Source organism: Pelodiscus sinensis, chromosome 1 (assembly GCF_049634645.1).
Source record: "Pelodiscus sinensis isolate JC-2024 chromosome 1, ASM4963464v1, whole genome shotgun sequence".
Taxonomy (NCBI): domain Eukaryota; kingdom Metazoa; phylum Chordata; order Testudines; family Trionychidae; genus Pelodiscus; species Pelodiscus sinensis.
This window is the reverse complement of record NC_134711.1, coordinates 328,488,760-328,560,315: the sequence shown is the minus strand read 5'-3', so window position 1 is coordinate 328,560,315 and position 71,556 is coordinate 328,488,760. Positions and strand designations below refer to the sequence as shown.

Below are 71,556 nucleotides of genomic sequence, written 5' to 3'. Positions count from 1 at the left end.
AATGATACATTGACTGACACAAAAAGGACACTTCGGCATTAGAAACATCCCCTACTGAATATGCATCAAACATAGAATCATCAGGGTCACACAGTATACAAGGGGGACCCCAGTATAGGGGCGAGAGGGAGAAGAAGATGTCGTTCTTGGAAGGGCCATAATGATGGCCCCTGATGATGATGGGGAAGATGAAGATAATGAAAAAGATGTTGGGCTATCACCTGAGATTGTTCTAGAAGGAATGATGCACGTATATGGTATGGAAATATGGATGGACATTCCTGATCTTATGAAATTGGGGTGTTTCTGACTGTGCTAATGGTATTGATAACCTATATTTGTAAATATACCAGAGTTTCTATAGTGTGAGTGTTGCAACTGTGCACATCAGTGTTCCCAATCATAGAATAATTGAATACTGGGCCTGATCCTGGGGCTAAGAACCTGCCAAACCTAAAGGTGGGTCATTAGAAATTTAAACATGATCTTAGATCAGGCAACAAAGTTCAAATTACCCCAGAGTATCTTGGCCCAGCCAGGTTTATTGTTAAGCAAAGTACAGTCATAGCTGTCAGTAGACTCTACTGAACCACTACGCATATGTACCCTGTAACAATGGAACGACTCAATCTGTGGTGGGGATCGCCCAACATTTCAGTGTCTGTAGTTCCAGCATCTGGCAGCTGTATGGATCTTGGCCCTCACCTGTCCTAGAGTTGCTCTCTCTTATTACATAAGGCGCAAACTGTGAGTTATTCATGCCATAGTAGTTCTTGGTGCACAATAGATTGCACGGGTGTCATGAACAGCAGCACAGAGACCTTCCTTCCCATTTGCCATTTGTGTGTGAGAGGCCTTGCTGGTGACGCACAGTCACTGCTCTCCCCTTCACCAAGGGAATAGGTGAGACAGGAGGAACCGTCCCCTACCCTGCAGAGGAAGAGCTGTGGGTGGTGTGTGGTAGGTTGGATGTGGTAGGATGACTAGGGAGCTTGGAGAGGAGAGTGGTGGATAGAGTGCCATAGGAGAGTGGCAGATAGAGTATGGATATAGGAATCAGGGCAGATTGGGATGGGGAAGGAAAATATGGACGGGGGTGCTAGAGTATGATGGAAGACTGGAGCAGCTGAGGAGAAAAGTGTGACACTTGGAAGTGGGCTTCCATTGAACTCTGTGACTCACCAGCCTGGACTCCCTCACTCCATGTGCTGGGGGGGGGGGGGGGGGGGGGGGACACAAGCACTCCTGAGACATTCCTGGTCCTACAACTCCACGAGCATTCACACAGGAAGTTACATTCAGATTCTTTCACCTTCCACGGCATGAATGAACTACAGAAAGTCTACAGGTAAAATAAGCAACATGACCAAAAAAGAACATCTTGCCCTTGTCTGAACTCCAACCAGAATGAATTTGCGACAAGGTTACCCTTTCCTCAGTGTGGAGAGGACAATGCACACTGCAGTTATTCAGGAGGGGTCAGGATTGACTGCTGAAGTGTCCTCACAGGTCTCGGGCTCCGTTGACGATGATAACCAGAAGGCTGCTTACGTGTGTGCTCAATGATGTGGGCCATGTCGACTTGTGCTCTTAGTTGCCACAGCAGACCCCAAGAGAGCCCCCGAAGACCACAAACCAGATCAGGATTAAAGGTGCCCAGCCAGGTTTATTATTAAGTGAAGTACAGTCATAGCTGTCAGTAGACTCTACTGAACCACTATGCATATGTACCCCATAACAGTGGAATGACCCAATCAATGGGAAATTTCTCCTGTCACCTATGTCATCCGAAGACTGTCCCCCCAAGACACTACTTATATACAGGTACAAACAACGTACACATCACTGTTGGCGTGTCAAGTTGCCACCCTCTGACATTGTCTGACGCTTCTTAGATACCACCCACCACCCTGTACCGATGCAAGGGCCATCTGAGCAGCCTAGGAGGCCGAGGTGACAACCGTACTGACCCTTGCCCCCTGTGTGGTGATCCTGTGCACTCCAGCCAGTAGGAATAGCTGTATAGGGTCACCTCCCATCATTTCCCAGAGTGATGAGTCTGATACCTGCCTGCAGTGGCTGTGACTGTGACTGTTACGTGTCACTGGGGCTGTCTCAAGCCTGGGCCATTCTCCCCACTGCTGAGCACCAGCATGCACACTGGAGATCCCCCCCAACATTATCAGGTTCCCAGAACCCTGCCCCCCATTCCAGAACAGCCCTATGCACAGAGAGCCTGCCAAAACACCATTAACCCCCAACCCTAACCCTTCATTTCCCATGATCAATCAAAATGCCTGCTAAATCTTACCCTTGCTTATACGCTGTCTAGAGCATTCTCAGGGAGCATCACCATGCGGGAGATAAGAACATAAGAATGGCCATGCTGGTTCAGACCAAAGGTCCATGTCCTGTCAGCCCAATGTCCTGTCTGCTGATAGTGGCCAATGCCAGGTGCCCCAGAGGGAGTGAATCAAATAGGTAATGATCAAACGATCTCTCTCCTGCCATCCATCTCCACCCTCTGACAAACAGAGGCTAGAGACACCATTCCTTACCCATCCTGGCTAATAGCCATTAATGGACTTAACCTCCATGAATGTATCTAGTTCTTTAGATAAGATTCTGCTAAGGCTGATAGTTTTTCCAAAGGCTTATTGCCCTGAGTAGACCCTTCCAAACCTACTATCTAGATGGAAGGACTCTTTCCTAGTGGATAACACCTCAGTGTAACAGCATTTGAAATATAGACACAACAATGTCTGTATTGCAGACCTACGAGTAAGAGAATCATATTCAGGAAATTAGAATTTCTTTATTGTTATCTTACATAACCCATTGTGCATGAAGTGTAGCATAATAATATCCCCGTCACAAAAGTGTGGGCAGTGTCACAGACTGACAAATGCCTGGAGTTACACAACATCAACAATGGTTGGCTTGAGACCTGAATAAAGGTTGTGATGTGCAGTCTGTAGTTCTGTGCCTTGCCATCCTGAAGAGACCCCCATCCCTCCTCCAAACACACTCCATGCCTAGAAAGGTCTCAGCATTGGCCTTGGATCAACCATCAGAAAGAAAAAATCCACATCATTTGAACAGCCAGATCCATCTGTGAAGATGCCTCTCTTCACCTCCCACCGATCCCAGTGTGGCTCACTAGTCCCCTCTACACACCCTGCCTTCCTTCACAATCCTCTACATTTACCACTTTTCTTTGTATGCTACTGCTAAGACCCACAACACCAAGCAATGTCTGCCTGTCCTTGGGCACTCCGATCCCACCCCCATAACACTCTGTGTTTCTCATGCCCAAGTACTGCTCACTCCCTGCCCCACATCCCCCAGGGCTGACTACTTATTTATATTCGTCTACCACCCCCACAACCTCCAGAATTTATAGAATACTAGAATTGGAAGGGACCTCAAGAGATCATCAAGTCCAGTCCCCTGAATTGTAAGTCAGTAAAAACCTTCACCCAGAGCAAACCCATTTAACAGACCTAACCGCAATACCTCACCAAAATATCCCCCCACACTGGGTTAAATTCAACACCTGCCTGCATTGAGGAGAAGGGGGAGATCAGCCTGAACAGTCTCTGGTTGTAGGGATCCCCAGAAGCAGGTCACCCCATGCAGGGAAGTTGGGGAGGGACAAGCCTGGCAGGAGGGAAAGAGGATTTGGAGTCTAAAAGGTGCCAGTCTGAGTACATCTTTAATAGAACGCAAGGCTTAAATGTATTGCAGCCTGTTAGAAACATGGACTGCCGAGGCTGCTTCTCCATGTCAGCAATTGCAGACATGGCCACCAGGCTGTAGCAGGGTTACTCTTGGGTGGAGGAATTGTCCACCTGAGGGATGGTGTCAGAGACAATCTGCAACATTCGATTACAGTCTGAGACACTCCCCTAAACTATAAGTCCTCATTGCACTTTCTTCAGTCTGTGCATGAGGCAGGCTGTCTATTCCCGATTTCACCCAGGTTCAGTACACCGTGCTACTGTGATCTAGATGCACATCCCACCGTCCTGCCTCCCAGCCCCGGCACAAACACTGTTCCTAGACCTTCCCTGGAAAAATTTCCAATACAAATTATTTACCTCTTAGCCAGAAACATGCCTCATTTTTAATGCCTTTGCTGCTTCGCATCCTCTCCAGAGCCAGAGACACCAGGGCTCAAAAAACACAGGCCCCGCCATGCCTTTAATTCATTTTTTCCCCTAATGGTTCTGAATGTTAAGCCTGTGAGTTTGGAACATCAGTAACTTTCTGGTCAGTTCCCCTCAGTGGAAGCCATTTCACCTATCCCTAAAGGTCAGTGGGGATCTCCAATAGAAGTCACTGGCGGATCGTAGCCAGTATAAATCAGGAAATATATGTAAGTCCCTGTGTGTGGATTCATGGTCTTTTGTGGTTGTTTCATGGTTGGGTGTTTTATTATTGATCTCAGTGGGACCGGACTCACAGTGAGGGTAAGTCTAGACTGCAGTTTTTCAAAGGAATGTGTCTGCTTTTCCAAAAAAAATCAGAAAAGCAGACGTGTTTTTTCGGCATCCCTGTAAACCTCATTGCACGTGGAAGAAGGGATGTTCCAAAAGAGGGTTTTTTTTTCCAACATTTGTCCCCATGTAGATGGGGCATATGTCGGAAAAGCCTCTCAGGAAGAAAAGTGGAAAGAAAAGTGGAAAAAGATACACTAATTGCGGTTTGCAATTTGCCTATCTTTTTTTCTGATAGAACTTTGCAGTGTAGACACAGCGGCTACGTCTACACTGGCCCCTTTTCCGTAAGGGGCATGTAAATTTCACCTATCGTCGTAGGGAAATCCGCGGGGGATTTAAATATCCCCCGCGGCATTTAAATAAAAATGGCCGCCGCTTTTTTCCGGCTTTTAAAAAAGCCGGAAAAGAGCGTCTAGACTGGCCCCGATCCTCCGGAAAAAGCGCCCTTTTCCGGAGGGTCTTATTCTTACTTCAAAGTAAGAATAAGACCCTCCGGAAAAGGGCGCTTTTTCCGGAGGATCGGGGCCAGTCTAGACGCTCTTTTCCGGCTTTTTTAAAAGCCGGAAAAAAGCGGCGGCCATTTTTATTTAAATGCCGCGGGGGATATTTAAATCCCCCGCGGATTTCCCTACGACGATAGGTGAAATTTACATGCCCCTTACGGAAAAGGGGCCAGTGTAGACGTAGCCAGCTAGAGTATTTAGCTTTCCACTCCAAAGCTGTGTCCAGACTCAAGGGTTTTTTTGAAAAAAGTAGCCTTTTTTCGAAAAAACTTCACTTGCATCTAGACTACAAAATTAAATCGAAAGAACGCGGCTTTTCTTTCGACGGCGGTAAACCTAATTTCACGAGGAAGAACGCCTTTTTTCGAAAGTGCTCTTTCGATAAAAGGCGTTCTTGAATGCAAACAGGACGTTTTCAAAAGAGAGCATCCAGACTGCCTGAGTGCTTCCTTTCGAAAAAGCGGCTTGCTTTTTCGAAAGTACTGGTTGCAGTCTAGACGCTCTTTTTTGAAAGAGGCTTGCAGTCTAGATGTAGTCCAAGCTATGATCTTCACAATGCTGACTCCTGCAACAGAGCATTATCCTGGTAAGGCATTGGGATATTCCAAAGGGAACACTCAGCTTATGTGGCGTTATGAGACTGGGTATGAAAGACAGGATTCGAAAAACACACGAGCCCTGATTTTGCTCTCAGAGAGAGACCAGTTCTCATGTATCAACTGCAGAAGCTTGAGCTTGTCTTCTGAACAGGGCAAAGAAGCTGTTGAATTTGAAAACTGGAGAGAACCAGATGAAAAGTCCCACCAGCCCCAAAAAACAAAACACTACTGGGACACAAAGAAGGACCCAGCAAGAGACAAGGTACTGATGTTAAAAAACTAATGTTTGTTTAAACTCTTTCCAGTACACCTCTAGTTCCAATTTCACCCTTGGTGTTTCAGATAATAGTAAACAGTTCAAGACTCTATCCTGGTAAATTCCTGCCCAAGTTCTTGGCTTAAGCCAAGACATTCCCTGAGACCTTAAGCACTAACTATAATGTAGAAAGAGGCACTCACCGAAATCCCATTCGGCGGGGAAAGGAAATCACTGGACTGTGAAAGGAAGACAAGAGCACTGAGAATCAGGGTAGGAATTTCACATGCATGATACACTGTGCTGGACAGCAACTTTTATATTTCCCCTGTACAGTCCCTGCACGCTCACACATTGGCAGGACTTCCTGAAAATTCCCTCGACTCCACGAGCATTGGGAACAGCAGAAAATAAACCCTGCTGAACAACAACCTGAGAAACTCTCTCTCCCCACCCCACCCCTCCCGGAATGAAGAAATGATTTACCAATACCAGCGGCTCTGATTGTCCAGGCAAGCTTAGATTTGCAAATTGCCCACCATATCAATTCAGGATGGTGTTTTTTCTGTCTCTAATATACTGCCATCTCCACTATGTTTGGGAGTAGCACCAGACGACACAGGATCACAACCCTAGAAACTGTATTTAATTTAGATCAATATTGCTGCATATCACCCGTGCAGTTGCAATATGTAGGCAATTAGCTTCCGAAAACTCTCTGCCACCCTACTGCATCCAAATAACGTGATCCTGAATTCATGGAAGATTTCGGGCATGGGGAATTCTTCCTCTCCCAACATTCTGACATCAAAGGTGTTTGCCGGTATGGGTACACAACAGCGTTATTTCAGAATAACGTCCATTATTTGGAAATAATTATGTGAGCATTTACACAGCTAGCACATTATTTTAACATACTTTCAAAATAACAGGCAGCTTATTTTGGCATTTGTAAACCTCATTCCATGAGGAATAATGCATCTTCCGAAATAGCTATTTCTGAATAGCAGTAGTGTGGACGCTCCACTGCTGCTATTTTGAAGTATCTCCTCCCCCTTTCAAAGTAATTACTCCCCAGTGCTTCCTGGGACTCTAAATCAAAATAGCATGTCTACATCTGGGGAGCCTACTTCGGACTAATTTCTAGGCTTCCCTGTAGTGTAGACGTGCTATTTTGAAATAAGCTATTTCAGAGTATTTCTTTGGGAATAGCCTATTCCGAAATAATCGTCCAGTCTAGATGCACCCTATCTGTTTGTGAAGTCAAAAGTGGGTATCTATCTGACGGCTCCCACCTGCTCTGAGTACATCTACTCAGTTCCTCAGAGCTGCTCTGGCCTGGCTCCCCATCAGCATGGCTGATCAGCTACCTCAGCACGGCTGCTCTACCTCTGGCCCAGCTCTGCCTTCTGGGCTGCCTCTTCGGCCTTTGCCTTTCTGGCTGCTAGTGCCCCGCCCCCAGCTCAGTTTGAAGCCATTGTTAAGGTTTGTCAGATTTCCCCTGCAGTAACAGCTCAACATCACCTATTCGGCCCGTAACAGACCAGGCCGGGCCTGGGCACCGCTGAGGGCATCACCTCAGGGCAAATTGCTCAAAACCAGGGATACTTACAGCCCTCGACTGCAGACCTTTCCCAAATAAAGCACCAAACCAGTCACCCTGAGCACTTCGGCTGCCAATCTGGCCAGCAGGAAGCCTCACAGGTACAACCCCTCCAGCACCCCAGCTCTCCCCATGCCTCAGTCAGCCCCAGACCTTACCCACAGGTGAGAGGATATAAAACCCAACCTCACCAACTCCGAACAGATCCTCCTGGTCCCAAAGAACCAGCCACAGTCCTAGGCCAATCGACGCTTTAGATCTTACCCACAAGAGCACGCTAGGCCAATCCTTTCGAATCTAAAATCTAAAGGTTTATTAATAAAAGAGAGAAAAGGTTGAGAGTAAGATTGTTAAAGAGATCATATTACATCCATCCATCCATCCCCAAGTGCTTCATGCAGGCTCTTAGCAGAGCTGTTACAAACTGCTAGCTCAAAAGTCTCTGGTGTGCATCCTGTATCAGGATGGGTCAGCAAATCCTTCATGGCTCTTTGTCCCTAGCAAAGGGGCATCTGGATGCCTTGGGCATCAGGAATCTGGAACAAGATTGAAGACAAGATGGAGATGCCCTCATGGGATTTTTATGTTCCTCTTGTCTCCCAAATTGGAGCTGGTCACATGATCAAGTGACCTATCTGTGTTTCATATGCAAGCAGCCACAAGGCACTGGCTGGTCTGCAGGCTTCCAGAGGCATCCCTCAGGTGTGAATTGTCCACTCTGAGAGTCATTGTCCATGGGGTAGTGTTGGTTAGCACAGCCTTTCACTGAACAATCCTTCCTCGCTATAGGCAGTCCAGGCCCATTGCTCCCTCCCAGACAGAAAACGTTTACAAGAACAGAGCCCATATTTATAACTCTACATACAAAAATCATACATGTACATGAGTGTCAAACATAGAATCAGTCGAGCATAAGGTGTGTTAAGAGCAAGACACGTGAAGTCATTCTTCTGCTCTACTCTGCACTGATTAGGCCTCAGTTGGAGTATTGTGTCCAGTTCTGGGTACCGCATTTCAAGAAAGATGTGGAGAAATTGGAGAGGGTCCAGAGAAGAGCAACAAGAATGATTAAAGGTCTAGAGAACATGACCTATGAAGGAAGGCTGAAAGAATTGGGTTTGTTTAGTTTAGAAAAGAGAAAATTGAGGGGGACATGATCGCAGTTATCAGGTATCTAAAAGGGTGTCATAAGGAGGAGGGAGAAAATTTGTTCATCTTGGCCTCTGAGGATAGAACGAGAAGCAATGGGCTTAAACTGCAGCAAGGGAGGTTTAGGTTGGACATTAGGAAAAAGTTCCTAACTTTCAGGGTGGTCAAACACTGGAATAAATTGCCCAGGGAGGTTGTGGAATCCCCATCTCTGGAGATATTTAAGAGCAGGTTAGATAAATGTCTGTCAGGGATGGTCTAGTCAGTACTTGGTCCTGCCATGAGGGCAGAGGACTGGACTCGATGACCTCTTGAGGTCCCTTCCAGTCCTAGTATTCTATGATTCTATAAGCTTTCATTTGACACCTCACCTGGTCTTCTTTGTACAGAACTTGGGGCAAATATCACCTGTGGGTAGAACAGTGATCTGCCTGCTCATATTGAAATCCAGTGACGTGAAAGTCAGCCCTTAAAAGTCATATAGTCTACTTCTTGAAAACGTTTGTATTCACTCATTTGTCTACACATCATTTAAACATGAAAGAGGTTGTTGTTTTTTCCTCCAATACCTGGCACGGATTTGACTAATCAAATAAAAAAGCTACAAGCCACAGCAGGAGTTGGTGCACATCAGGAACAAACCTATGACATGACAATCAAATACAAAGTCAGCCCCTTCTCAGTTGTAGTCCTATTCTGATTGAGGACGGGCAGGTGTTTCCAACACATAGCTGCGAATGGTGTTAAAATAGCCTAAAATATATAAGTAGCCTAAAATTTATAAACCGAAGAAACAACAGTAACATTATTATATTAAAATATGAGTAATCCTGTGGCACCTGTATATTGTATATAGTATAGTATATATATATTGTATCATGCCCCTCTGCCATATCTATTGACCAAACTGGGCAGTCTCTATGACAAAGGGTGAATGGACACCAAATCAGATATTTCAAATGGTAACACTCAGAAACCTGCCTGGGCACTCCTTCTACAAAGGCATTTATCAAGCCAACTACAGACAGTGTGCAATTGACCTTCATGTACAGCATTGACACTGTCTCCCTTGGCTTGAACAAAGGCTTGAACTGGATGACCCATTATAAAACTTGTTTCCCTTACATTCAACACCCAACTGACACCAAAAGCTAAGTATGGGACATTTCCAGCCAACTCAATTTGCCTCATTAGCACTGGCACTACAATTGACAGGCACTTTCCCCCACTCCATTCTTTTTTGTCATAAATTGTGATGATCCCCCCTTTTTTTATTCTACTCAAGCTCATCTGAGGAAGTGGGCTTTGCTCACAAAAACTCATGATACTATCACTATCTATCTCTATCTCTATCTATCTCTATCTCTATCTCTAGCTCTACCTCTCTTTGTAAATCCCTAAGGGTATGGCTACACGACAGCGCTATTTCGAATTAACTTATTTCGAATTAGTTAATTCGAAATAAGCTAATTCTAAATGATGCATCTAGACACAAAAACTAATTCAAAATAGCGTTTTTCTAATTCGAAATAGTGCGTCCACGTTGAGTGGACCCTGAATCAAAGGTAAGGATGGCCGGAACCAGTGACAAAAGGGAATCAGGATCAGACTTAGTGTGTGGGGCTGCTGCCTCAGGCTAGCCGAGGGCTGTTCTTAAAGGAACCCAACCCCTCACCCCGGACACACAGTTCTCAGGTTTCTCTGCTTGCTGGTCTACCTCACTGAGGAACAGCAAAGCATTTGTGTCTCGGAGTGCTCTGCTTGCCCTCACTTGGGACACCACGGCACTCTGCAATATGGAACCAGACCTGCACCCAGGGACCTGCCCCCTGCATCTCGTGGACATGTTGTCAGCAGCCTGGCTGCACTGTGTGCAGGCTGCCATCCGGGAGCACCATCGAGGGGCTGTCAGGAGCCAGGGGGCCCTACGGGAGAGCTTCCACCCTGGGGAGTGCTAACAGTCTCCCCGGTCTGCCCCACTGGGGGCTTGTGCCCCATTCCTCCCTCTCATCCTTCCACTTACCCTTCCCTAGCCCTCCCTTCCTGATGTCAAATAAAATACACGTATTTTCAAAAATATAACCTGTCTTTATTTAACACAACTGGGGAGGGGGAATGAAACTCTGGGGAGATGGGGGAAAGGAGGGGTGAGAGGGTGGGAGAGGTGAGGGGGAAAACTGGGAGGAGGGAGTTGGAAGGGGGAAGTAAGGGGAAGAAGGGGGAAAAAGAGAAAATTGGGAGGGGACATGATAGCAGCTTTCAAGTTCCTAAAAGGGTGTTTGTTACAAGAAGGAGGGACATTTTTCTCCTTAACCTCTGAGGATAGAAGAAGCAATGGACTTAAATTACAGCAAGGGAGGTTTAGATTGGACATTAGGAAAAACTTTCTAACTGTCAGGATGGTTAAACACTGGAATAAATTGCCTTGGGGGTTGTGGAATCCCCATCTCTGGAGATATTTAAGAGCAGGTTGGATAGACATCTATCAGGGATGACCCAGATGGTGCTTGGTTCTACCGTGAGGGCAGGGGACTGACTTAATAACCTCTGGAGATCCCTTCCATTCTAGTATTCCATGTTTCTACGATTCTGAGATTTTGTAAGGTGAATGTCCTTTGGATGGAAAACTTGCAATCCTCAGGCACCTTTTAAGATTCTATTTTAACTGTATGAACTCAGGACAGGCATGGGGGCCTTATGGTGCACAGCGCTGTAAAACCCTGCTCAGACAGATATTAAGCTCTACATTGGGGTCCAGGAGGAGGGGATTGGGAATTCATCCACAAAATACAGTGCCATGTGATCAGTCAGTCAATGTTTCATAATCCAATGTATTGCTCTATATTGAACTGAGCACCCTTCTCAGAAGATGGAAATGGAGATTCCACAACCCCTTATGGCAATTTATTCCAGTGTTTAACCACCCTGACAGTTAGAAAGTTTTTCCTAATGTCCAACCTAAACCACCCTTGCTGCAATTTAAGTCCACTACTTCTTGTCCGATCCTCAGAGGTTAAGGAGAAAAATGTTGTCCTCCTCCCTGTAACAAACACCCTTTTAGGAACTTGAAAGCTGCTTTCATGTCCCCTCTCAGTCTTCTCTTTTCCAAACTAAACAAGCCAAATTCTTTCAGTCTTCCCTCATAGCTCATGTTTTCTAGACCTTTAATGATATTGCAGAACTGGAGGAGATAAGAGAAGTGCCGTGAGGATAAACAAGGGTCCAGGGAAAATCTCATGGGGTATGTCTACACTACAAAGTTAATTCGAACTAACAGACCCAACCTCCATGACTTTATCTCACTTCTCTTTAAACTCTGTGGGTATGTCTACACTACCCCGCTAGTTCGAACTAGCGGGGTAATGTATGCATACCGCACTTGCTAATGAAGCCCGGGATTTGAATTTCCCGGGCTTCATTAGCATAAGCGGGGAGCCGCCATTTTTAAATCCCCGCTGCTTCGAACCCCGTGTAGCGCGGCTACACGGGGCTCGAACTAGGTAGTTCGGAATAGGACCCTAGTCCGAACTACCTAGTTCGAGCCCCGTGTAGCCGCGCTACACGGGGTTCGAAGCAGCGGGGATTTAAAAATGGCGGCTCCCCGCTTATGCTAATGAAGCCCGGGAAATTCAAATCCCGGGCTTCATTAGCAAGTGCGGTATGCATACATTACCCTCCTAGTTCGAACTAGGAGGGTAGTGTAGACATACCCTGTTATAGTTCTAGCCTTCACAGCCCCCTGCAGCAAGGAGTTCCACAGGTTGATTATTTGCTTTGTGAAGAAGAACTTTCTGTTATTAGTTGAAGCCTGCTACCCATTCATTTCATTTGGTGTCCTCTAGTCCTTCTATTAGGGGAACTAATGAAGAACTTTTCTTTATGCACCCTCTCCACACCACTCATGATTTTATAGACTTCTATCATATCCCCCCTCAGTCTCCTCTATTCTAAGCTGAAAAGTCCCAGTCTCTTTAGCCTCTCTTCATATGGGACCTGTTCCATACCCCTGATCATTTTAGTTGCCCTCCCCTCTCCCACCCTCTCCTTTCCCCTCTCCCACCTCCTTTTCCCAGTCTCCCCCAGTTTTGTTCAATAAAGAGAGTTTTTATTTTTGCACACGTGCCCTTTATTTTGTACATGAGGAAGGGGGGCTAGGGAGGGGTAAGTGGAAGGAGGTGAGGGAGGAATGGGGTACGAGCCCCCGATGGGGAGGACTGGGGTGGCTCTGCAGGCTCCTCGGGGTGGAAGCTCTCCTGAAGCCCCTCGATTGACCACCCCTCCGGATGGCAGCCTGCGGCAAGTGCAGCCGGGCTGATGGCCGAGTGCAGTGATGTGCCGAGTGTGGGCATTCAGGGCACTCCAAGCCAGGACTGCTTTGCTGTCCCTCATCAAGTTAGACAAGCGAGCGGGGAACCCCTGAGAACTGTCTGTCCGGGGTGGGGGTCGGGTCCCTTTAAGCACAGCCCTCGGCTAGCCTGAGACAGCAGCTCCACGCTCTAAGTCCTAACCTGCTGCCCTGCCGGCACTGCTTACGGCCAGCCTTAACTTCGGTTCAGGGTCCACTCAATGTGGACATGCTAGTTTGAATTAGCAAAATGCTAATTCAAACTAGTTTTTAGGTCTAGATGCACTAGTTCGAATTAACTAATTCGAATTAAGTTAGTTCGAATTAATGCTGTAGTGTAGACATACCCATGGATAGAGAGGTTAAAAATACTGGGATTTTGAGGAGCCAAAAATTAATAATTGGTTTTTCTGCCTACTGTACTAAGGTGTCACAGGATGCAGTGGCTGGAACTCAAAATGAAATAAATTTTGACTGGAAATAATGCACATATTTTTTAATGGTGAGAGTAATTAACCATTCAAACCATTTATCAATGGTCTCGATTGATTTTTCATCACTGAGAATGATTAAATCAAGGTGGAATATTTCCCTAAAAGATGAGCTCTGGGAATATTTGTGGTGAAATCCTCAAGCCTGTGTTATTCAGGACAGTGTTGTGTAGACTAGATAATCACAGTGATCCCTTTTGGTCTTGAAATCTGGTGGAGTTTAGCCTGCAGGCTCATGAGTGAGCAGACTAACGGCTTTATTTTCTAGTCATGACTAAGTTGAATTCAGCCCTGAGGAGAGAAATTCTCATGTGACTGTGACACCTTGGAAATATGACACTAGACGTGTATTTCTCAAGGCTGAGGAATTCCATGAGCCATTGCACAGATGACCAATTTAGATGAGAAACGTAATGCCTTTGGCCCATGAAATCTCATTATTGGGATCTGAAGGTATGACTTTGCCATCAATGACTAAGGGTATGTCTACACTACAAAGTTATTTCGAATTAACTTTAATAGCATCTACATAGCCAAACCACTTATTTCAAATTTGGTAAACCTCATTCTACAAGGAGTAATGCCAAATTCAAAATAGCTATTTCAAATTAAGTGCTGTGTAGATGCTTAATTCGAAATACGGGGCCTCCAGCCCTTCCCTCAGCCCCCGAGCCATTAAAGGGGTAGACCCTGGCCACAGTGACTGTGCCAGCTCCAAGCCTGCCAGCCCAGAGCCAGCAGTGGCCACCAGGACCCCTGACCCAGAGGCCCCAAAACATGAGCCAGCAAGCCACTGGCAGCCAGCCCTCCACTGCTCCCAGGAGCCTGACAGGGGCCAGAGAAGGTGGGCACTTTCCTGGTACAGGGTGGAGATCATGGACTTTATTCAGGTTTTGGGGGGATGCCCCCAACATCCATGATCTCCACACTAGATGGAGGAACGGGCCTATCTATGGCAGGATAGCTGCCAGCCTGGCCACTGAAGGGAGTGTGGAGGTGTCGCTGGAACCAGCAGGGTAGGAAGTAGCCCAGGGCAGGGCCCTTAGGGATGGCCGGCGTGCTGGTGAGTTGCGGGCCACCCTTCCACTAGCTGGACAGGGCACAGTGAACCTCTCCTTAGGGCTCTGGACTGGGGCCCATGAGAGAGGGCAGGCCCGGGCCCCCCTACCTTGCGTTCCCAGACCAGGGAGGCTACTTAGTCTGGAGTTGTGGCCACCGATTGCCGTCAAACCAAGGAGCTGACGAAGACGAGGGATTGGTACCGCAGGCCTCAAAGACAGACATGGGGGTGACAGTCCATGTACAACAGGACTTCTTTGCTGTCTCTCATCGAGGTAGACAAGCAAGTGGGGAACCCTGAGAACTGTCTGTCTGGGGTGGGGGTCGGGTTCCTTTAAGCACGGAACTCAGTTAGCCTCAGGCAGCAGCCCCTCACACTAAGTCCTAACCTGATGCCCTGCCGGCACTGGTTCCGGCCAGCCTTAGCTTCAGTTCAGGGTCCACTCAGTGTTGACGCGCTATTTTGAAATAGCAAACACTATTTCGAAATAGTTTTTGTGTATAGATGCGTTATTTCGAATTAGCTTAATTCGAATGAACTATTTCAAATTAAGTTAACTCGAATGAATGCTGTAGTGTAGACATACCCTAACAGCGCTGGCTAGAAAATGTCCCCAGAGTATCCTGGGTATAATGGCTTCCCCCTGTTCCAGTGCCTTTTACTTCTACACATATCAGCTGTATTTATCCCAGGCCTCACGTGTCCCAGAGTTGTCTGCTATCATTACATAATGTGCAAACTTCTCAGCTTGAGAATGATTCCTGTCATAGTAGTTCTTGAAGCCACAACAATTGTATGGATGCACCATAGAATCATAGAACACTAGGACTGGAAGGGACCTCAAAGGTCATTGAGTCCAGTCCCCTGCCCTCATGGCAGGACCCAGTACCATCTAGACCACCCCTGATAGATGCCTGTCTAATCTGACAGAGGGACACCATCGGTGTCAGGACTCTGTGAACTGGATAGAATGCATCCAGCTGCCAATCACACCCTGGCACCCATGTTGTTTGTTTCTAGACCTTCTCTGGTAGGATTTCCAGGACCACCAGCTTTCCTCTAATCCAGAAGGAAAGCCTTTATTTTTACTGGCTTCAGGGGGTAGCCGAGTTAGTCAATCAGTTTTGCCAGTTTGGTTTTCCTTTTGATATTTATATACCCTCTGCTTCTTGTTTCCTGCCCCCTTTCATTTTTTTTCCTTCCTCCCGTTCCTTCTCTCCTATTTATTTTGGGTCTGGACATCCTAAACTCAAAACTCCAGTCATCTGAAGAAGTGGGCTGTGCCCATGAAAATTCATGGTACCATCTACATGTTTTGTTCAGCTATAAAATGCTACCAGACCTTTTGTTGTTTTTAAAGTTTATTTTTACTGCATTTGTGCTTTTACTCCTCCTGAAAACCAGAGACCCAGAGCTTCAGATCCACCCCGGTCCCTTAATTCATTTTCCTAAATGTTCTGAACTGTCAAGCCTCCGAGATGCAGACATCAGAAACTGTCCTGTCAGTTGTGGTATCCTGGGCCAGGATTAGTACTATGGGACTTCTCCACTCAGTTGATGAGTTCTTCACCATTCCATGCTCCAACGTGTCCTGCAAATCATCTCAGAGAGTGTCCCATTTGTTATGAGGGACCAGCAACAGAGTTGGCCTGGTCTGCTGCTATGGGGCCCTTTCTGTATGGCATTATTTAACTGTGCGGGGGTTAGAACCCTATTGTAAAGTTATTAAACAACAGCTACCGCTGGGTCTTTTACCCAACCACATCAGCCACCAAATCAGAGGCTCACTTAACTGCACATCCACTAATGTGATCCATGCCATCAAATGCCAACAATGCCCCACTGCCATGGATATTGGCCAAATTGGGCACTCTCTACGGGTAAGAATGAATGGACACAAATCAGATATCTGTAAAGGCAATACACAAAAACCCATTGGAGAACACTTCAATCTGTCTGGACACTCATTAATGGATCTCCAAGTCACCCTGTTGTTTCAGACCAATCCCAGGAGCCAAATACACAGAGAAGGGTGGGAACTTAACTTCATATACAAGTTTAATTCTTATGCAAATGGTATGAACAGAGACATCAGCTGCCTTGCACACTACCTTCCACATACTAATGACTTAACCCACCAAACAATGAAGGTGCAAATTGTAACTGTTTGAACCATCTACTCACTATCTTCTTTTTTTAATTTCCCCTACCTTTTTTCTTTTTTTCTCCTCCCCTCCCCCTTCCCTTATTCTTGGATCTGGACTTCTAATACTCCAGTCATCTGAAAAATGTATTTGTGCCCACGAAAGCTCATGATACCCTCTACAGCTATGTCTAGACTGGCATGATTTTCCGCAAATGCTTTTAATGGAAACGTTTTTCCGTTAAAAGCATTTGCAGAAAAGAGTGTCTAGATTCGCATGGATGCTTTTGCACAAAAGCACTTTTTGTGGAAAAGCATCCGTGCCAATCTAGACATGGTTTTGCGCAAGAAAGCCCCAATCACCATTTTTGCCATCGGAGATTTTTTGCGCAAAACGGTTCTCAGCTGTCTACACTGGCCCTCTTGCGCAAAAGCATTTGTGTAAGAGGGCTTTTTCCTGAACAGGAGCAGCATAGTATTTGTGCAAGAATACTGACAATCTTACATTAGATCGTTAGTGTTCTTGCGCATATTCAAGCGGCCAGTGTAGACAGCTGGCAAGTTTTTCCGCAAAAGCAAGTGTTTTTGCGGAAAAACTTGCCAGTCTAGATGCAGCCTACATGTTTTGTTAATCTTTAAGGTGCTACTAGACTATTTAGTTGCTTTTTTAAAAAGATTTTCCTGTTATGGACTAACTCAGCTCCCCCTCTGAAGCTTCTGGGTCTTTTGTTCATGTTACAGTCTCTCATGTATGCCTGTGTCACGGGCCTGAGAATCTCATTTTCAGTCAGGAGGGTACATAAGAACATAAGAACGGCCATACTGGGTCAGACCAAAGGTCTATCTAGCCCAGTATCCTGTCTGCCGACAGTGGCCAACACCAGGTGCCCCAGAGAGGGTGGACCGACGACAATGATGAAGCGTTTGTCTCCTGCCATCCTTCTCCAGCCTCTGCCACACAGAGGCCAAGGACACCATTTCTATCCCCTGGCTAATAGCCTTTTATGGACCTAACCTCCATGAAATTATCTAGCTTCTCTTTAAACTCTGTTATAGTTCTAGCCTTCACAGCCTCCTCTGGCAAGGAGTTCCACAGGTTGACTACACGCTGTGTGAAGAAGAACTTTCTTTTATTAGTTTTAAACCTGCTCCCCATTAACTTCATTTGGTGTCTTCTAGTTCTTCTATTATGGGAACTAATACATAACTTTTCTTTATTCGCTCTCTCCACACCACTGTTTTTGACACAAAAACAGTGTCAAATTTGCATATTAAGGTCAATTCCATGCACTCTCTCTGTAATGGGCTTGCAAAATTCCTTTGTAGAAGAATGACTACTTTACAGGACTGAGTTCCCAGGCAGGTTAAAATGGTCTCCAATAGGTTTCTGTGTGTTACCACTTCTGATGTCTGAGGACCAGGATCGCTGAGGCTATGTCTAGACTGCAAGCCTCTTTCGAAAGAGGCTCTTTCGAAAGATACTTTCGAAAGAGCCTCTTTCGAAACAGAGCGTCTAGACTGCACGCGGAATTTCGAAAAAGCAAGCCGCTTTTTTGAAAGAAAGTACCCAGTGAGTCTGGATGCTCTCTTTCTAAAAAGCCTGTTTGCTTTCAAGAACGCCTTCTTTCGAAAGAGCACTTTCGAAAGAAGGCGTTCTTCCTCGTGGAATTAGGTTTACCACCGTTGAAAGAAAAGCCGCATTCTTTCGATTTAATTTCGAAAGAACGCGGCTGCAGTCTAGACGCAGGTGAAGTTTTTTCGGAAAAAGGCTACTTTTTTCGAAAAAAACCCTGAGTCTGGACACAGCCTGAGGGACAAGAGAGGAGGGCCACCAGGGAAAAGCTTGCATGCTAGTACAAGACCATGTTCTCCACCCTGACCACTGTGATGGAATGTGTAGTGACCTGCCTGCAATGGGCCACAACCCAGAACCCCACCTGCCCCCATGACACCAGACTCTTGGTTTCCACCACCAGGGCCCCAGGGGCAGCCAACCCTGGCTCCCTTGGGACAAAGGAAGAATTAAGGGGGTGCAGAATGTTGGGGGGCTCATCCAGTGGTGCAGTAGGTAAGGTACCCAGAGCCAGAGGTTGAGGGATCAAGACCCCACCAGCACCTGTGTCCCTGCCCTAGAGCTGCTGCAGCCAAAGAGATTTGAGGAGCAATGGGAGAGGCACTTCTTCCCTCCCAGATCAGCTGCTGGAGTGAGGAGAAAGGGCTAAGGGCCATGTCCCAGGACATAGTGGAGGGGAACTCAAGGTGAGCCAAAGCCAAACAAGGTGATTTGCCGGCCTAAGGGAGGCCTTTCCCAACATGGCCCACGCTGCCCTGCTGCCCTATCTAGAGCAGCGGCCTGGTCCCGCTGCTGCCTGCCAACTGTGGCTCCCCAGGCTGGAACTCCATGGCAGCCACCACGGCTGGAGCTCTGGGGCTACAGCCATCTTCTCCTCCCCCCCCATACTTCCACCAAGCTCCAAAGCCAGGGATGGAGCTCCACGGCTGTTGCTGCTGGCCCCCAAGCTCTGTAGCCCGGGTCAGAGCTTTGGGGCTGTTGCTGCTGGTCCAGAAACTTCACGGCTGGGATCAGACCTTTGGGGCTGTTTGTTGCCAGACCCTGAAACCCACAGCCTGGGCCAGAGCTTTGTGGTTGTCACTGCTGGCCCCTTGCTACTGTCCAGCCGCTGGAGCTGGAACTCCCTGCGGCTCCTCTGCCTCCCCCCTCCCCGCCCCTGGGCTCCCAGTTCAGTTTGCGGATCCCCGCTGCTCATGCCCCAGAGCCCAATCTCCCTATACCTGGGATCTGTGGTCCAAGAACTCAGAGTCCTGGCTAGGAGAGGTACAATCTATAGAGGTTTAAAACAAACAAAGGAAGTTAAAAAAGAGTTAGATACATTCACGAAGGTTAGGTCCATCTATACTTACTAAGCAGAATATGTAGGAATGGGGTCCCTAGCCTCTATTTGTCAGGGGCTGGAAATGGATGACAGGGGAGGGATCACTTGATGATTCACAGTTTCTGTTCCCCCTCCCTCTGGGGCATCTGGCATCGGCTACTGTCAGAAGACTGGACGCTGGGCTAGATGGACCTTAGGTCTGACCTGGTATGGCTGTTCTTATGTTTTTCTGTTCACTGAAAAATGTGCTCTTTATCGGTTGAACGGCAGGGGTAGAGTGGAGGATTAACGGCAAACATGAGGGGGAACTTATGGAGAGCGATGGGGAAGAGTCTCAAAAGAGGCCTTACATAAAACTGTCCCTCAAGAAAGCCTTGCATAAAACTATCCTTCAAGATGTCTCTGAGTTACACTGCCCCTTGCTGTGCTTTCCTCATGGCAGGAGTGACCAGCTGCTCAAACTCTTGGGCGAGGTACTTTGCTTCAGCCCCCTACTCTGCCAGGAAAGTTTCACCCTTGTTCTTGCAACAGGCCACCACCATGAAGGTACTGTTGCATTTGCTGAGGTCCAAGTGGGTCAGGAAATTCCTGAACCTCCCCTTTAAACGTCCAAACACATCCCACCACCATTCTGCAGCTGCTCAGCCTGTTATTGAACTCCTCCTTGCTGGGGTTCAAGCTGCCCATGTAGGGCTTCCTTGAGCCACCAGAGCGGATCATCCCAGCTCTGCAATACAACGTGTTCCCATCTGTCTGAACTCATCTCGTGGTCCCAGAACTGGCATTCCACTGCGTGCAGAGGACGGCCTAGAGGGTGCACTAACATGAGCGCCAGGCCTTGCTAGAGCTGGGGTCTCCATACCATGCTGAAGTCCTTCCTTGTCCTCTTCTTGGTGGAGCAACATGCATACATTCCCAAAGCATTGTGCCAAGGGGGCGCACCACTACACCCATAAGCAGAATGATGCTTTCTAGCAAACTAGGCTCCACGCTCGCAGTGCTCTGGCATGCGCGCAGGCAACCAGGGCACAAAAAGACACAAGCACACTGCCTCCCCTTTATCTCATGCTAGGGGGAAGGGACTAGAGGAGTGCCTTATGGGACACAGTCAACATTAGACTCTCTCACCAGCCGCAGCAGAATTTTGGACCCAGCGGCATGAGAAGCATGACCCAGACTGCAAAGCTACCCATAGTGCCTCGCTTTGTGAGTTGAAGGTAGGCTTTGATGCACTACTTCGGGCAACATTCGATTTTTCCCCATTGTGAGAACATGGATGTCTGATGGCTTCAAATCGGGTGTCAGAAATCGACCATAGTAGCTTCGGCCTTATCTCGTAGTGGAGATGTGCCCTAAGAAGGATATGATGGAGGTCTATAAAATCATGATGTGTGTGGAGAAAGTAAATCAGGAAACGTTATTTACTTGATCCCATAACACAAGAACTAGGGGTCACCAAATGAAATTAAAAGTTGGCAGGTATAAAACAAACAAATGCCAGAGGAGGTTGTGAAGACCAGGACTTGAACAGGGTTCAAGAAAGAACCAGATACATCCATGGAGGTTAGGTCCATCAGTAGCTAGTAGCCTGGATAGGTAGGAATGGTGTCCCTCATCTCTGTGTGTCAGAAGCAGGGAATGGGAGACAGCAGATGGATCACTTCATGACTCCTGTTCTGTTCATTCCTTTTAGATAATCTAGCATTGGCCATTATTGGAAAATGGGATATTGGGTAAATGGTCCCTAATGTCTGTCCTTATGTTCAGTGTGCCAGACAGCCTATAGATAATGGCTGCTATGACTAAGTGGCAGCAAGAGCATGTGACCACTGAACTCCACTTGGGTACCTGTATTTCTCCATAAAATGGACAGGGGAATGTTTTTGAACAAATGATTCTCAATATAATTTAGAGCTATATAAGGTGGAATGTGATATCATCTACCGGCCTCTTTCCAACTCTTGGAAGGCCTGACGAACAAATAGTGAACTCAGGAAGTACTGGTCCCAGAGTGAAAAGTTTTCTAGTCTGGCAGTGGAAACCTGCTGGACTGCTGGTATCTCCAAGCAGGATGAATTACTACTTCCTATCCAAACTTTCTAGCATCTGAGGCTTCATTGTCAGCTTCGTTGATGTGCCAGGTAGTCTGACTCAGCGTGTTTGCTTGCAATTATAATCATGTACAAAGTTTCTGCACAGTTTTGGTTCCCCTGAGAACTGGTTACCTGGTCTCAGCCAATCATTGCTTCACTCCCAGGGGATGCTCTCAAGATGCAGTTCTTTAGGGTCTATTTTCTTCTCTTCCTGCTGCTCACAGAGCCAAGAGAGTTGTCTGGGAATCCTGCCAACCTGAAAGTCCACCGAGACTGGGCAGGGGAGTGATAAATATGAGTGTCCAGGCCAGTGACTGTCATACATGTGAGACCCAGAAGCTGACTTTGAGGGCTCAGCCGCTCTGTAGCAGGAAGAAAATCTGCCAAGTGGGATTTTGGTGAGTTGCCTTTTTCTGCTTTACAATTAGCACTAAGGGCTCAGGAATGATTCCGCAGCTCCGGTCATGAGCAATCCGAGCTGGGCTTTTCCAGGACAGAGATTTGAACTCCTTAGTGTTGTCAGAAAATGAAGGGATTGCCCCACTCAGACTGAGGGAACAATGTGTTGGAAATAGATGGGAGAAATATTTGTTTTTAAGACCAGACCCTTGTCTCTCATTCTGTGCTTCCATAGGTCTCAGTCACCTTTGGGAGCGGAGTATGGTTTTTACTCTGGCTCGCTCAGTTTTCCAGTTCAACAATCTCACTGCTCTGTTAGGATTTGCAGCCAAAGCTGCTGCAGTGAGTCTCTGTGTGACCAGAGGGCTCACAAGTGTGGGTCTTACACTGGCCACTTTCTGCTCTCCCAGTCTGCCTGCCGTGGGTCACTCAAAACACATGCTTGCCTCCCTGAAAGCAAAATCTGGGTCCTCGAGCCTTAAGAGCCCCATTTTTCATTCCTGATCTCAGAATGCCACATACGCTGGGAGTTTCCCCCACGCTCCCTCGGCACTCTGACCAAACAGCGCTGTGTGTATCAGGAGCCAAAGCTGGGATTTGACAAATGTGGAGCCAAAATAAAAACACCAAGGGACAAACCACATTGAGACCACAGTAAGACCAACCCCGGGGGCTTATGTCAATGTCTTGGTTTATATTGAAATTCCCCAGACAGCATGCTGTTCATTCGCACAGCTTGATGAACTCCCTCCTAGAATTTCTTGTTGATGGACTAAATAATCTGGTACCATCTGTAAATGTTGCCACCCCAGTGATTAGCTTCCTTTCTGGATTCAAGAATCATAGAATCATAGAATACTAGGACTGGAAGGGACCTCGAGAGGTCATCGAGTCCAGTCCCCTGCCCTCATGGCAGGACCAAATACTGTCTAGAGCATCCCTGATAGACATTTATCTAACCTACTCTTAAATATCTCCACAGATGGAGATTCCACAACCACCCTGGGCAATTTATTCCAGTGTTTAACCACTCCAACAGTTAGGAACTTTTTCCTAACATCCAACCTAAACCTCCCTTGCTGCAGTTTAAGCCCATTGCTTCTTGTTCTATCCCCAGAGACCAAGATGAACAAATTTTCTCCCTCCCCCTTATGACACCCTTTTAGATACCTGAAAACGGCTATCATGTCCCCCCCCCCCAATCTTCTCTTTTCTAAACTAAACAAACCCAAGTCTTTCAGCCTTCCTTCATAGGTCATGTTCTCTAGACATTAATCATTCTTGTTGCTCTTCTCTGGACCCTCTCCAATTTCTCCACATCTTTCCTGAAATGCGGTCCCAAAACTGGACACAATACTCCAACTGAGGCCTAACCAGCGCAGAGTAGAGCGGAAGAATGACTTCTCATGTCTTACTCACAACACACCTGTTAATGTAGGTCAATAATTATAAAATATTTAGCCTTCTATTTTTATAAAGTGTGTTACCCCCATCATTGTGCTTCTTTCTGTCTCCTCACAGACACATTGGGCATTTCTGTGCTCCCTTGATGCATCTACTCCTTCATGGAAGCTGCCAACTCCAGCACCTCTGAGATGCCAGTATTCATCCTAATGGGCATCCCCGGCCTGGAAGATGCCCACATCTGGATTTCCATCCCTTTGGCTGCATTCTACGTGACAGCTTTGTTGGCAAATTCCACGGTACTGTCTGTTGTAGCAAAAGAGCAGTGCTTGCACAAGCCAATGTATCTGATGATCTGCATGCTGGCACTCTCAGACATCATCACATCTACCTCCTTCATGCCCAAGACCCTGTGCATATTTTGGTTCAATTTGAAAAGCATCACTTTGAATGGCTGCCTTACCCAGCTCTTCTTCTTTCAGGCAAGTTCTGCTGTGCATTCAGGCGTCCTCGTCATAATGGCTGTTGATCGCTACGTGGCAATATGTAACCCTCTAAGATACACCACCATCCTCACCAATGCCCGAACAGCTAAGCTAGGGTTAGTGTGTTTGGTAAGAGCTGTTCTCTTCATTTTGCCCATGCCCCTGCTCCTGAGATGGCTGCCGTTCTGTTCCAATAACATTATCGCCCACACGTACTGTGACAACATGGCAGTGGCAAAGGTGTCTTGTGGGGACATCACAGGCAGCAGAATATATGGCTTGATGTTGGCCTGTATCATGATTGGGTTTGACCTGACGGTCATTGCATTGTCCTACGCGCTGATCCTCAGGGCTCTCCTTAGACTCTCCTCCAAGAAAGCCAACCAGAAAGCCCTCAGCACATGCACCGCCCACATCCTTGTGATACTCATGGCTTATCCTGCTGGCCTCTTCTCCTCTCTGGCGCACCGATTCGGTCAGGGCATCACACCCTATGTACACATCATCTCATCCAACCTCCATTACATCATCCCCCCCATGCTCAACCCTATCGTGTATGGGGTCAACACCAAAGAGCTTCGTGAGAAAGTGGTTGCATTCCTCGGCAGAACGTTTTCAGCTGGTGTCTTTGACTATAAAACTGCAGGACGGGGAAAGTATTGAGAACTAAACCGTGTGGCCTAGAATTCGAGGGGTGCGCACGCTAGAATGTGAGTAAGCAAATTGCAATCCTAGCATGTGCATGCACGCACTATGAATGAAGGTAAGGCAACACTGAATACTGTCAGTGAATTAGAAAGCAGGCTTTCAGGGGCAAGGTGAAAATCTGGGTGGCAGTTTCTGCTTATTGGAATGGGAGGAGAGGAGAGACAAGTAAGACTGAAAGAAGATAAATGGGTGAAAACTTTGAGTCTAGACACCTTTGATGTTAGACATTTATTGAAAGTTGCTCAAAGTGATATTACATAAGAACATAAGAACGGCTGAGTCAGACCAAAGGTCTGTACAGCCCAGTTCCCTGTCTGCCAACAGTGGGCAATGCCAGGTGTCCCAGATGGAGTGAATCAAACAGCTAATGATCAAGCAATTTCTCTCCTGCCATCCATCTCCACCCTCTGACTAACAGAGGCCAGGGATGCCTTTCCTTACGCATCCTGGCTAATAGCTATTAATGGACTTAACCTCCATGAATTTATCTAGTTCTTTTTTAACCCCTGTTATAGTCCTAGCCTTCACAACCTCCTCAGGCAAGGAGTTCCACAGGTTGACTGTGCACTGTGTGAAGAAGAATATTGCAGAAGGGGCACTCTGATCAATATGTTTTGTAGAAGTTATGAAAGATGAGCTAATAGAGAGAACTCTGGAGCAGCCCTCGGACCCCTTCTTTAGATTTGTTTTTTTCCAGACACCCTTTCTTTTTGGCAGGTGAGTAACCGGTAATCCTGCTTCATTGATCAGATGAATTTGCTTTGCTCTCACTGGTTGATTCCTCATGCCACCTGGAATGAAATAATTAAGCTGTCCCACAGGAAGTTGTGAAAAACCCAGGTTACAGACTGCTGTGTTAAATTCCCAAATCAAATATCTTACTACTTTTCATAGTCGATTTTGGAGTAGCTTTTAGTTGGAAATTTCATCTTGCACACTAACAGTTATTGTTGTCGAAGATGGAAAAAGTAGGTTTTGAGATTTCTTTTTGCAGTTTGTAAAATCGACGGAACAGAAATTGCCACAGGATATCCAGGTGACTGAATTATTGAAGAACTAAGTTCTACACAACCTATATTGCCTAATATCTCTTTGTTGCCATTATTTTGTGGATGTCTCGGTCATTTGAGCTAAGCCTGCACTGCAACGCTATTTCAGGATACCGGGATATCTTGATATAGCTATCCTGTATCTTCACAGCAAGGCCCTTATTTCAAAATATACCAGGGTCTCTATTCTGATGTCCCTGGAAACCTCATTCCATGCGGAGTAAGGGACGTTTCAGAAGGGCAGGCTATTTTAAAATTTGGCGCTGTGTAGGCAGCCCTTGGAGCAGCTCTGGACATTTTCAACCATGGCTCATTGGCCTCATGCTGAAAACAACCAAACAGAGCAGATTTGGGTTGATGGTCTCAAATTCATGGATGAAACCTGGGGCAAAGTCTTTTGTGAACTTGGCTTCCTTTCTCTTTCATTGCCATTACTACTTGCTGCTGCTACAATTGAAAGACGGCTTTCTTAGATTCAGTTGAGGACAACAAGTCTCTGCGACAAGATGGAAAAGGAACTTGTAGAAAACATTTTCCTTGTCTGGGTATGTCTACACTGCCACCCTAGTTCGAACTAGGGTGGCTAATGTAGGTATTCGAAGTTGCAAAAGAAGCCCCAGATTTAAATATCCTGGGCTTCATTTGCAGCTTCCCGCCATTTTTAAATCCCCGTTAGTGCGGACTCCGTGCCCGCGGCTACACGCGGCACGGAGTAGGTAGTTCAAATTAGGCTCTCTAATTTGAACTACCGTTACTCCTCGTGGAACGAGGTATACCAGTAGTTCGAATTAGAGAGCCTAATTCGAACTAGCTACTCCGTGCTGCGTGTAGCCGCTGGCACGGAGTCCGCACTAACGGGGGTTTAAAAATGGCAGCACCCGGGAAGATGCAAATGAAGCCTGGGATATTTAAATCCCGAGCTTCATTTGCAACTTCGAATGACTACATTAGCCACCCTAGTTCGAACTAGGGTGGCAGTGTAGACATACCCTTACAGACTACAATGACTGAGGGTTTCAGCTGCCTTTGTGCAATTTTTATCAGCATCGTTTGCCATTTTTAGTTTGAAACACCTCAGTGGCTATATATGCACCTGTAAGGAGATTTTGATTTTGAATTTGATTTTCATCTCATAGCATTGCTGTGCATGTGGGGAAAAGCCTGTTGGTGCTTGCAGCTTTTTTTAAGGAGCTCTGTACTAGGTGTCTGACAAAAACTTTCATCTGTTACTTGATTTATAGATAAATGTAACAAGAGAACACATTGGTTGCAAGAAAAAGTTTGGACTATTCCAGGATTAGGTTTTATCTTTGATTTGGGGCTATCAATTTGGCAGTAATCTGGCAAACCTGCCAGAAATGCAAGAGACAGAGAAGTAACCCAGAAAGTAGATCTTGGTGGAAGTCAGAAAACCATCAGGAAGCCAGAAGGGCCAGAGCTGGGTTGGAGACAGAGCAGCAATGTTGGAGCAGAGTCGCTGCTGCTGGCTCAGACTATAAAAAAACCCCTCTCTGTGCCAATGAGGACACAGGCCTGGGCTATAGGGGAGAGCTGAGAAGACTGAGTAGGGGGATGGATGTCGCCTGTGCCGCCATTAATATGACAGTTATGTACAATGAGCAGCTGGGGAGAGCAAGGTGCAGCTATGAGAAGAGGGCCCAGCACAAGTTGATGCTACCAGAGAAGAGGGCCTTCAAGGCTGAACAAAGAGGTCATGCATAGGCCATTGCTTTTAATACCATTTTTACACATGTCCCGACATTTTAGGTCTTGTTACCCTAAATTTGAGAAGCCTTCTGGCTCCTGATTTGGGATGGTGTATTTCTGTAAGAACCTTCCATCAGGGAGCCAACTTAGTGAGGAGAGTTTCATTTGGGAAGACCCTGACAGCCTTCCTCTAGCTTTGGAAACTACCAATCCCATGATGCTTTGGGGAAGAGAGAAGAAGAAGAGAGAGAGAGAGAGAGAGGGAGAGAGAGAGAGATATGGTTTGTTTCACTTCCAGGGGATGCAGGGAGAGTGTATGTTGAGCTGCACCTTGGAGGGGAGCCAGGATCCAGGTCAGAGAAAGGGAGATTGATTAATGAAGCTCTGTCCAAGCCACACATTTCTGCTGAGAGCCTCTTGCAGCTTTGGCCAAGTGTCACGTTACGGGAATTTGAGGGAAGCAGCCAGATCATGGCTGCACCAATAGGTGGGGGTGCTGGCACCAACAAGGATATAAAAGGGGGCCATGTGGGGTATTGAATGGGAGCTTATGGTTTGCTGATCCTGTGTACGCTATTTATGTGAGTGCATAATGTCTGTGTGTGTAGGTAGGAATCTGTAATCTGTGTGAAAGATGAATATTTCTCTGAATGTGGTTAAGCATTGCTATGGACAGGCTGAGTAGTGAAGCCCTGTGGGACAATGGCACGCGATGGGCCAAGGACACACCTAAAGCATGAGGGCGGACACCTAAGAGCGGCCAGCAGAGAGAGGCTGAGGGCCAGGTGACCGGCTGCATACAAGAAGAGGCCAGGAAGGAGGTATAAAGAGGCCATGTGGTCGATGCCATTTTGTTCTCAGCTCAGCACTTCATCCCAGAGGCAGCAGTGCAGGGATCAAAGAGCCCGGAAGACCTATGAACCCATCCTGATGCTAGGATGTGCAACAAGAACTTTTAAACCAGCAGCTGTAACATCTCTGCTAGAGCCTGCATCGAGGACTGGGAGATTCGGTGCATGTAACGTACTGTTCTTTAACAACCTTACTCTCATACTTTTCTTGCTTGTGATAATAAACCTTTAGTTATAGATTCTAAAGGATTGGCCCAGCGTGATTTGTGGGTAAGATCCGGAGGGTAAATTGACCAGGGATCTGTGGCTGGTTTCTTGGAACTGGACAGAACTTGTTCGGGGTAGGTGGGATTGGGTGCTAGGACCCCCCACCTGTGTATGAGGCCCGGGGCCATCTGGGGCACAGATATTGCTGGGGTGTCGGAGGGGTTTTGCTCATGAGGCTTCAGGCAGGCAGCTGAAGCGCTCTGTGGGACTGGTTTGTGGCCTGTTTGGAGAGGTCACCAGTCTGGGGGCTGTAAGGAGCCCCAAAGTTGAGCAATTCGCCCTGAGTGGATGCCCTCAGCTGTGCCCAGACACGGCCCGGTCCGTCACACCAACCAGGCAGCCCCGACAGCTTTTGCTTGTGTTTCAGTGGAGCAGAGACTGTTGCTGAGCCCAGGACAGGCTGAGGTGGGCCCACAGGGTTCGTTACAAGGGAAAGGGCACATCAAGGAGACTTCACTGGATTCCCTGAGGCTGAGAAGAGACGCAGTGTTCTTACCGTCTCACCAGCATCCTAACTCCTCCCATTTGCAGAGGGGCGGTGCGCCTTGGAATGAACCCAACCTTAGAATTGCTCTGCCCCTTCGTGCCTGGGCTGGGCTGTTTGACTGGCCCAATGGAGTGCTGTCCTGGGCTGCAGATCTCCATGACTCCATGCAAGCCATTCACAGGCATGCACACTGGGAGGAAGAAAGGGGAGAACGGGATGTGGTAACCGGTGACAGTCCAAGTTTAAGTTGCTGATGTTTCACTTGCCATTGTAAGTCGCAGGCATTCATTGATTTATTGAAGTGTCCTCTCCTGATTTAAATGGGTTAGGACATTTTAATTAATCTCCATCTCTTACATTGTGCTTTCCTGCATTGCTTCCATAAAGATGTGTTCACTTCATCGAAGTGTGGAATTGTATTGTTCATAATTGGTACTCTTGAGTTAGAGCAAATGGTTCATATGTCAGTGAACCACGTCTCCCCAATCCTGACCTTGCAGATGGTACAAAGCACACAGACCTTTCAGGTAACAATGTAGACCCATTACAAAGGGATGGCAGAGGGACACAATGACCCATGCTAGGAGAAGGAGGGTATGACACAATGAGGAATGAGGATGTTTTGGTCTAACTAGCAGGTACAATGCTAAGGGGGATAACAAACAATGTCTGGAGTGTACTACGTTACTTGTTGGTTTCAAGGTACAAAAGGAGCCATAAGAGTCTTTGTACCAGCCTGGGGAAGAAGTGCCCAATGTGCTGACCGGACTGGTACCATTGTCACAGAAAAATGTGTTGGTACCCATAAACAACGTGCCAGTGTGCTAATACCCATCTTCGTTGATAATAAACATTACCAAATGCCTCACGCTGAACCAAGCTTTGGTCGTTCTTTAGGAGGAACATCAGAGTCTGCTAAATTTACAATCCACGGGGAGCTAAGACCAACTGTAACAATGCAACAGCTTTAAGGTACATTAGTAAATATGCCTAGCTGGTGGGAACACTCTGGATCACTCAAGACATCTAGATAGACTTATGTGTAGGGCCTGGGAGGACCAGTGTTGGTGGTCCATGGAGGTCTCAATGACATAAAAAAGGTGAGGGGTCTTGGCTTGGGGGAGGTATGAATGAGCAGACTCAGAGTGCGGGGTCTCAGCAGGGTGGTGTGTGAGGGGGTGGGGGTCTCAGTTTGGGAGTATGAGTGAGCAGGCTGGGGATGCAGAGTCTCGGCTTGGGCCAGATGGAAGTGATGGAAGCATGGTGTGAGGAGGGTCTACAGCCAGTAGGGCTGCAGAGGAAGAGCCGGTCAGAGTGAAAGATGGCCAGGGCCAGGAGCTAGGGGCCAAGGGCTGGGCCCCGCCAACTGGCAGTGATGAGAGTGTGGCACCTAAAGAGGCACTTCTTAATCTAGTCCCGTTTGGAGGACAGGAACTGGTCCAGGAAGTGAATGTAGCTGTACCACTCAGTGGTAGTCAGTGTAATACAATTTGATTTCACATCCCTATGATGGAGAAAAACGTTCAGCAACCCACCAGTGTAGCATTTCATTTAACGGACTTTTCTCATGCCCCCTCTTTCATCTCCACTGTAATGTAGCAATCCCAGTCTTTCCAACCTGTCTCTCCCTATGAGAGATTCCACAGGCCCGAGGTCTTTCCATGAACCCATCTACTTCTGTAATATCCTGGGTGAGAAGGTGTCCAGTGGAAGGCAAAGGAGTCTGGAAGAGTCCAGAGGAGGGGGAAGAATGAAGGGACTGACCTGATGGCATTGTAGTTTCTCTTTTTTCCGCCCATTCCATTCCTCCGGGATCACAGTGTGTTGCTAGGTTTCTATCCATATTCACACTGCGAGCAGGGTTTCCTGGAACCATATACAATAAATTACTTAAGAATCCTCAGTTCTCACTTTGAGGGTTGGCAGATTCTTGTCCAGAGATCAACCCCAAAATTCCACTGATACTATATTTGGGAAGCCAAAGTGTGCCGTTGCCCCCCACACACTATAGGACGTCTAGAACATAAGAACATTCCAACGTATTTTAAAATGTAGATTGTTAGTAGGGGGCTGCGTCCCCGGCTTGCTATGCTCACTAAGCCCCCTTCCTCCCGGGTAGGCAACCCCGACTCTCCCACTAGCTATCGGGGGAGGGCTGGGCCGCTTCAGCCCCGGCCCTTTTTCTTCTCCCTCCCATCCCCAACAACCTAAGCCCTTTCTCTCTCCCCCCACAGGCCACACCCAGACAATCCTGGGCCCTTTCTTCCCCTTCCCTGGCTGCTCCCATGCCAGCCTGGGCCCTTTCTCTCTCTCTCCCAGCCACGCCAGCCCCGGCCCTTTCTCTCTTGCTCCCACTCAGCGATTGCACCAGCCAAGGCTCTTTCTCTCTCCCCTTTGGCCATGCCCACACCAGTCCTAGCCCTCCCCCCTTCCGCTCCAGCTTGGGCCCTTTCCCTTCCCTCCTCGCCCCAGCCTTGCAAGCCCGCACACTTTCTATCCCTCCCCGGCTGCAACAGCATGGCCCTTCTCCCCTCACACCTAACCCTACCACAGCTTCCCACCACCTGGCTGAGGCTGTGCCAGGCCCAGCTCAGCCCCCGGCAAACACGGAGGGCAGATGCCACAGCACCCATCCCAGCTCTCCATGTGGCTTCCAGAGACGGCTGACCTGGCAGTGGGTGGGGCTTCTCTCCAGGGATGTAGAGGTAGGGCTGGGGGCTGGGCATTACACACACATGCCTACCCTCCAGCCTGTGGACACTGTGACATGATGACATCCCATCCCACAGGAAATTTAGAGAGAGAGAGAGAGAGAGAGAGATTACATTTCACGTAGTCACAAACACCACAACTTAACAAGATAGAAGAGAATCATAATAACACAGAATCCTAGAACTGGAAGGAACCTCGAGTGGTCATCAAGTTCAAACTCCTGAAATCGTGGCAGGACCAAGCATCAACTCAACCATACCCAACAAGCATTCAGCTAATTTACTCTTTAAAATCTTGAACAATGGAGATGCTACAACTTCCCTAGGCAATGTATTTCAACTTAACCACTCTGACAGGAAGTTTTTCCCAATGTCCATTAACCTATCATGCTGCACTTTAAGTTGATAGTTTCTTGTCCTATCATCAGTGGCCAAGGAGAACATTTCCCCCTCTCCCCATTGTAACAACACCCTTGGAGGTACTTGAAAACTATTATTATGTCCCCTCTCAGTTTTTTTTTTCCAGACTAAGAAAACCCAGTTCTTTCAATCTTCTATCATAGATCATGTTTTCTAGAAATGCAATAACTTTTGTTGCTCTTCACTAGACCTAGTCCAGTTTCACCACATCTCCCTTGAAATGTGGTGCCTAGAACTGGACACAGTCCTTCAGTAGAGTATCAGTGCAGAGTTCAGTGGAAGAATAACTTCTTGTGTCTTGCTTATAACACTCTTCTTATGCATCCAGTAATCACGCTTGCTTTTTTTTGCAACAATGTCACACTGTTGAGCCATATTTAGCTTGTGAACCACTATGACCCCCTAGATCCTCCTGTGCAGTACTCCATCGTAGACAGTCACTTCCAGTTTTGTTTGTTTGTTTCTTTGTTTTAATGCGTGAAACCAACGATTCCTTCCGAAGTGGAATACTTTGCATTTGTCCATATTGAATTTCATATATGGACCATTTCTCCAGTTTGTCCAGATCGTTTTGAATTATAGTCCTGTCTTCCAAAGCACTTGCAACCCCTCCTCCTCTGGTATCATCCTCAAACTTTATGGCTGTGTCTTCATTGGCACCCCTTTCCGGAAAAGGGATGCTAATGAGACACTTTGGAATTGCAAATCCGCGGGGGATTTAAATATCCTATTTGAAAGTAGGAATAAGGGATCTCACAGAAAACGGTTTATTTTCCGGAAAATCACGTCTACACTGGCACTTTTCTCCGGCAAAAACCCCGAGCCGGAAAAAAGCGGCAGCCATGTAAATGCAAATGCTGTGGGGGATATTTAAATCCCCCGCGGATTTGCAATTCCGAAGTGTCTCATTAGCATCCCTTTTCCGGAAAGGGGTGCCAATGTAGACACAGCCTATAAGTGTACTCTCTATGCCATTATCTACATCACTGCTGAAGATATTGAATGGAACCAGTCCCAGGATTTATCTCTGTGGAGTCCCTCTTGTTATGCTTTTCCAGAATGACTGTGAATCATTGACAACTGCTCTCTGCCAAAGATTATCCAACTAGTTATGCACCATCCTTACAGTAGCCTCATCTAGGTTGTATTTCCCTAGTTTATTTCTGAGAAGAGTGTGCAAAACTCCATATATGCTTTACCAAAGCCACAACTACCACTTTCCCCTTATCCACAAGGCTTGCAATCCAATCAAAGAAAGCTATCAGGTTGGTTTCAGATGGTATATTCATTACAAATTCATGTTTGCCCCCTTGTTATCTTCTAGATGCAAAAGGATTCTTTAGTTATTTCCTCCATTATAGTTCCTGACACAGAAGTTAAGCTGAGTGGTCTGCAGTTTCCCAGGATGTCAGACTGACAGAGCCAGATGAGTTCCCAGCAATCACCTTCTTTGGGACAGCACACAATGCACAGTAAAACTTTGGAACTACTTACTTGCGGATGCTGTGAAGACTAAGACTAGAACAGGATTGGAAAAGAACTAGATAATTTTATGATGAGCAGGTCCATCAGTGATTATTAACCAAAATGTCTGGGAATACAAAATCCTGCTCTGAAATTTTCCTAACCAATGTTAGCCAGAAACTGAGAAGGAACAACAGGGATGAATAACATGATGATTGTCCACTTGATTCAATCCCTCTAAAGAACCTGGCATACGCCATCAGCAGTGGACAGGATACTGGGCTAGATGGACCATTGGTCTGACACAGAATGGCCATTATTATAAAGCTCAGAATGGAAGGGGTTCCTGTGTCAGAGGCTGAATGCAAGGTGGAGGGAATGTAGCCCAAACTCAAGAGCCAGATGTGGTAGGGGTGTGGTTCATTTACCCGTGTCCTCATCCCAGAAAGCCACAGCTGCCTAAAATATCTCCCCATTGACATAGAATCATAGAACACCAGGACTGGAAGAGACCTCCAGAGGTCACCGAGTCCAGTCCCCTTCTCTCATGGCAGGACCAAATACTGGCCTTAGAGAAACAGATTAGGGGAACTCTGTGGCTATTACCTCATCAAGTATGAGATGCCCTGTGAGATGGGCTGCCCTCTGGCCATAGGAGTGAGGAAGGAATCACTCAGTGAGTGGACACATCCCGCAGAGCTGAGACAGGACAGCACGACCTATTTCTGCATCGCTTTCTGACAGAGGGACAGCGACTTGAAATGTGATGCTTCCCTGAGGCAGGAAATAGATGAGACATTTCAACAGTTTCAACTGACAGATATGTATCTACGTTAGACGAGGGATGTAATAGTGTAGCCGATTCACCTATTATCTACTAAGAAAAAGCGCATAGGTTAATGCTATAGGCTACTCTCATTTCCACAACAGGGGCTGCTGTCACCCTGCACTGCTGCCTCTGTATCAGAGGCAGCAGCACGGGGTGACAGGCAGCCGATACGCTAGGGGAGCCGGTTTTTAAACTGGCTCCTCTTGTAGACCAGCTCCTGCTTGGTATCCCATGCAGAGTGGCAGAGGACTCTTTGGGAGTGGGGCTGCTGTGCACTAGCTGCCAGTCCTGTTTCTGGGGACTGTAGGATAGTCAACTAACCAATAAAAATTCATGAGATTACTTGACTATTCAATTAACCGATATTTGGTTACTTGACTATTCAATTAATCTACATCCCTACTTTAGACTTCAGATAGTCTTACTGGACAGGACTTCTGATATCAGAATCCCATGATGAAAAAGCCTTTTCCGTGCCCTTTAGCCTATAATAACTCAGGATCCCCTCATTTCACCTCCAGAGCATGACAGTGACTTTTCTGAAGCCATAGGTTGCTACAATCAGCTTTGTATTTCCCGGGCTTCATTTGCATGTTGCCGGGTGCCACCATTTTTAAATGTCCACTAGTTCGGACTCCGTGCCCCGTGGCTACATGCGGCAAACAAAAATGAGTTTTTCTTCACATAGAACACATTCAACCTGTGGAACTCCTTGCCAGAGGAGGTTGTGAAGACAAGGACTTTAACAGACTTCAAAAAGGAACTGGATAAATATATGGAGGTCAAGTCCATCAATACTTATTAGCCAGGATGGGTGGGAATGGTGTCCTTAGCCTCTCTTTGTTACATGCTGCAAATGGATGACAGGAGAGGGATCAATTGATGATTCCCTGTTCCGTTCATTCCCTCTGGGGCATCTGGCATTGGCCACTGTTGGCAGACAGGATACTGGGCTGGATGGACCTTTGGTCTGACCCAGTATGGCTGTTCATATATGTTCTTACCCACTTTTTCAGTCAGAATTTTTTTTAACTTCAACCTCCAGCCATTAGTATATCTAAGTCTCTATGGCTACATCATATTTCAAGTAGGAATAAGATATCCTCCGGAAAAGGCTTTATTTTCCGGAGAATAACGTCTAGACTGGCGCTTTTCTCCGGCTTTTCTCCAAGCTGGAAAAAAGCGGCAGCCATGTAAATGCAAATCCCGGGGGGGACATTTAAATCCCCTGCGGAATTTGCAATTGTGATGTGCTACATTAGCATCCCTTTTCCGGAAAGGGATGCCAGTGTAGACACAGCCTATATGTTTGGCTGAGAAGTCTATTATTAAATATTTGCTCTATTAAAAAATATTTGCTCTGAATCTAGGTACTAGAGTCTGTTATTAAGTCACTCCTTAACTGTATTTTGTTATCCTAAAGACATCGAGATCTTTGAGTCACTATAAATCAGATTTTGACATCTTTTACTTATTCTTGTGATTCTTCTTGGAATGCCCTTTAGTGTATCAGTATCCATCCTGAAACATGGACACCAGAACTGGACCCTGTATTCCAGCAGCAGTGTCACCAGTGCCGAATACAGAGGTAAAAAAACCCTTCTCTACCTCTCCTTGAGATCCCCCTGATTGTCATCCCAGCATCGCAGTGGTTCTTTAGGCAAGAGGATCACAGTGGGAGCCCATTTTGCTTGATTATTCTTTCATGTCCCCCCAATTTTCTTCAGAGACTCTGCTTCTAGTGATTGTTCCCCATCATTTCAGCATTTTTCGTTCCTAGATGTAGATCGCTACATTGCTCTATGAGCACACATTCCATTGGCTGCAACTCACTTTACCAACTGCTCCGGATTGCTCTGAATCGGCAACTGCTCCACTTCATTAGTTATGATCCCCCAGTTTGTGTGACATCTGCAAACATTGATACTGAGGCATGGGAAGGGAAAGCAGTTGGGATGCTGGTACATGTCTGTGCTTACACTTGTCAGTCAAAGCCTTTAACTTATATCTCAGACACAGCTGGTACCTGCAAAACAAAAAAAGCTGGCATGTAGCACTTTAAAGACTAACAAGATAGCGTATTAGGTGATGAGCTTCCGTGGGGCAGACCCACTTCTTCAGATCATATTCTGAAAGCGAAATGGCAGGACCATTATATAACAGAGGGGTACTATGAAAAAAGTAAACAAATTACAAACTAACAAATCAGCTACATAGAACAGAAGGTGGGGGCAAGGGGACAAGGAAGAGATAAGGAAGGAGGAAAGAGACAAGGGAAGTAATAGAAGTGCAGGCCGGTAGCCCTAAATAACAAGGCCCTTGTGCTCTTCATGACCATGCTGTTGAGCACAAAGTCACAGCTCAGTTGGATAATCTGTGTTTTGTCACCTTTTGGCACCCCAGATCAGGACTATGGTCCATCTAGTCCAGTATCTTCTTTGTGAGAGTGACAGCCCCAGGTGCTCCAAAAGAATTTGTAATCCCCCCAGCATTAGGGAGATGGATAGGGATGACTTCAGTGTCATGAGGATGTCAGCCTAATGCCCAACAGACAGAGGTTGGTTTGTGCTGTGAAACACAGGGATCCATTGGCTTTCCAAAATATTTACTTGGCTGTAACTATTCTACCTGGCTAGTTTCACCATCCACGTACATGTTCAAACCCTTCCATGTTCTTGCTTAGTTCATTGCCTGAACCACCTCCTATGACATGAGTTCCTCTGTCTAATTAGGCACTGGGTGAAGAAAAGCATTCTGAATTCCAGAGTTTGAATTTGCCACACTTCAGTTCAGTTGAATGTCCTTTTGATCTTGGGTTATGAGAGAGGGAGAGCATATTTTATATCTACCCTCTACCAGTTAGTATTATATAGAACTTTCTCTTCTCCCCTCTTATTCATCACATGTGTAAGGTAACATTCCCAATTTTTTTTTCAACAACTTTCTATATATGTGTTTCCCTCAGCCCTTGAATATTCTTCTTGCCTGAACTCTAGTTCTGCAATACTCTGTGTGAGATGGGTACCCAGTACCACAGAGAAGACTCCAGAAGAGAGGGAAACATTAATTGACTAATCTCATGGTATGGACTTTTCTGTTAGATTCTGCCTCCCACTTCTCCTGGATCAAAATATTTTCCTTAGTTTCTGTCTGTGCTTATACTGTGAGCAGGGTTTCACAGAACTCAGTGCCATTCACCCAGGTCCCTCTGCTGAGTCCATGTAGTGAATAAAAACATGGTTAGGAGTTTGAGGCATTCAAGCTGTTTCCTACAATGGGCATTTATGATGCTACAGAGATAGAGATAGATAGATAGATAGAGAGAGAGAGAGAGAGAGATAGCGCCCACGGCAAATGTTGTTGCCTCAATTGCTTACCCCTCTTTCTAGAGTGATAATAACTATAGCATTTATGGTCTCCAAATTGTTGTGGACAGTGTGTAATCCCCTTCCTGCGCATCTCTCCCTTCACAGGCAACATAAAACTTTCTGAGACCAAATTATACATTGAAGACGTCATGGCTGCTTTCAACCTCACTCCTTCTGATCAGTCAACATTTGTCCTAATGGGCATTCCTGGCCTGGAAGCTGCCCACGTCTGGATTGCCATCCCTTTCGCGATGTCCTACATTATCACCATGTTGGGAAATGTCACAGTTCTCATTGTTGTGGGCAGAGATCAGACCCTGCACAAGCCGATGTACCTGCTGATCTGCATGCTGGCACTCACAGACATCATCAAATCCACCTCCATCTTGCCAAAGGCCCTGTGTATATTTTGGTTCAATTTGAAAGGCATTACCGTGAGTGGCTGCCTCACCCAGATGTTCTTCCTTCACACTGTTTCTTTTACACAGTCAGCCATCCTGGTCACAATGGCCTTTGATTGCTACATTGCCATATGTAACCCCCTCAGATATGCCACCATCCTCAGCAATGCACGAATAGCTAAGTTAGGGCTTGTAGGTTTGATAAGAGGCGTCCTCTGTATTCTGCCTCTGTCGCTGTTATTAAGCTGGCTGCCATATTGTGCCAACCACACTATCGCCCATACATACTGTGCAAACATGGTTGTGGCAAAGTTATCGTGTGGGGACATCACCATCATCAGCATGTACAACTTGGTGGTAGCATTTACAGTCAGTGGATTAGACCTGATGCTCATTGCTCTGTCCTATGGTCTGATCATCAGGGCCGTCCTCAGAATCTCCTCCAGGAAAGCCCACCAGAAAGCCCTCAACACCTGCACAGCCCATCTCTGTGTGATGCTGACCATTTATACTCCAGGCTACTTCACCAGCTTGACACAACATTTCGGTCGGGGCATCGCTCCCCATATTCACGTTATCTTGGGAAACCTCAGTCTCCTCATCCCTCCCATGCTCAACCCCATTATTTACGGGGTCAAAACCAAAGAGCTTCGTGACAAAGTGAGCAAATGCTTCCACAGAAAGTGATTGCCTGTGTGCGACAAGAGGGGGTAAAGACATCTACATCTCCTCATTAATCAGGGAGCTGTATCCCAGGCCAGCTAGGCTCAGCATTGTTCCAGTTCACAGTCGGAGCAGTTCCAGACACTTAGGCTACGTCTACACTGGCATGAAAAGTTTTCCATTAAAAACATTTTTGGAAAAGAGCGTCTAGATTGGCAGGACGCTTTTCCGCAAAAGCAGTTTTTGCGGAAAAGCGTCCGTGCCAATCTAGACGCGCATTTCCGGAAAAAAGCCCCGATCACCATTTTCGCGATCGTGGCTTTTTTGCGGAAAATAAATTTCTGCTGTCTACACTGGCCCTTTGGCGCAAAAGTTTTTCGGAAAAAGACTTTTGCCCGAACGGGAGCAGCATAGTATTTCCGCAAAAGCACTGACAATCAATCTTACATGAGATCGTCAGTGCTTTTGCGGAAATTCAAGCGGCCAGTGTAGACACAGCATTAATGTCTTATCACTCTGTTACCGCTCACTACTCTCTCCATTGCTTCTGCCTGACCTTGCCTCTTTCTGTATCCCCCATCAGACCCCAAATTCCCACTCTCTGCCACTTGACTTCTCTCTAACTCCTAGACTGGCACAAGATACTGAAGCTTCCTTAGGCAAGGGAGTTTTCCATTAGTCCCTGCATGAACATGGGTTTTGATCAGTTTGATGGATAGAAGCTCGATTTTCAGATAACCAAAGAAAATGAAAGAAATGACCATGCAGAAATTCTTAACAATATGTACAATGATCTGCTGAGCAAAATTTACCTGATTTTTTTTATACCAATCTTTCAGGAAATCCCGTGGATAAACTTAATAACGTTTGAATCCAATTGGAAATAAATAATATAACGTCGTGGTTGTTTTTACACTACCTGTGTTAAGGGTTCCTTTTGGGCTATTTTTAATGCTGCCAGCTGCCATTTCTCATCTGAAATACCTGCCAGACTTTAGTTAGGATGCAATTATCGGTGCTGGGGTTTTGATTTTTAATCTGCCATTTCATATGTTTGTGGCTATTGTGAATGAACTTCTTCTGTGGCATACAACTTTAAAAAATTAGAAATCAAATCTATACTAGGTATTTAACAAGAGCTTTCCTTGGTTACTTCATGTATAGACCAAAGGATGAATAAAACAATATTTCAAGAAATACGTCGGGCTACGTTTAAGTGATTTGTAAGTAACTGTGGAAGCAGGCTCTTTGCTGGCCAGGCCTCTCGCCTGTATTGCCATCCAAGCAAAAGGTCAACTTCCCCTTGATGAAAACCCTTACACTATGTAACTTAAAGATCAGTGACGAACAGGAATCAAAACCAGACCTGAAAAGTTCATGTAAAGTTCGTGCTGGTTGTGCTGACTGTGTTATGCCCGATAAGGCAGAAAAGGAAAAACAGGAAACCATCTCACCCTCTTACTCCTGTCACTTAACAGATAGGGTCTGCTAGCCTATCAAAAAAAGTGCGCAAAAGCTCTCTCTATAAAACAGCTACCCCTCCTATATCAAATTGAGGAATCCCGAATAAACATTGGATAGCGAAATATGAGCCAGGTCCGAGGACTGATCACCCCAGGACCCCATCCCGCTCACCGAATCAAACGAGTTCCTGTAGAGCGTAACGTATACCAAACATAACGAATACCAAATATATTGTTATTCTAGTTTGTGTGTCTGTTAAATGTAAGTATTGTTCTCTGAAAGTTTTTTAGAGGTATTGTTAAGTAGCAGTGTTAAAAATTTTAGATAAATGATTAGTCTTATAAGTAAGACTGATGTAAATGTAACTGTTAATAATCCCTAGTCCCTTGTTAACAACTATTGGGATTTAGAGAAAACTCAAGGAATTTTCTTTACTGTATTGCATTTTGCTTATTGGACATTCTAATAATTATTTAGTGCCTACGTATGTAAGAAATTTATAAAATAATAATTTATATGTAGAAGCCCTTTAATAAACGTTTAAAAGATATTTAGTAATAGTTTGCCTGTTTCTATGCCTCCCTGGGACTAGCCACATTTCCAAACCTTTTACTTTAAACCACAGTAACGTTGGGCTATAAGTGCAGTAGAAATCTGGCAAACCCACTCAGAACCAGAGGGTCCAGAGAAGCAGCCCGGATAGTAGACTTGGGCTCGAGTGAAGGAGCAGCACTGAGTCAGAATAACCAGAGCTGGGCCCGAGGCTGAGCAGTAGCCCTGAGGCAGAGGTGAGGAGATGGCGCAGATTAGAACTGGGAGATGGGGAAGCAAACACCAGCTGTGTCAGTGGAGAGCCAGGGACAGTGGACAGCCGGGAACTGAGGGGCTGGAGCCAGGAAAGTACATGCCAGCCCTGCTACAAGTGAATATGGGGAGCGATGCCCCAACCAAAATGTTGTATCAAGCTGGTGAAATAGCCTGGAACATTATTAGCAGCCATGAGAGCAGGGTGGGGCCATGAGGAGAGGGCTGAACTCAGGAGAGGGGACATGATCTTGATAGAAGGGCACATGCTGAGGAAAAGGGACCTGCCAGCTAATGCTTACGGGGGTGTGTGTGTGTGTCTATCACAGGAGCAAGTGTCTGACCCCAGGTGTCACTGTAGAGCAGCCCGAGTGTGCACAGGCAGCTTGGGATCTGTGGGGGGCCGATTGTGAACATTTCTCACAGCCCAGAGATGGCTGCTGGCGCTATCCCTATGCCCCAAGAGCGGGGTTCCTTGTGTCTCTGGGCCTCTTTCCTTGGTTGTTTTTCTCACCATTGATGTGGAACACATTGCATGTGGTGTGAATGGTGTGGAGGGTTGAGTTGCTCAGGCAAATGACAGATCCCCTGTCTCTCCTGAGGACAGGAGCCCGCGTCCTAAGTGATCACAATGAGACTGTCAAATATGCATCTAATATCAAGAGCTTTCATGGGCCAAACACACTTCATCATTTGAGCTAGGGAGGGATAATAGGAGTGAGAGTTTATAACAGTAAAAAAAGTAGAATAATAAAGGTAGCTGTCAATTGTAGGGCCAGTGCAAAAGTGAGGTTTTAAATGCAGTGAAAGCTGGCCTTATAATGCAGTAATCAGATCATGGGTTTTTTCAACCCCAAGGAAACAGTGTGAAATTTGCAATGAACAGCAACTCTGTCGTTGGCTGGTGAAATTCCTTTGTAGAAGGACAGCTCCTTTTAAATCCATTCATGAGGGCCAGACAGGTTAAAATGTTCCCTTACAGATTTTTCTGTGTTGCCATTTCTGGTAACACCATTAAATTGTATTTTAATAATTTCGTGAGCCGCCTCGAACATGTACTGGCGCATGTACAAGAACCTCATGCGCCAGCACATTCGTGTGCCTGAAAGGCTGGAGGAGACCATGGCCAAGTGGATGTGGGCAAAGGCTCAATGTCATGACCAATTCCTGGATGAGCTCGTCCAGCAGCAGACAGCAAGCTGTGCCACAATCTGGGAGGCCATGGCAATCCCAGGTCCTGTCCCTTTTGCCAATCCTCCTGCTCAACCTGCTCCAGCTCCCGCTGTACTCCCTTCCTCCCCACCCCCAGCCATTGCAGACCCAGCTGCAGCCCCCCTCCTGCCCACCCCCCTACTGTCCCAGGCACCACACAACCCCGATCACATCTAGCTCCACAGACCCAAGGTGGCAGGACTTTGCAGTCCAGGCGACACCGTCTGCCCTGAGCCCCCCTCCCCCTTCCAGGTTTACAGCTCCCCTTCTCCACAGTTAAAGAAATGTTTTTATATTTAAAACAAAGTTTATTTTTGAAAACAACACTGTTATTTTGTTATTGATTGTTATTCCATGCTCACTTTGTTGGTTATTTAATACACAGTCTATTTTCCAAAGAAAACCTGGTGTCTGTGTTTACTGTCCGGAGAGTGGGGCAGGGATGGGTTGTGGGGGGAAAGGTCTTGGGGGGGGGCAGGTCCAAGCCCCCATTGGGGAGGCCCTGGGGAGAGTCACTGGGCTCCTTCTGAGAATCTCTCATGCAGGGCCTCCCAGATGCACATTCTGGCCTGCTTCCCCTCAACATCAGCCAGTGTCTCCCACCCTGAGAGGAAGGCCTCCCCTTTCTTCTCCACCATGTTGTGGAGCACGCAACACATGGCCACCACGTTGGGGATGCTGTGTTCCCCCAGGGCGAGTGAGTAGGCACCTAAACCTCCACTTCATACCCCCAAAGGCACATTCTACTTGCAAGTGAACCCGGTTCAGGGGCGGGTTAAATTGTTCCCTGCTCTCATCCAGGTGGCCAGTGTAGGGCTTCATGAGCCAGACAAAAGGGGATGCGCCGCATTGGCGACGATGCACATTGGCATCTGCACAACCCTGACTGCAAAGTTTTGCTGTGGGAAAAATGTTCAAGACTGCAGCCTGCAGTACAGGTAGGAATTACGGAAGATGCAGGCATCACGTGCCCGGTCTGACCACCCCATACAAATGTCCATAAACTGTCCCCGGGGCTCTGTAGCCAGACAGGAACCCCCCTGTATCATCCATTTTTGCTTGCCTGGAGCATACAGGGCACCCAGAGCAGTAAAAGCCTTGAACAGGAGGCTCAGGATATTACAGGCTGCTGAGACCGTGAATGGCTGTAAACAGAGATATGCCGTTTGCTGACCAAGAGGCTGCCGAGGAGTGCCCTTGACTAAAACCCATATTGATACGAACACACAGCCGTCCGAGGGGAAGGAATCTCTTGCCCAGTAAAAAAATGTCTAGTACTCACAATTTAGTTATCTCTCTTGCAAGTGTAAATTAAGTTGAAACTTGCTTGTAAGAACTGGCGTCACAAAGACAAACCAGTACAATTCGGCATCTTAGATAAGAAAGAGGATACGGGCCCCTATGGGTATAAAGATGGGTCCAGCAGCACATTTACTCTGAGTGTCAATCTACCATCTATCTGCTGGTCGGGTTAGGGGTTTGACCTCCCGAGGTTCCACGGGGACGCCCACCTCGTATTCGTATTTCCTAGGAATTGAGGGACTGGCCCTGGCTTGACCCTCTGGAGTCGAAAAGCACAGAAGGGGGTAAAAATTGTACCTGGATGTGGTCCTTTGTCTTAAGTGTGCACATAGACTTAGAGGTCTTTAAAGATTAAGCTGTCACTTGGTACCATTCTTTCTGTTTTCTATCTTTATTTTCTTTGTAACCATTTTTAAGACCTGTATTTGCTAGCAGTTAAGAAATAGAGCAATAGCCATTGTAACCATATGATTTATAAGCCTTTTTAATAAACCTATAACTGTTTAAGTTTTAACCTGACTACTTCAATTGCTGTAACAGAACCAAGCACAATTTAATAGAACTTCAGCCGGTCATAAGGGATAGGTATAGGAAGAGCTTGGGCGTTTGGATCATGCCACTCCCAGGTGACAGATCCGTTGGGGCATCTCTCAGTCTTCCCTAGACTGCCCCCTACGGAGGGATCTTGTATCCTAGCAGCTGAAATCTGAGATGTAATAGGCTCTTCCTATTAACTCGGGGCGTCTGTCAGCCTGTTGGCTGCCCTCCGCGACGGGACCCCGGTCCTAGTGGTAAAGGCATAGACGTTAAACCTTTTCTCGGTAATACACACACATACACACACACACTGCCCTGACCCCCGGCTGACAGGGTCGACCAGGGTCTGCAGCACCATGGAGAAGTAGCCCTTCCTGAGTATGTAGTAGGCTGCTCGATGGGGTGGTGCACGGATCAGGAAACGAGTCCCATCAAGCGCTCCTCCACAATTCGGGATTCCCAGCCGAGGAAAGCTGACCATGATGGTGCCCAGGTCTCCAGGACAGACAATCCTGTTCAGCAGCTCTAACTAAAAATAGACACATAGAAACATACAAAATAGGAAATTAGAGGGGGTGCCTGAGCCCTTGGGAGGTGCTCCTCCACTGCTCCCAGCCATGACCCCAGGTTCCCTCCTTCACATGCCCCACCCAGCAGCAGGGCAGGGTGAGACCAGGAGCCCCCCCCCCAACTCCCACTTCATCACCCACTCCCTCTGTCCTTTCCTGACAGTCCCCTTTTTCTGGCCCCCCAACCCCGCAAGGATTGTCCCCTGAGAGTGACTTGCCTCCATCAAGATGGCCCCAACAGTAAACCTTCCCACGCCAAACTGGTTTCCCACCAAATGGTAGGTGTCGGGGGTGGCCAGCTTCCACAGGTCAATAGCGACTTGCTTCTCCAGGAGGGTGGCGGGCTTCAGGTGGGTGTCCTGTCATTATAGGGCAGGGGCGAGCCAGGTACACAGCTCCTGGGATGTGGCCTTCTGCATTCGGAAGCTTCAAATCCAATTCTGGTTGTCCCACTGCTCCATGACGAGATGGTCCCACCAGTCGGAATGGGTGTCCAGCCTCCAAAATCGCCTTTCCAGAAAGACGTTCAGTGGCAAGGCCATTGGTGCTACAGCCTGGGCGAGGGGCTCAAGGCTGAGTTCTGAGTCCAGATGGGGCAGGAACATCATGAGGGTGTCATGGAAGTGCAGCAGAATTTCCAGCATGGCAGTATGGGGCCATTGCCTGCCCAGGGGTAGCTCCGGCTCCATGGCAAAAAGAAGATTCAAAACCAGAAAAACCAACCAAGCACCAAACTGGTCCAAGAGGCCACCTGTGTTTTTTCTGGGAGGCCAGTTCTTGCACAAAAATCCCAGCGGAGCAGCCACACATGTCTTTTTGCACAAGAGCTATAGCACAAAAAGGAGTTATTCCTTTTGGGGAGAGGAATAACTGTACCGCAAAAAGCCCTCTCTTCTGCCATTTTACTGTAATTTTTTTAATGCAAAAACATGCTTGAGGTGAGGACACTCTGCTGGTTTTTGCTCAAAACCAGCTGTTTTGGGGGCAAAAACCTTGTAGTGTAGACATAGCCTGAGTGGAGAAGATCCACAGTCCTGAGACAGGACAAGGCAACAGATTTCTGCATCGATTTCTGAAAAGTTAACACAGAATTGAAACTCGATGCTTCCCTGAGGCAGAGAATAGATGAACAAGAGTTTCAACTGCCAGATACCACAGATTCAACTACTTTAGACCTCAGCAAGTCATACTGGAAAGGACTGCTGAGACCACAATCCTGAGACAAGAGAGACTTCTCCATGCTCTTTGGCTTGTAATAGTTCAGAAGCACATTGTTTCATCTCCACAGCAAGGCAGTGACTTTTCTGAGGCTACGTCTAGACAGCTGCTTTTTATCAGAAAGAGGTATGAAAATTGCGCTCCGCATTTTGCGTACCTTTTTCCATACTTTTCTCAGAAGAGGCTTTTCCAAAATTTGGCCCATCTACACTAGGCCAAAGTTAGAAAATACCTCCTCTTTCAAAAGAGCCCTCCTTCCTCAGGGCACGAGGAAGACAGGGCTTCTGAAAGAGCACATCTGCTCTTCCGCAAAAAATGTCAGAAGAGCAGATGCATTTCCTGGACGTGGCAGAGTTTTTACGGGATACGTCCCATATCCCAAAAAGACCTCTGCTGTCTAGACATAGCCTGTGGCCAAATAACTGGATATTTCAGCCACCAGGGCGGTATGCAGCCATATGCAGCTACAATCAGTTAAAAATGACTTTGTTCTTTCTTGGGGCAGCATCCCACACTCAGTGCACCTGGATTTACATTGCAACCAGGATTGAAAAGTAAAACCATTAGTTGCTAGAACCTGCAAAATTCAGGTTCCCCTGAGACTTTCTGCCTCGTCTCAGCAAATTATTTCTTCACTCCCAGGAGAAGCTCTCAAGCTGCACCTCTCTAGGGTCTCTGCTGCTCACGGAGCCAAGGGAATTGTCTGAGAGTCCTGCCAACCTGAGAGTCCACAGAGGCTGTGAACGGGAATGATAAATGGGACGGCCCAGATTGGCGCCTGTCAGACATGTGAGACTCAGACGCTGGCTTAGGGGGCTCAGCCTCTCTGTAGCAGTAGGAAATTTCCTCCCTCTGCTGAGCAGGATTTTGGTGAGTTGCTTTTTTCTGCATTACTGTTAATGCTATGGTAACCCAGACACCTAGGCTGTGTCTAGACTGGCCACTTTTTCTGGAAAAACTTGCCAGCTGTCTACACTGGCCGCTTGAATTTCCACAAAAACACTGACGATCTCATGTAAGATTGTCAGTATTTTTGCGGAAATACTATGCTGCTCCCGTATGGGCAAAAGTCTTTTTCCGAAAAACTTTTGCACAAAAGGGCCAGTGTAGACAGCAGAGATTTGTTTTCCTCAAAAAAGACCCGATTGCGAAAATGGCGATCGGGGCTTTTTTGCGGAAAAGCACATCTAGATTGGCCATGGACGCTTTTCCGCAAAAAGTGCTTTTGCAGAAAAGCATCCTGCCAATCTAGATGAACTTTTCCAAAAATGCTTTTAATGGAAAATCATGCCAGTCTAGACATAGCCCTAATGTGTGGTTCACTGTCCCATGCAACAGCCAAGAGCAAGAGACCTCTACAGTATGGGCTGGGAGCCAGCTGACTTGTAGCTCAGATGGTCGATTCTCCTATACAAGGTCCCAGGTTCAAGTCCAGCAGTTATACTATGGGCACAGGAAGAGGCTCAAGGCAAGAACCACCAGGGAAGGAATTCAACAAGACAGTGGTAGGAAGTGCTTAGTGTTGTCAGAAACACCAAAGGGTTTACCTGGTAAAATTAGAAATAGACAAATATTTATTTATTTTTACTTTTCTCTTACTTTGTTCTTCCATCTGTCCCAGTAGCTTTTTTTTTTTTAGCTGTGCCACTTTTCCTATGGTTTGTTCAATGTCTCCAAATCAGCAACTTCCTTTCCCTTCCTTCCCTCTGCAATGGGCATCTGTGTTTCCAGAACATTCCTATGAAGAACGGGTTGTAGAGTACCCAGATTCTGCTCTCAAATTGTGCCTTTCCTGGGTCACTCCAGATTGACACTGGCTTCCCTGAGAACCGTATCAAGACTCAGGTGTATTGAGATCCCCAGCTTTTAGACATTGTCTCAGAACGCTACATAACCTGAGGGGTTTCCCTCAGACTCTCTCAGCAGCCTCACAGAACAGTGCTCTCTGTAGGACCCAAAGCCGTGATTTTTAAACCTGGGAGCCAAAATATACACAATACGGGTCCCATTGAAGTCAATGGCAAAGCTGCCAATATAGTCAGGAGTTGACCGTGAATCTACACATAAGGACATGAATGGAACGGCCTGATTTACAATGACCATGAGCCTCCAGTGTCTTCAACTGGAGTTGTCCCATGTCCTCTAAGAATGGGTGAGCTCGTTTGGACAGAAGAACTCACTGGAGGCTTGCTGAGATCCCGAAGTTATAAGGGTAAACATTGAAAACAATCAGGATAATAATTTTTTCAGGAAGGCAGACAGCTCTGCTTTCTCCTTGCTCCTTCAGCTCTGTGTTAGTAGAGGATACAAAGTTCCAAAATGAATCGTTCTGGCTGAAAGGAAACCTAGCAGGGTTGAAATCGCATGGGTCAGGTCCAATGAGGCACAGCTTCAGGGGCAGAAAAGAGGCGGGGAAACAGGACATGTGGTATTCACATCAGGATGGCCCAGAGTTTGGAAATGCGCTGAATGCTGCTAAAGGGACAGATCAAAGAGATATCACAAGACCTCCTTGGATAAGAGTGGACGAGTTCTTTGGCACCTTGTACACTAACAGATTTATTGGAGCATAAGCTTTCGTGGGCAAAGACCCACTTCATCAGATGCATGTAGTGGAAATTCCATCTGAGGAAGTGGGCCTTTGCCCATGAAAACTTATGCTCTGATAAATATGTTAGTCTATAAGGTGCCACAGGACTCCTTGTTGCTTTTGCAGATCCAGTCTAACACGACCCTGTAGCTGCCTGTAACAGTGGGACCCTGGAACACACCTGTTAAACCCAGGATGATCTGGTGCCATTTGCTAGCCAGTTCTGTTAGTCTTTCATGGCAAGAGTGGGAAACTCATTCCTCAGTGCAGAGATTTCATGGGGTCAAATCATTTTTTTTCCCCACCAATAATGTCCATGACGATGGTGACAGGATCGCTCAGACTTGTGAAATGTACATGTAATGTCACATTTCTAAGGTGCCACAGTCACATGAGGATTTTGCCCGATAAAGATAATTCAGCTCGGTAGAGGGCAAAGTGCCCCCAGGTGGGTCCTGGGGAAAAGTGCACAGATTTCACGGCGAGGAGGGAACGTTATGACTGTGCGATCTTAATTCCTGTAGAGAATGATCCAACCTTCATTTAAAACTTCTCAGTCATGAAGAATCTGCCATGTCCTTTCGGAAATTATTCTCAAGGTTAAAAGATGGATGCACTGTACCCAGTCAGAATTTCTTTTTATTTCAACTTCCAGCCATTACATCCACCTAAATCTCCTTATGCTCAACTGAGAAGCCTATTATTATATACTAGCAGGGGAAAATATAGTAAAAGGTATGATGAATGAACTATGTCAATAACATTAACATAGCATATTTTATTGGAAATACTTTTCTCTTATATTTTACTTTAAGAAATTAACATAGCTAGTACTTTTTCTGTTATCGTAGGGAAAGGATCTCGTAGTTGCAGTTTATGTGACATGCTTAACAGAAAATCCAGCAAATGCCTATGATCAGGCACTACTAAAAGCTAATTAGTGGCCCAACTGGGGTTCTGGGGCCCAATTGGGACTCTGGGGAAACTGATTTTGAGATATAATCAATCCAGTTAACTTAGGAAATCAGTAGTATCTGTGCAAAATTTAATGTTTCTAGCTCTTACCATTTCGGCGATCTTTTGGGACAAACAAACAAACAAACAAAGAAACTTTCAGAAATATTTTAAAGAAGATGTGTTCCACATCTAGGTAGTAGAGTCTGTTATCCAGTCACTCCATAACTCTATTTGTTAAACTAAAGAGATTGAGATCTTTGAGTCTATCACTCTGAGGCCGGCTTTGAAATGTTTTACTAATTCTTGTGATTCTTCTTGGAATGCCCTCCAGTGCCCTCCATCTTGAACCATGGACACCAGAACTAGACAATGAATTCCAGCCACAGTCACATTAGTGCTCAATACAGAGGTAAAACCATTTCTCTACCTCAGATTGATAACCCTTGGTGGTCATCCAAGGATCACATTGGTTCTTTGGTCCACCCTATCAAACTGAGAGCTCATGTTTGGTTTAATTATTCTTTCATGTCCCCCAAACTTTCTTTTGAGAACCCGTGCTTCCAGGGATTGTCTCCCATCGTTTGAGCATTACCTACGTTCTTTGTTCCTAGAGGTAGATATCTACATTGCTCTAGAATCACATGTTTTATTTGCTTCGACCCACTTTACCAACTGCTCCACAGGGCACTCAATAGGTATCTGCTCTGCTTCACTAGTTATGATCCCCCAATTTTTGTGTCATCTGGAAACGTTGATACTGAGGCATGGGAAGGGCAAGCACTTCAGTAGCTCACACAAGTCTTTGCTTACATTTGTCTGTTAAAGCGACGAGGAGTCCTGTGGCACCTTATAGACTAACTGAAGTGTAGGAGCATAAGCTTTCGTGGGCAAAGACCCACTTCATCAGATGCATGTGGGTCTTTGCCCACGAAGTGGGTCTTTGCCCATGAAAGCTTATGCTCCTACACTTCAGTTAGTCTATAAGGTGCCACAGGACTCCTCATCGCTTTTGCGGATTCAGACTAACATGGCTACCCCTCTGATATTTGTTTGTTAACACCTTCAACTTATGTCTCGGATAAACTAGTGTCTGCAAGAAATTGATGCACCAAAATAAATATGGGAAGTGACAGAGGAACAATCCTGTAGGCCTAAATACCAAGGACTTTCTGCAGTTCATGAACATCCCGGTGAGCACAAAGTCGTAGCTCAGTCTGACAATCTTTGTTTTGTCTCCTTTTGGCATCATAGATCAAGATGATGGTCCATCTAGCCAGTGTTTTCTCTTTGGCTACATGTACATTGCACATACTTGCGAAAGAAGATGTGCAAATGAGGCACAGCAATGACTATCGCTGAGCCTCATTTGTATACCTAATGAGCCGTCATTTTTGTGCAAGGGGCTTTTGCACAAGAAGGAGCAGTATAGACTGCTCCTTTTTGGGCAAAACTTCCTCTTGTGCAAGAGCTGTTCAACCTGAAAATATTCATCACCACGACTCATTTTCATATCTTCTTGCACAAGAATGCGCAATGTAGATGTAGCCATAGAGAGTGACAGCCCTAGGTGCGGCACAGAATGTATAAAACCCCCAGTATTAGGGAGTTGGCCAGAGGTGACTTCATTGTCTGAGGATGCCACTCTAAGCCTAGCAAACAGAGATTGGCTAGTGCCATGAAACCCAGGGAGGCATTGGCTTTCCAAAATTTTTACTAAGCTGTAACCGTTCTACCTGGATAGTTCACTGTCCATGTAAATGTCCAAACCCTTCTTGATTCTTGCTTAGGTCATGGCCTCAGCTTTTTGTGTGATGTGAATTCTTCAGGCTGCTTCGGACCTGGGAGATGAAAAGCATTCTGAATTATTGATTTTGATTTTGTGTCATGAGACGGAGGTGTGTCTACACTGCATAGCTTAACTCAAAGCAAGCTATGCAAGTTGAGCTATGTCAATTGAGTAGCTTCTTTCGAAATATGCTACGGAATGGACATAGCTCAGCTTCAACGTAGGGAGTGTCTACATAGTACTTAATTAGAGCACTCTTCCTCTGACTTCCCTTACTCATTGTACAATGAGGGTTACAGGAGTTGGAGTAATAAGACCTCCACCTTGACAGTATTTTGATATTATTTAGAAATAACTCCCTGCTGTGTAGACGCGGACTAAGTTATTTCAGAATAATGCTAGTTATTTCAAAATAGTGTTGCAGAGTAGACGTACACCACGGAGAAGACATTCTTTATCTGCTGCCTAACAGTTAGTATTACAGAGAGTTTTCTCTGTCGTTCTTATTCAGCATCTTTGTGAGGTAACATTCCCACTTTTTTTCAACGTCTTCCGCTATAAGAATTTCCCTCAGCTCTAGAATATTCTTCTTCTCTTGGCCAGAACTCTTCTAGTTCAGCAGTATTTGGTGAGAGATGGGTTCACAATACTACACACAGAGGAGTCCAGAGAGAATGAAACATTGAATGACTGATCTCACGGCACTGTTTTTTCTGTAAAATGGTGCCTCCCACTTCTCCTACATCAAAATAGTTCCCTTAGTTTCTGGCCATTCTTGCACTGAGAGCTGTGTTTCCGAGAATTGTGTTCCATGAGCCCCACGTCCCTCTGCTGAGTTCACATAATTAAATAAGAGCCTGGTTAAGGCTTGAGAAGATCATGCTTCTCCCTACAATGAGCATGCATGTTGCAATTATGGACACTGATGTTTCTCTGCCATTGTACTGCCCATACACTTGGCTTGCTTAGGTCCCTCTCAGAAGTTCTCTTGATTTAGCTCTAATTTTTATATACAGATCTAGATCTTTAACACAATCTGTATCTAGCTCTAAATATAGATCTGTATCATTACCTCTATTTAAACCAAGATCTAGATCTCTATCTAGATATAGATACAAATATGTAGACAGATGAGAGAGGCTATGTCTAGACTGCAATTTTGAAAAAAGCAGATGTGTTCTTTTGCTATTCCTGTAATCCCCATTTTATGATGAAAAAGGGCTGTGCCAAAAGAGGAGGTTTTTCCAGAATTTGGCCCCATGTAGATGGGACAAATATCAGAAAAGTCTCTTTCGAAAGAAAAGTGGAAAAAAGATACACAAATTAGGTTCACAATTTGTGTATCTTTTTCCAACTTTTCTTTGCATTCTAGATATAGCCAGAGAGAGAGAGGCATAGATATAGATATACATATAGATATAGAACCATCTACAAATGATGCCACCTCCCTGCAACCCCCCTTTCTATAGACTTATTAATTATAATTATTATTGTGGTGTAACGCATGTAACCCTTTTCTGTGCTTCTCTCTCTTCATAGGCAACATGAGCCTTTCTGACACCAATCTACAAATTGACTACGCCATGGCAGGTTTCAACCTCACTCCCTCTGACGAGTCAACATTCATCCTAACAGGCATCCCTGGCCTGGAAAATACCTATGTCTGGATTGCCATTATTTTTGCTATGTCCTACATTATCACCATGTTGGGAAATGTCACAGTTCTACTTGTGATCGGCAAAGATCAGACCCTGCACAAGCCGATGTACCTGCTGATCTGCATGCTGGCACTCACTGACATCGCCAAATCCACCTCCACCTTGCCGAAGGCCCTGTGTATATTTTGGTTCAATTTAAAAAGCATCATAGTGGGTGCCTGCATCACCCAGACCTTCTTTCTTAACACAATTGGTTTTACGCAGTCAGCCATTCTGGTTGCAATGGCCTTTGATCGCTACGTGGCCATATGTAATCCTCTCAGATACACCACCATCCTCACCAATGCAAGAATAGCCGTGTTAGGTCTTACAAGTTTCATAAGATCTGTTCTCTTTATGCTGCCTCTGCCCCTGTTCTTAAGCAAGCTGTCATTTTGTGCCAACCGCACTATTGCCCATACGCACTGTGAGAACATGGCTGTGGCAAAGCTGTCGTGTGGGGACATCACAGTCAGCAGCATGTACAGCTTGGTGGTATCATTTGTGGTCAGTGGGTTAGACCTGATGCTCATTGCTCTGTCCTACGGTCTGATCATCAGGGCCGTCCTAAGAATCTCTTCCAGGAAAGCCCACCAGAAAGCCTTCAAGACATGTACAGCCCATATCAGTGTAATGCTGACCATTTATACTCCAGGCTACCTGAACAGCTTGACACTAAGATTCGTTCAGGGCATCGCTCCCCATATTCAAGTGATCGTGGCCAACATCTATCTCCTTATCCCTCCCATGCTCAACCCCATTATTTATGGGGTCAAAACCAAAGAGCTTCGCGACAAAATGAGGAAATGCAGCTGCAGAATGTGATTGCCCGTGTGTGTGAAGATGGGATAATGGGATTCCTCATAAACCAGGGGGCTCTGTCCCAATCTGGCTGAGCTCAGCATACTTCCAGTTTGCCATCGGAGCTGTTCCTTACATCTAATGACTTATCACTCCACCACCCAGCACGGCTCTCTCCATTGCTTCTGCTTCACCATCTCTTGCCTCTTTCTTTGTCCCCCATCAGCCTCCCAAATCCCACCCCACCCTCTGCCACTTGGCTTCTGTCTGCAGGGGGTGAACTGTCTGGGCCAAAAGAAATCTGATGAGCTTCAGCAATGAGAAGAGCAGAGTTCTGTAAGAATCCCAAACATTGGTACAGGCTGGGACAGACTGGTTAGGCAGCAGTTCAGCAGAAAAGAATCTCGGGATCATAGTGTCTGAGAAGCTGGATATGAGTCAACAGTGTTTCCTTGTAGTGAAGGCTAATGGCATAGACAGATGCATTAAAAGGATCATTGCCAACAGATCGAGATAAGTGATTATTCCCCTTTATTCAGCACTGGTGAAGCCACATCTGGGATATTGCATCAAATTTTGGGGCCCCCATTCCAGAAAGAATGCAGATACATTGGAGAAAGTCTAGTGGAGGGCAACAAAATGACAAGAAAGCTGTAGCACATGACTTAGGAGGAGGGGCTGATAGATTTGGGCTTGTTTAGTCTTCAGAAGGGAAGAGTGAGAGAGGATTAGATAATAGCTTTTAACTACCTGAAGGGCGGTTCCAAAGAGTCTGGAGAGAGAATGTTCTTTGAAGTGACAGATGGCACAATGAAGAACAATGGTCTACAGTTGCAGAGGGGATGGTCTAGGTTGGATATTAGCATGAAGTATGTCACTAAGAGGGTGATGAAGCACTGGGATGGGTTCCTTGGGGAGGGGGTGGAATCTCCATCTCTAGAGCTTTTTTTGTCCTGGCATGACAAAGTCCTGGCTGGGATGATTTAGGTGGGGTTGGTCCTGCTTTGGGCAGGGGGTTGGGCTCAGTGACCTACTGAGGTCTCTTCCAACCCTAGGATTCTGTGATTCTAGGATTCTTTTCTCTGCAACTGTCTGAAAGTCTAGCATCTATCCATCAAACTGATCAAAAACCCTGGCCATGCAGGGACCAATGGAACGCCACCTTACCTAACTAAGCTGCAGTGTCTTCCACCAGTCTACCTATCAATCTTCATGCCTTAAACCACTGGATCTTTTTATCTGATTTTGGTATACGTGTCATTCTTGTGTGTGAAATGGGACATATGGAGTAGGGTCTACGTTATGGGGTTTAAATGTGTGAATGAAAGCCATCAAGGGAGGCTTCAGTGTCTGGGCAGTCATAAGCAAAGAGCCTTTTGTCCTTAAGTCTTAGCAGTGGTTGGTAGGGACAAGCCAGGTGACTCCCCATGCAATAAGGGAACCGTTAAAAACAACAGGAAAGTAAGAGTCTTTTGTCTTCAGCTGGAACACCCAGGGGAGTGAACCAGGGACCCCAAGGGGAGGGGAGGGGAGATTTCCTGGTTTGAAAGTGCAGCTGGAACAGAAAAAGTTTTAAGGTGACCTTGTAATAAGTTACTACTGAGGATTTAGTGTTAGAATTAGATTTTTCTGTTACTTTCAATTTGTGATCTTCTTTGCTCTGCTGGTTCTCACTTATAACCACTTAAATCCTACTGCTTGTGCTTAATAAAATCACTTTTATTTATTATCAAGTCCAATGTAAATAATTATTATCTGCAGGTCCAATCAGTATGCATATTGTCCCTTTCTTTGTTAAAGGGGGCTTCCCAAAATAATTAATTGCAGGTTCTGATCCCAGTTGGGAACTGGTATCCCAGGAAATTGGGCCCAAAACTGCCCTCTCCTTAGACCTGAAGAGTTTCAGTGTGTGTGCTGCTTCTCTTGGGGGCAGTGCTCTCGGCTTGGTATCTTGGTTGGGGTAGACCAGCAGTGCTGGCCCAGCAGAACTGATCTGTGAAAAACGTACATATGGACCTAAGTTCAGGACTGGGTCAAAGTTGACAGCATGATGGATAGTAATGGAAATCTTCTGTGTGTGAGGTAAGGGGCAATAACCAGGTAACAGAGGGGGGCAAACCAGTATGTCAGGAATGATGTGTAACATCACACACTGGACAAAAAAAAATCCACAACCATTAATTGCTAGACTGTAAAAAAAGTCTGAAAAATTGAGGTTCCCCTGAGAATCTGTACAAGTCATTTATTCATTCCCAATAGGACTTTCTCAAGTTGCAGTTCTCTGGGGTCTATTTTCTGCTTTTCTCCCTGCTTATGGTGCCAAGGGAATTGTCTTCGAATCTGGCCAACCTGAGACTCCACAGAGACTTTGCAGGGGGATGATAAATGGGACAGTCCAGTTTGGTAACTCTCAGACATGTGAGACTCAGACGCTGGCTCAGGGGGCTCGGCCTCTCTGTAGGAGTAAGGGAATGTTCTCCCTCTGCTGAGCAGGATTTTGGTGAGTTATTTTTGTTTTCTGCATTACAGTTCTGCTAAGGGTTCACCAAGATTTTCAGGGTCAAGGCAGAAACCTTCTGGGAAGGAATTCAGCCAGACTGTGGCTGAAACTGCTTAATGTTGTCAGAAACAGAAAGGGGTAAACCCAGTAAAAATGGAAATATAGACATATTTATTTACTTTTCAGATCAGTTCTTTTCTCTTACCTTGTCCTTCCAGAGGTCCCAGTTACTCTTTTGGGAGCTGTGTGGTTTTTCTTCTGGTTTTTTTTAGTGTCTTCAATTCAGCAACTCCCTTGCCCTGCTGGGGAGTGCATTCCTAGACTCAGCAATGGGCATCTGTGTTTCCAGAACATTCCCAACAAGAAGTGGTTGTAGAGTGCCCAGACTCTGTTCTCAAATTCTGTCTTTACTGAGTTGCTCCAGATTGACACTGGTTTTCTTGAGAGCCCTATCAAGATAATGGAGATTTTTTATCTCCTAGAACTGGAAGGGACCTTGAAAGGTCATGAAGTCCAATCCCCTGCCTTCACAGCAGGACTAAGTACCATTCCTGAGGAATTTTTGCCCGAAATTCCTAAATGGCTTCCACAAGGACTGAACTCACAACCCTGGGTTTAGCAGGTCAATGCTCAAACCACTGAGCTATCCCTTCCCTATTACAGCCCTGTATTACAGTTCTGCTCAGGGTTCACCAAGATTTTCAGAGTTCAAGGCAGAAACCATCTGGGAAGGAATTCAGCCAGACTGTGGCTGAAACTGCTTATATCAAGGCCCAGGTGTACTGAGAGCCCCATTTTTAAACTTTGTCTCATAATGCTTTGTAACTGGGGTGAGGGAGGTTCCCTCAGATCCTCTCAGCAGCCTCACAGAACGTTATCTGTAGCATGACACAAAGCCATACTTCTCACAGCTGGGATACAAAATATAAGCAGTAACGGTGAATCATGATCCCATTGATGTCATGGCAAAGCTGCCAATATGGCCAGGAGTTGACCCTAAATTCACATGTACGAACTGAACAGAATGGCCTATTTTACAATGACCAGGAGCCTCCGGTGACTTCGAATGTAGTCGCTCCATGTTCTCTGAGGATGGGCGAGCTCATGTGGAATGACTGAAGATTTGCTGAGATCTCAAAGTCATAACGTTAAAAGTTGAAATCAACCAGGATAAACATTTCTTCAGGAAGGCAGAAGAACCTCCTCTCTCCTTGCTCCTGCAGCTCGCGGTCTGCAGAGGATACAACGTTCCAAAAGGCCGTACAAATGAATGGATCTCTGGCTAAGAGGAAACTTAGCGTGGTCAACATCTCATGGCGCAGATCCAGTTAGTGCAGCGTCAGGGCAGAAAAGAGAGACACAGGACATGCGGTATCCAGATCAGAATGGGCCAGAGTTTGGAAACCTGCTGATTCCTGGTGAAGCCACAGACCAGAGATACCACAAGTCCTCCTGGGATAGGAGGGCGTGTCAGGCTGGAACATAACCCGGACCGCACTGCAGCAGGTGGTGTCTGATACCATACGGTCCATCGCTCCTCCCGTTAGCAATCCCACCGCATTCTGATAGCAACTTCAGCAATTGCCAGCACAGAAAAGCAGACCCAGGAAGGCAAGGTTGGGTTTCTATCTGGCTGTAGCATGTTAAATGTTTGTCATTGCAAGAAAAAGTTACTCACATGGGCTCCTTTCAGTTTCCAAGTCCTTGTCTCCTTCCCTGTACAAGCTGAGCTGACCTGCTGGGACTCCCTTCCCTCCCCAGGAAATCAGTTTATGCTCCTCTCCCCCTTATCCCTGGTGCAGGCAGACTCTGGGTTTAATTTGGCTGTGGAGGTTTTTCTCTGAGCTGTTGCTATGGGGTCTGGCACCTGTTTTACAACCTCAGAGAGGGATAACACTGTCTGGCAGGGCTGGAAATGGCAGGACCTAGATGGATGTGTGGGCAGGACTGGGGATTGTGGGCAGGGCCAGCCCAAGACATTCTTGTGCCCCGGTCCCCAGGAGCGCAGCACCCCCCACCAACTGGCACCCCGCTCATGCGTGGCCCTGCCTCTAGGTGCCTGGTGCATGTGTGGTGCCACCCTGGGCACGTGGAACATGCACGGTGCCACCCCAGCCCGGCCCGGCAGCCCCGTGCGGCACCCCCTACAATGGGGCGCCTCGGGCGGTAGCCCGGTCAGCCCGTAGCTTGGGCCGGCTCTGATTGTGGGGCAGGGAACAGGATGAACACACTGGCAATGGTAGAGGTAGGGAGGGTACACAGCGATGAAAGCAGTACTGGGGGCTTTGGGAGAGGCAGGAGGTATGTAGAGAAGCAGGCAGCACTGGGGAATGTGGGAACACAGAGGACCATGGACATGGACAGAAGGAACATGTGCACTATTGTAATCCATGCGCACAGTGTGGGTCACTGTCCCATGTAGTGGCACGTGGACCACTTACAGCCAGAAATAAGAACAAGGGGGCTCTACAGCCTAAGCTGAGAGACAGTTGGCTTTATAGCTCAACTTGTAGAGGCTCCTCCACTAAGCTCCAGAGCACCCGCGTTCAAATCTGCTTGGTGGCGGTTACTCGGTATCTGTAGAGTCTGGTACTTGGTTTTGGTCCTGGTTGAGATGTATCATTGTGTGGCTGGAGTGGGGTGTGTGATAAAGGGACATATATGGGCAGCTGAACAGCACTGGACTTTGAGGAAGGAGGCAGAGGATGTACCTGGACAAGCAAACAACAGTGAATGCAGTGGGACTAGGCATTGTAAAATAAGAACCGGCAAAAGTTACAACTCTGGTATTCGGCATAATGGATAGTCCAAATAGGAGAGGCAGACCCCACAGAGAATGGGGAGAGGATCTAGTAGATTGGTGAGGAGCTAGTCTACAGAAATGAAGCCACTCCGCACTGCACAGGGAAAGATGGAAGAAGATAGTGGGAGAGGCATAGGACACCAACGGGCTTTGAGCCAATGGTTGTTGATGATGATGAAGAACTCTGGGACAAAAGACATAAGGGAGCGGTTGACAAAGGCTTCCCTTGTTGACAATCCACGTCTTGACTCGCGCACTGTGCCGACGATCAGCTGAGCTAGCACATCACGGCGGCCATTTTTATTTTAATGAAGCCGGGGATATTTAAATCCTGGCTTCACTGACTATGTCGGGTAGCCTATTTTACATGTCTCTGTCAGCAGAGGCATGTAGTCTAGACCTACCCTGAGAGTCCTCAGAGATTGCGCAGGGCAATGATTAAAGTAACTGGTCCAGTTTGCCAACTGTCAGACATGTGAAACTCAGGTGCTGGCTCAAGGATCTTGGCCTCTCTGTAGAGTAATGAAATGTTCTCTGCTGAGCAGAAGTTCGGTGAGAGGCTTTTTACTGTATTGCAGTTAGTGCTAAGGGCTCAGGAAGAGTTTCATGGTTCAAGGCAAAAACCAGCTGGGAAGGAATTGAACAAGACAGTGTACATTTATTATGCATCTATATATGAGATTCTGGCATCAAGCGACTCCTGAACTATATTTGTTGAACTAAAGAGATTGAGATCTTTGAGTCTATCACCATAATGCAGGTTTTCTAATCATTTTCTAATTCTTGTGATCCTCTTTGCAATGCCTTTCAGTGTATCAATATCCATCTTGAATCATGGACACCAGAAATGGATCCTGGATTCCAGCTTCAGTCGCACCAGTGCCAAATACAGAGGAAAAACCATTTTCTCTGCTGCTGATTGAGAACCCCGGATGTTATCCCAGGATCACATTGGTTTTTTGGCCACACGGTGACAGGGAGAGCTCATGTTCGGCTTAATTATTCTTTCATGTCCCCCAGATTTTCTTCAGAGTATCCAGTGGTTATCCAGCACCATTTCAGCCTCACTTACATTCTTTATTCCTGGATGTAGATGTCTACATTGCTCTATGAGGACACATTTTATTGGCTTAGACCCAGTTTGCCAGCTGCTTCAGATTGTGCTACATCTGTTACTGCTCTTCTTCATTAGTTGTGATCCCCAATTTTTGTGTCATCGGCAAACATTGATTCTGAGGCATGGATAGAGCAAGCACCTGAGTTGCTCACACGTGTCTCTAGTTACACTTATCCAGAAAGGCCTTCGGCTTATGTCTCAGAAGAAGCAGGTGTCCGTAAGAATGGTCCTCACCCACAGAACACTGGGAAGTAACAGAGGTGCAGGCCTGTAGCACTAATAGCAAAGCCCTTGTGCTCTTCGTGAACATGGTGTTGAGCACAAAGTCAGAGCTCGGTATGAAAAACTCTGTTTCCCCCCTGTGATGGATAGGAGGAGTGCTGGTCAACATCTGGTGACCAAGAGGTTAAACTCAGGTAACTCACAAAGGCGTTGGCAGGTGGCCAGAAGAACCAGTTGGGATAGAGTGGCGAAACGTTAATTGTATAAGATAACTTGCCTGTTTTCTTTGTGTGGGAGAGGTATACCCGGAGTTGAGAGACACAGATAGATTTTAACCTAAGCAGGATTTCCATGCCTCCAGGGATGATGGTCCATCTAGCCCATTGTTTTCTCTTTGAGAGTGACAGCCCCAGGCAATCCAAAAGTGTGTGTAAAACCCCCAACATTGGGGGTGGGCAGGAACTTCACTGTCATGAGGATGTCACCATCATACCTAACAGAGAGAGATTGGCTTGTGCCATGAAACACACTGAGGTATGGGCTTCCCAGAATATTTATTGAGCTGCAACTATTGTACCAAGATAGTTTCACTAGCCATGTAAATGTCCAAACCTTTCCTGACTCTGGCTTAGGTTCCTCAGTCTGGCTAGGCACTGAGGGACAAAAAGTATTCTTAATGATTTATTTTGAATTTGAGACATTTCAGTTCAGTTGAATGTTCTCTTGCTCTTGTGTTATGAGACAGAGAGAACACAAATCTTTATCTACTCTCTACCAGTTAATATTATACAGACTCTTCTCATATCCCCTCCTACTCATCACATTTCTAAGGTAACATTCCCGCTTTTTTTCAACCTCTCTGCAGAAGCGTTTTCTTAGCCCTGGAATAGTTTTCTCGCTTTAGCTGATCTCCTCTAGTTCTGCAATACTACTAATGTTTCACAGTCATGCCGAAAAGGCATAACAAGTGGGATTTTGCTGGAGTCTAGAAATGGGTGAGAGGAGAGGGGTCAGATGAGGATTCCCTGTTCTGTTCCCTCCCTCTGGGGCATGTGGTATTGGCCACTGTCATCAGACAAGTACTAGGCTAGATGGACCTTTGATCTGATCCTGTATAGCCTTTCTAAAAAAAAAAGTGGGGAGTCAGTTTTGGGACCTTCTCTGTTCAATATCTTCATCAACAATAACCTAATAAACCATCTTGTTAGTCTTTAAAGTGCTACATACAGTAGACCTGGTTTTTGTTCAAGCTAGGAGGGGTCCTCGTTCAAAAAGGAGAAATGGCCCTAGGTAAATCGGATGAAGTTTAATAAAAATGATTTGGGGATGCATTAAAAACGTGTTGTGAGCAAGACACATGAAGGAATTTTTTATCTCTACTCTGCGCTGATTAGGCGCCGGAGTGCTGTATCCAGTTCTGGGCATCACATTTCAAGAAAAATGTGGAGAACTTGGAAAAGGTCCAGAGAAGAACAAAAAAAGTGACTAGAGGTTTTGAGAATATGACCTACGAAGGAAGGCTGAAGGAAATGGACTTGTTTAGTTAGAAAAAGGGAAAACGGAAAGGGGGAAATGAAAGTATTTTTCAAGTATCTAAGGGTATGTCTACTCTACCCCCCTAGTTCGAACTAGGTCTACACTACCTCCCCAGTGGAACGAGGTGTACAGCTAGTTCGGATTAGGAAGCCTAATCTGAACTAGCTAGTTCGTGCCTAGGGAGAGTGAATATTTAAGAGCAGGTATAAACTCCTATGAGAGATGATCTAAATGGTGTTTGGTTCTGCTGTGAGGAGAGGGGATGTGATATGATGACCTCTCAAGGTCCCTTGCAATTCTAGTGCTCCATCATTCTATGATTACTCTGTGTGGGATGGTTACCCAGTATTACAGGCAGTCCCCGACTTACGTCGGATCCGCACTTACGAATGGGGCTTTTCTCGCCCCGGAGCTCACGGGCGGCGGGTCGCCGCCCGTGTCCTCCAGGGCGAGAAAAGCTTCTCCTGGTCTCTCTGGTCTGCTGGGGGGGTCCAGCAAAGCCTCTGGACCCCCCCAGCTGACCAGGGACACCCGAGTAAAGCCGCCGCCTGGGCAGCTTTGCTCGTTTGCCCAGGAGCAAAGCCGCCCAGGCGGCGGCTTTGCTCGGGTGTCCCTGGTCTGCTGGGGGGTCTAGCAGCTTTGCTGGACCCCCCGAGCAGACCAGGGGGACAGGAGCAAAGCCACATGGGTGGCGAGGTCCCTCCGCCTGTGCGGCTTTGCTTGGGTCTCCCTGGTCTGCTGTGGGAGGAGGGGGCACAGCTAGTGCACCCCCCCCCCCAGCAGACCAGGCTTTTGTTGCGGGACGCCTTGGGTAGAGCAGCTGGGGTGCTGCCGGGTTGGTCCTGTGGGAACCTACCGGGCAGCACCCCAGCTGTTCTGTCCCAGGCTCCAGATTCAGCAGCTGTTGAAATTGATCAGGCTGATTCCAGGAAGCTGGGGGCAGAGCAACTCTGCCTCCGGCTTCCTGGAGTCAGCCCCTGGTCAGTTTCAGTGGCAGCAGCTGAATCTGGAGCCAGTTCCGACTTACATACAAATTCAACTTAAGAACAAACCTATAGTCCCTATCTTGTACGTAACCCGGGGACTGCCTGTATAGAGAAGAGTCCAGAGGAGAGGAAAACATCGAATGACTGCTCTCATGGCACTGCCTTTTCTTCTAAGATTCTGCCTCCCACTTCACCTGGATATATTTCCTTAGTTCCTGTCCATTCTTGCTCTGTGAGCAGGGTATCACAAAGCTCAGTACCATGACTCCCCGGTCTTTTTGCTGAGTCCATACAGTTCAGAATATGGTTAGATGTTTGAAGAGTTCAAGCTGTTCCATACAATAGGCATTTATGTGGAGAGGGACAGAGGGAGATGGAGATAGATATAGATAGTGCCATCTGAAATGTTGCCACCTCATTGCTCGTCCCTCTTTTTCGAGTGTTACTAACTATCATGTGTATACTGTACTAAGTGTTGTGGATAGTGCATAAGCCCTTTCATGTGTTTCTCTCTCTTCACAGGCAACATGAGTGTTTCTGAGACCAATCTACAAATTGATAACGTCATGGCAGGTTTCAACCTCACTACCTCTAATCAGTCGATATTTCTCCTTATGGGCATCGCTGGCCTGGAAAACGCCCATGTCTGGATTGCCATCCCTTTCGCTATGTCCTACATTATCACCCTCTTGGGAAATGTCACAATTCTATTTGTTGTAGGCCAAGAGAAGGCCTTGCACAAGCCGATGTACCTGCTGATCTCCATGCTGGTGCTCACAGACATCGCCAAAACCACCTCCACCCTGCCGAATACCCTGTGTATATTTTGGTTCAATTTGAAAGGCATTACGGCGGGTGGCTGCTTCACCCAGATGTTCTTTGTTAACACAGTTTCTTTTACGCAGTCAGCCATCCTGGTCACAATGGCCTTTGATCGCTATGTTGCCATATGTAAACCCCTCAGATACACCACCATCCTCAGCAATGCAAGAATAGCTACCTTAGGGCTTGTGGGTTTGCTAAGAGCTGTTCTCCTCATGCTGCCTCTGCCCCTCTTCTTAAGCAGGCTGCCATTTTGTGCCAGCCGCACTATCGCCCATACATACTGTGAGAACATGGCCGTGGCAAAGCTGTCATGTGGGGACATTAAAGTCAACAGCATGTACAGCTTGGTGGTAGCATTTACAGTTAGTGGATTAGACTTGATGCTCATTGCTCTTTCCTATGGTCTGATCCTCAGGGCCGTCCTCAGAATCTCCTCCCAGACAGCCCACCAGAAGGCTCTCAACACCTGCACCGCCCACATCTGTGTGATAGTTATCAGTTATACTCCAGGCTACTTCACGAGCTTGACACACCGATTCGGTCAGGGCATCGCTCCCCATATTCACATTATCTTGGCCAACCTCTATCTCCTCATCCCTCCCATGCTTAACCCCATCATTTATGGGGCCAGAACCAAAGAGCTTCATGACAAAGTGAGCAAATGCTTCCGCAGAATGTGATTGCCCACGTGTTGCAAGAGAGGGTACAGGTGTCTCCGCATTAATTGGGGTGCTCTATCCCAGTCTTGCTGGGTTCTGCATTGTTCTACTTCACAGTCGGAGCAGGTCCTGACACCTAGGCTGTGTCTACACTGGCCACATTACCCGTTATAGCTATGGAAATGAGAGAAGTCAGAATAGGGAAATACGCGGGGGATTTAAATATCCCCTGCGGGATTTAAATAAACATGGCTGCCGCTTTTTTCCGGCTTGGAGAAAAGCCAGGAAAAAGAGTCCAGACTGGCGCGATCCTCTGGAATAAAGCCCTATTCCGGAGGATCTCTTATTCCTACTTGCAACCCCACCTAAACCCCACCTAAACCATGCCAGACAGATCTTTGTGAAGCCGAGATTTCAAAACCTCTATGGATGGAGGTTCCACCACCTCCCTAGGGAACCCATTCCCATGCTTCAACCCCATCCTAGGGAAACCAGGTTTCCTAATATCCAATCTAGAGCTGCCCACTGTAACTTGAGACCATTGCTCTTTATTCTGCCATCTGACACCACGGAGAACAGCTTCCCTCCATCCTCTTTAGAAACCCCCCTTCAGGGAGTTGAAGGCTGCTATCAAATTCCTCATCACTCTTCTCTTCTGTGGACTAAGGAAGCCCAAATCTCTCAGCCTTTCCTTGTAGGTCATGAGCTCCAGCCCCCTAATCAGTATGGCTGCTCTCCTCTGGATCCTTTGAAATGCATCCACATCCTTTCTATACTGGAGAACCCAGAAGAGGATTCAATTCTCCAGATGTAGCCTCACCATTGTCAAATAAATAGGATGAATAGAAGTTAGATTTTCAGATAGGCAAAGTGAAAAGAAAGAAATGACCATGCTGAACTTATAAATGTATAATAAGTATGATGATCCAGTCAACAAAGTTTACCTGATTTTTTTACAGCCAATCCTTCAGGAAACCCTGCTGATAATACAAAGATTAACAATAACAAAGTAATTATTTGTGCATCACCCTTGGAGTGTTTTATAGCACATGCTGCATGTTTCATCATGAAACAGGAAAAGTCTTTTTATTTTATTGTTTTCTAACCATCTCTCGTGATAAATGAGACAATGTGGAGATCCACACCTATTCACAAATGCATAGAAGTCTGCCCACTGCTTATGAAAATGTTGATATCTATCATCACGTATGATTATGGAAAGATTACTCAAGCAATCAAATAAAAAGGGAATATACACAACCCCCAATGAGTGGAGAGGATCGATGCTTATTAAAATGAACAGTTAAAGGTAAAATAGTCAAAAAAATCTTGACATGAGTAATTACACCATTTAAAAATGTTGAATTAATTTGTCATTTTAATTTAAAAGAGTTACGTGTATTTTGGGGATGACAGAAGAGCCATATTTGGGTCTCTACTGAACCATATTTGACTCTATAAGCATAGGTTGTCGACCCCTGCATTAGGCAATGTACAGTTGAATGAGCCTCTGATCTTGTAGTTGATGTGGTTAGGTCCTGTGATGGTGTCACTTGTATAGATGTGTGGACAGAGTTGGCAAAGGGGTTTGTTGCAGGGCTAGGGGCCTGTGTGAGTGTGTCAGAGGTGTGACATGTTTGTTTTAAACCTGCGGTCTATTAATTTTATTTGGTTCCCCTGAGACTTTGGGCTATGTCTCAGCCAATCTTTTCTTCACTCCCAGGGCATATTCTTAAGCTGCAGTTCACTAGGGTCTATTTCTGCTGTTCTCCCTGTTCACGGTGGCTAGGGAATTGTGTGGAAGTCCTGCCAAACTGAGAGTCCACAGAGACCGGGCAAGGGAATGATAAATGGGACAGCCCAGTTTGGTGACTGTCAGACATGTGAGACTCAGATGCTGCCTCGGAGGGCTCAGCCTTTCTGTAGCAGTAACGGAATTACCAGCCTCTTCTGGCTAGAGTTTCGGTGAGTTGCCTCTTTCTGCAGTACAGTTAGTGCGAAGGCTTTCAGGGTTCAAGACAAGAACCACCTGGGAAGGCATTCAAGAAGAAAGTGGCTGGAAGTGTTCGGTGTTGTCAGAAACACCAAGGGTTTTACCTAGTAAAATTGGAAATAGACAAATATTTATTTATATTTAAGATCAGTTCCTTTTCTCGCACCCTGTCCTTTCATCTCTCCCTGTAACTTTCTTGGGAGCCGTGCGGTTTCTCATGTGGTTTGTTCAATATCTCCAATTCAGCAACTTCCGTGCTCTGCTGGGAAGCGCATTCCTACCCTCTGCAAAGGGCATCTATGTTCCCAAAAGATTCCCAACACGAGGGGGTCTGTGAAGGGTGCTCGGATTCTGCTCTCAAATTTTGCTTTCACTGGCTCACTCTAGATTGACACTGGCCTCTTAGAGGAGTATCAAGGCCCAGGTGTATTGAGACAGAGGACATGCAGTGTTCAGATCACAAAGGCCCACAGTTTGGAAACAAGGTGAATCCTGCTGAAGCCACAGACCAGAGATACAACAAGATCTCCTGAGATAAAGGGGTGTCTCAGACTGGCACATCACCTGGACCACACTACGGCAGATGGCGTCTGGCACCGTATGGACCATCCCTCCTCTGTAAGGAATCCCACTGTGTTCTCATGGCAACTTCAGGAATTGCCAGCACAGAAAAGCAGCCTCAGGAAGATGGGTTTGGGTTTCTAACAGGCTACAGTACGCTAAAGCTTTGCCGTTGCAAGGAAAAGTTACTCACGCTGGCTCCTTCCAGTTTCTGAATCCTTGTGTCCTTCCCTGAACAGGCTGAGCTGACCTGCTGGGGCTCCCTTCACCCCCAGAAAAGCAGTTCATGTTGGTCTCCCCATTTTCCCCACGGCTGGCAGACTCTGAGTCTGTGGAGGTGTTTTTCTGAGCTGTTGCTCTTGTAACCACCACTGGGTTGATTTGAACCTGGGACCGCTGAAGCTGAGTATAGGAGCCTCTACCCTCTGAGCTAAAAGCCAGGCTGCTTCCAACCTCTACTGTCAAGAGCTCTTGGTCTTAACCGTTGCTGTGGTCTAGGTACCACTTGCATTGCTCAGTAACCACACTAGGTGTGCGGGTTACACTATGGTGTCTGGCACCTGTGTTACATCCTGGATGAGGGATTTCACTGTCTGTCCGGGCTGGAAATGGCAGGACCTCTCTGGGTGAGTGGACAGGACCCGGGATTTTGGGGCAGAGAACAGGATGGACACACTGGCAATGGTAGAGGTAGGGAGGGGGGGTTGCACAGTCAGGAGGGCAGCGCTGGGGGTTTTGGGAGAGGCAGGAGGCTCGTAGAGACGCAGGCAGCACTGGGGAATGTGGGAACACAGAGAACCATGTCCATGGAGAGAAGGTCCGTGCGCGCTATGGTAACCCATGTGCACAGTGTGGGTCCCTGTCCAATGTAGTAGCACTTCCAGAGAGAAATAAGGTCAATGGAGCCCTTCAGCCTTGTTTGTGCAGCCACTAGCTTAATAGCTCTAGCTGTAGCAGCTCTTATGCTAAGCACCTGCACCCCCTGGTTCAAATCCACTGGGGGGTGGTAGCACTGTTTCTGTCATGTCTGGTACTTGATTTAGTGCTGGCTGAGGGGAATAAGTGGGGGGAGGGTTGAACAAAGAAACATATGTGGACAACTGAGCAGCACTGGAGTTTGAAGGAGGAGGCAGCAGGTGGATGACCAAGCAACAGTGGAGGTTAAGGGGGTAGGCATTCCACAATGAGAATGGGACATCTGTGGCCTGGTACTAATACACGTGCCATGTCTAGGGGCCACTGAGAGCTGCTCTGGAATCATTTGCTGACCAGCTCTGTTTCTCTTTCATGGCAAAGGTTGGAAACTCATTGCTGGGTGCAGAGATTTCCGGAGGTCAAATCCTGTTTTTCTCACCATTAACATTCATCCACAAAGACGGTATCAGGATCTCTCAGTGTTGTGAAATACACAAGTAAAGTCACATTTCCAAGCTGCGACAATCACAGGAGAATTTTGCCTGATAACGATCATTCAGCTCAATAGATGAGAAAGTGCCCCCAGCTGGGTCCTGGGGAAAAGTGCACAGATTCCACGGCTAGGAGGAAACGTTATGACCACATACTCTTAATTCTTGTAGAGAATTATCCAACTTTAATTTAAAACTTCTCAGTTATGAAGAATCTGCCGTGTCCTTTCAGAAAATGTTCTACAGTAAATTATTCTCAAGGTTAAAAGATGTTTGTCATTGTTTCCAGTTAGAATTTCTTTTAATTTCAACTTTCAGACAATACATCTACCTAAATCTGTGTATGCTCAGCTGAAAAGCATATTATCAGGTATGTGGTCCACATCTAGGTGATAGGGTCCGTCATAAAGTCACTCTTTAACTGTATTTGTTCAACTAAAGAGATTGAGATCTTTGAGTCTATCACTATGAGGCAGGGTTTCAAATCTTTTACTAATTCTAGTAATTTCTCTTGGAATGCCTTTCAGTATCCACCTTGAACCATGGAGACCAAAACTAGGCAATGGATTCCAGCTGCCGTCACACCAGTGCCCAATTCAAAGGTAAAACAATTTCTCTACCTCAGGATATTCTTCTGAAAAAATGTCAGTTATGTCCACTTTGCAATCGTGTTCTTCTGAAAGAAAATCAAAAGACCAAAGGGGTTTTTCTGACATTAGTAATCCTTATTCTATGAGGAAGAAGTCTTCTTCCAAAAGCTCATTCACAAAAAGTTGTGTGTGGACAGGGAAAAGGAAGTTCTTTCAACAGATGAAAGAGGAAAAAGCACAGATGCCCTGGTGGTCACTCCATCCCTAGTAATTACAGCTTACATGAGAGATAGTGTCCGTGCACTGTGGGCGCTATCTTTCAAAATAGCAGATCGTGTTTGCAATACTTTTTTGCTGTGTGGATGCTCATTTCGGAAGAAGCTTTTGCAGAGCTCTTCCGGAAAAGCTTCTTCTGAAAGAAGCCTGCAGTCTAGACATAGCCTCAGATTGAGAACTCGTGGTTGTCACCCCAGATCACATTGGTTCTTTGGGCCACCCGATCACACTGGGAGCTCATGTTTGGTTTAATTATTCTTTCATCTCCCCCAAAACATTTTTTCGAGAACTTGTGCTTCCAGAGATTATCCCCCATCATTTGAGCATCACCTACGTTCTTTTTTCCTAGAGGTAGATATCTCCATTGCTCTAGAAGCACACATTTTATTTGCTCCAACCCACTTTGCCAACTTCTCCAGATTGCACTCAATTGGTATCAGCTCCACTTCACTATTTATGATTCCCTAATTTTTCTGCCATGTGCAAACATAGATACTGAGGCATGGGGAGGGTAAGCAGAAGAATTGCTCACATGAGTCTCTGCTTACACTTGTCTGTTAACACCTTCCAGTTATGTCCCAGATAAAACTGGTGCTTGCAAGAAACTGATGCACCAAAAGCAACATGGGAAGTGACAGAGTTGGAAGACTGCAGCCCTAAGTACCAAGGCCTTTAGAATCATCTTTCTCCTGTTCATGAACATCCCAATGAGCACAAACTTTAGCTCAGTCTAACAATCTCCACTTTGTGTCCATTTGGCATCACAGATCAGGACTATGGTCTATCTTCTCTTTGAGAGTGAAAGCCCCAGGTGCTGCAGAAGAATGTGTAAAACCCCCAGCATTGGGGAGATGGGTGGGGGTGACTTCCCCATCATGGGGATGTCACCCTATGCCCATCAGACAGATTGGCTTGTGCCATTGAGGTACGGTCTTTCCAAAATATTTATTTATCTGTAACTATTGTACCTGGATAGTTGTACTATCCATGTAATTGTCCAAACCCTTCCTGATAGTTGCTTAGAACATGGTCTCAATTTCCTCTTGTGACATGTGTTCCTCAGACTGTTTAGGCTCTGAGGGTGTGTCTACACTACCACCCTAGTTGGAACTAGGGTGGTAATGTAGGCAACCGGCATTGCAAATGAAGCCCAGGATTTGAATTTCCCGGGCTTCATTTGCATAAAGCCGGGCGCCGCCATTTTTAAATCTCCTCTAGTGTAGCCACGCGGCACGGACTAGGTAGTTTGGACTAGGCTTTCTAGTGAAACGAGGAGTAATGGTAGTTCGGAATAGGAAGCCTAGTCCGAACTACCTAGTCCGTGCTGCGCGGCTACATGCACTAGCGGACATTTAAAAATGGCGGCGCCTAGCTTTATGCAAATGAAGCCCGGGAAATTCAAATCCCGGGCTTCATTTGCAACTCCGGTTGCCTACATTACCACCCTAGTTCCAACGAGGATGGTAGTGTAGACATACCCGGAGTGATAAAAAGCATTCTGAATTACAGATTTTGATTTTGTTGTATAAGACAGAGAGAACACATTCTTTATCTGTTCCCTACCAGTTAGTATTATACAGACTTTTGTCATGTCACTCTTATTCATCACCTTTGTGAGGTAACATTCCAACTTTTTTCAACTTCTTCCTATATAAGAATTTCCCATCTTCTTCTCTGGGTCTGAACTCCTCTAGTTCATCAATATTTGGTGTGAGATGGGTTCACGATACTACACACAGAAGTACGCACAGAAGAGTCCAGAGAGAATGAAGCATGGAATGACTGATCTCATGCAGTTGTCTTTTCTCTAAGATTCTGCCTCCCACTTTTCCTAGATCAAAATAGTTTCTTTAGTTTCCTACCACTCTTGCACTGAGAGCCGTGTTTCAAAGAATGGTGTTCCATGATCCCCACGTCCCTCCGCTGAGTTCATATAATTGAATAAGAACCTGGTTAGGTGTTTGAGAAGTTCATGCTTTTCCCTACAATGGGAATTTATCTTGCAATTATTGACACTGATGTTTCTCTGCCATTATACTGCTCATAGGCTTGACTTGCTTAGGTCCTTCTCAGAACTTCTATCGATTTAGCTCTAATTTTTATATACAGATCTATGTTTAGATATCATTTTAACATATGTATCTAGAATTAGATCTATATAAATGGAGATAGTGATATGGATCTATATCTATATCTATATCTATATCTATATATACAAATCTGTATCACTATCTCTATTTATAGCTAAACTTAGGTATAGATATCTATCTAGATATAGATACAGACATAAAGAC

General features: G+C 46.3%; 4 protein-coding genes across 4 annotated transcripts; all 4 read left to right on the top strand.

The window, feature by feature from the left end:
• The first annotated feature begins 23,602 nt into the window (after window positions 1-23,602).
• On the top strand, window positions 23,603-24,589 carry LOC102463384 (olfactory receptor 52N2-like). Its single transcript, XM_006120158.2, has one exon. The coding sequence runs from the start codon at window positions 23,603-23,605 to the stop codon at window positions 24,587-24,589; it is 987 nt and encodes a 328-aa protein (XP_006120220.1).
• Window positions 24,590-37,984: 13,395 nt separating this feature from the next.
• Window positions 37,985-38,875, top strand: LOC102458162 (olfactory receptor 52D1-like). The gene has a single exon (XM_006113714.2). It carries the CDS (start codon window positions 37,985-37,987, stop codon window positions 38,873-38,875), a length of 891 nt encoding a protein of 296 aa, XP_006113776.2.
• Window positions 38,876-42,172: 3,297 nt separating this feature from the next.
• LOC142829077 (olfactory receptor 52K2-like) lies at window positions 42,173-53,812 on the top strand. The gene is made up of 2 exons (XM_075926599.1): window positions 42,173-42,353; window positions 52,830-53,812. Exons 1-2 carry the CDS (start codon window positions 42,173-42,175, stop codon window positions 53,810-53,812), a joined length of 1,164 nt encoding a protein of 387 aa, XP_075782714.1.
• Window positions 53,813-60,516: 6,704 nt separating this feature from the next.
• On the top strand, window positions 60,517-64,457 carry LOC102445684 (olfactory receptor 52K1-like). The gene is made up of 2 exons (XM_075926506.1): window positions 60,517-60,544; window positions 63,475-64,457. The coding sequence occupies exons 1-2, from the start codon at window positions 60,517-60,519 to the stop codon at window positions 64,455-64,457; spliced, it is 1,011 nt and encodes a 336-aa protein (XP_075782621.1).
• The last annotated feature ends 7,099 nt before the right edge of the window (window positions 64,458-71,556 follow it).

Bases quoted from the DNA above. Each gene is read 5' to 3' on its own strand.
- LOC102463384 (XM_006120158.2), top strand. From the start codon at position 23,603: ATGGAAGCTGCCAACTCCAGCACCTCTGAGATGCCAGTATTCATCCTA.
- LOC102458162 (XM_006113714.2), top strand. From the start codon at position 37,985: ATGGGCATTCCTGGCCTGGAAGCTGCCCACGTCTGGATTGCCATCCCT.
- LOC142829077 (XM_075926599.1), top strand. From the start codon at position 42,173: ATGTACTGGCGCATGTACAAGAACCTCATGCGCCAGCACATTCGTGTG. The intron at 42,354-52,829 runs GTCCTGTCCCTT...CTCTCTTCATAG, and splicing joins GGAGGCCATGGCAATCCCAG to GCAACATGAGCCTTTCTGAC.
- LOC102445684 (XM_075926506.1), top strand. From the start codon at position 60,517: ATGGTGTTGAGCACAAAGTCAGAGCTCG. The intron at 60,545-63,474 runs GTATGAAAAACT...CTCTCTTCACAG, and splicing joins GAGCACAAAGTCAGAGCTCG to GCAACATGAGTGTTTCTGAG.